The 62,132-nt window shown below is 40.6% G+C and overlaps 2 protein-coding genes and 1 long non-coding RNA gene across 3 annotated transcripts; 2 read left to right on the forward strand and 1 right to left on the reverse strand.

Moving 5' to 3' along the window:
- Positions 1-16,475: 16,475 nt before the first annotated feature.
- adra2c (adrenoceptor alpha 2C) lies at positions 16,476-20,263 on the reverse strand. The gene is made up of 2 exons (XM_082537320.1): positions 18,571-20,263; positions 16,476-16,526 (listed from the first exon to the last, which is right to left on the reverse strand). Coding segments are annotated over exons 1-2 (1,326 nt in total). The 5' UTR covers positions 19,895-20,263; the 3' UTR covers positions 16,476-16,524.
- Positions 20,264-20,330: 67 nt separating this feature from the next.
- Positions 20,331-28,152, forward strand: LOC309708949. The gene is made up of 3 exons (XR_014277382.1): positions 20,331-20,482; positions 20,580-20,721; positions 28,050-28,152. It is a non-coding gene; the product is annotated as an uncharacterized lncRNA (long non-coding RNA).
- An 11,675-nt stretch (positions 28,153-39,827) lies between these two features.
- Positions 39,828-43,344, forward strand: LOC309708536 (uncharacterized protein). The gene is made up of 2 exons (XM_082536657.1): positions 39,828-40,136; positions 40,740-43,344. Exons 1-2 carry the CDS (start codon positions 40,067-40,069, stop codon positions 42,845-42,847), a joined length of 2,178 nt encoding a protein of 725 aa, XP_082392783.1. The 5' UTR covers positions 39,828-40,066; the 3' UTR covers positions 42,848-43,344.
- The last annotated feature ends 18,788 nt before the right edge of the window (positions 43,345-62,132 follow it).

A 62,132-nucleotide genomic window follows, 5' to 3' on the forward strand; every position in this document is an offset into this window, starting at 1 on the left:
TCGTCAGCAAGCTCTCAATTGCACACCTGTAAAAATTTGAGGTGATGTTGGCATTCATGCTGAACTTCCTCAGCCTCCTCAGGAAGTAAAGCCGCTGGCGAGCTTTCCTGATAGCAGTGTCTGTGTGAAGGGTCCAGGAGAAGTCCTCAGTGATGTTGACTCCAAGGAACTTGAAGCTGCTGACCCTTTCGACCTTGACACCGTTGATGTAGATGGGCTGGTGTTCTCTGACTGGTCGTTTCCGGTAGTCCACTATCATCTCTCTAGTTTTGCTGATGTTGAGAGTCAGGTTATTTTCCAGGCACCATTCGTACAGCGCCATCACCTCCTCTCTATAGGCCGTCTCATCGTTGTCTGTGATGAGGCCTATGATGGTTGTGTCATCCGCAAACTTGATGATGATGTTGGACTCTTGTTTAGCAACACAGTCGTGTGTGAACAGGGAATATAGGAGGGGGCTAAGCACACAACCCTGTGGCGTACCTGTGTTTAGGATGAGTGATGAGGAAGTGTGCTTACCAACTCTCACCACCTGGGGCCTGTTTGTGAGGAAGTTTAGAATCCATCTGCAGATCGGTGTTCCCAGCCCAAGGTCGACGAGCTTCGTGGCAAGTTTTGAGGGGATGATGGTGTTAAATGCCGAGCTGTAGTCGATGAAGAGCATCCTTGCAAATGTATTCCCTTTCTCCAGGTGAGTGAGGGTGGTGTGCGTTGCCAGGGCGATGGAATCCTCTGTGGCTCTGCTTGTCCGATAGGCAAACTGAAGAGGGTCCAGTGTGTCAGGGAGGGAGGAGCAGATATGACCTTTGACCAGCCGCTCCAGGCACTTCATGATGACGGATGTCAGTGCAACAGGACGGTAGTCATTCAGACAGGAAACCACTGATTTTTTGGGAACGGGAATGATGGTGGATGCTTTGAGGGACGTGGGGACCACTGACTGCCTCAGGGAGAGGTTGAAGATGTTGGTGAACACCTCTGCCAGCTCGTCTGCACACACTCTGAGTAGCCGGCCTGGGATGCCGTCTGGTCCTAGAGCTTTGTGAGGATTTACCTTTTTAAAGGTCCATCTCACAGCTTCTGTTTTCAGAGTTAGAGTTAGAGTTGCAGCCTCACTGTCATTTTATTTTAGTTCAGTTCAGTTCAGTTCAGTTCATTTTTATTTCAAACATTTCAAACATGTGCCTTCACAATCATTACAAAATATCATTCCATTATTTGTTTGAAAAGGAGTAGGCTGAAGTATTTACTTATTTGTCCCTACCCCCTCAAGTTTTACCTCTCATTCATTAAATTTTTTTTTTTTGTCTTAAATTAAACAAACAACATATGAAACATATAAACATATGAAGTAAAACAAAACATAACATACATAAATCAAAAACAAGAAATTAGCAAGCCCCACCACAGTATAGTTTCTTTCATATGAAAAATACAGAATGTGTATATTTGCAGATACACAAGTTATGGAAAAACAACAAACCAAAACAAAACAAAAAAACAACCAAAAAAGAACCGCAACACCATTACCAGCAACATTACCATCCTGGGTTAACCCCGTTTTCTTCATTCTTATACTTATTTAAAATTAGGTTTTTATATTTTACTTTAAACTGTTTTATGTTTTGACTGTCTTTTATTTCTTCTGTTAGACTGTTCCATAATTTAACTCCTGCAATTGAGATTGACATAGTTCTTAAAGTTGTTCTAGCACTTTGTATTTTTAAATTCCATTTCCCTCTTAAGTTATACCCACCTTCTCTTTCTATGAACAATTTACAGATTTCTTTGGGAAGCAATTTATTTCTGACTTTATACATTATTTGCGCTGTTTTAAGCTTCACCAAGTCTTGGAATTTAATAGCTTGCATTTTGACAAAGAGTGCATTTGTATGGTCCCTGTACCCTACATTATTTATTAATCTAATGGCCCTTTTCTGTATTATAGTTATTGTTTGTGTGTTACTTTTGTATGTGTTTCCCCAGACCTCTACACAGTAGCTCATATATGGCAGTAGTAAAGCACAGTATAAAATGTGCAGTGCTTTCTGATCCAACATATGCTTTGCTTTTCCCAGGACGGCAATGCCCCGTGCCAATTTCCCCCGAACATAAGTAATGTGTGGCTTCCAACAGAGCTTGTGGTCAATGATCACCCCAAGAAATTTTATTTCATTTACTCTTTCTAAATATACATTGTCAACACATATTTCTACTTCGATGTTTTTCTTTTGGTTTCCAAACAACATAAATTTGGTTTTATCGAGATTCAATGATAATTTATTTATATCAAACCAGTTCTTTAATATCGTTAATTCCTGTGTGATCATTTCCAAAACCTGTGGCAATTCCCCACCTGCACACAGTATATTTGTGTCATCTGCAAATATTACAAACTTTAAAATCTCTGATACTCTGCAGATATCATTTAAGTACATAATAAACATTTTTGGACCCAGTACTGAACCTTGAGGTACTCCACAAGCTATATCCATCAAATTAGATTTATATTCATTTATTTGTACATATTGTTGCCTATTCCCTACATAGCTTTTTAACCATTCCAAAACCACTCCCCTAAACCCGTACTTTTCCAGTTTTTTTAATAGAATTTCATGATTAACAGTATCAAACGCCTTCTTTAGATCTAAGAAAACTCCGAGCGCATACCTCTTATTATCCATACATTCCGTTATCTTTTCCATTAGATCTATCAGTGCCAAAGCTGTTGATCTGTTGTTTCTGAACCCATACTGACTATCTGTCATTAATTCATATTTTTCCACAAAACTGTCAAATCTTTTTATGAAGAGTTTTTCCAGTATCTTAGAGAACTGGGAGAGTATTGACACTGGTCTATAGTTTGTAAAATGATGTCTTTCACCGGTTTTGTAAATGGGAATAACTTTAGCAACTTTCATTTTTTGTGGAAAAACTCCTTTTTGAAACGACAAGTTGAATATATATTTTAATGGTTTTACAATATATATTATTTCTGTTGAAAATTCTAGCCTGTTAAATGAAAGTGATCCCCTAGGAGGAGCTGAAAAAAATATTCAAGGGACAGGGGATGTCTAAACAACCTTTCTTAGCCTTCTAGTGTGTGAATGTGTGTGTGAATGGGTGGATGACAGGTTGTGTAAAGCGCTTTGGGGTCCTTAGGGACTAGAAAAGCGCTATACAAATACAGGCCATTTACCATTTTTATTTTTCTACCAATGCAACTTGACATAAGCATCAGAAAATCAATGAATGGGTGGATGGATGGTTCCATAACACCTTGGGCACGCTGTCTTGTCAGGTCAGCTGGCCAGTCAATAAACAGTTTCTAGAAGTGGGATCACCATTCGGTAAAAATATCAACACAGGATACACTTACAGACCCTCTCTTTGACCTTGTGTAAAAAGATTGTTGTCACTGCTCTTATCTGAGGTAACTTAAAGAGATATTCTTGATGATAACACACCACAGGGTAGTTCCCATTTCAAGGGCTGTAGAATGGATATGTAACAATGCCTTTGCTAAACATTTGAAAATCAACATTGTCATTGTGAGCAGGTTAGCATGCTTATTAGCATACTGAGATGACAGCTACAACACTTTTTTCATAACAAATACATTTACAAACGAGAATGGATCTGCAAATAAAGATGACTGCTCCCCTCCATCAGCTTTTCTCCTAACTGCATTGTCAGAGATCCATACTCTTTTCTAATCTACCACTGTTTGGATTAGAGTACTCACTTTGTACTTGAACCACAACTTGGTTTTTAGTGCTGTTCAGTTCACAAAATAATTCTGGACAAATATTTATGGGCATTTTGACACGTTTTGACAGATGTCTCCACTTAAATGACACTATTTTATTGAGTGGAAAAATATCCATTATATACTGTATGGATTAATAAATGAAGGTTGGAAGTTTGGTTTCAGGAAGGGAAGCAGCTGCTAAATGCTAAAACAACGAGAGTAAAACAATCAGACCTCTAGAGAATAGAAGCAGAAGAAGTAGAAGGTGAAAAATCAGCAGCTCCGCTATTAAAATGCACCCTAGAGAAACGACTTGCCCTTTTCCTTAATTTAAAGCATCTTATTGAACCGACCAGTGGAGGTGTATTTACTCCAAGCTGTGAGAGTGTGAGTTTCTCTGCATGTGCGTCGCTCCTTCTCTGTAATGCAAGTGGAGCAGAAGCTGCTTCACAGGATGGATGGCTGCTGTCAGATGGAGTAGAAGAGCTAGATTGATAGTGGTGGAGAGAGAAAGAGAGTGAAAGACACGGGTTGAGACAGTGTGAGAGGTGTGAGACTGATAACAGATGGTTTGCAAGAGGTGGAGTCCTCTGCTCCTCTTTCCACTCTCGTAGGGGGAGTAGAAGTGGAATGAAGATGAACTCTGAAGAAATAATAATAATGCCATTGTTATTATTATTATTATTAATTCTTCTGTATTTCTACTGCATTTTGACCGAGTCTATCATTTCTGAAATATAACCTTTTCAGAAAAAAAATATCCTATTAATCAAATTTGTTATATTAATACCTATCTTTGCATTGTAATTACCTACCAGCCACTACAACACGAATCTTATAGCATATCAGATACACCGCTGGAAACCTTGTCAAATAGCAGAGTGCAACACAGTTTGCTTAAAGAGCATTGACATGATGGTAAGTGAAAATCCATAACCTTTTATCCTTCCTTTACAAGATGGGCTGTTGCCTGCATTTAAATTCATGCTGATAGCCTTAGGTGATTTTAACTGTGTGACTGCAGGTCTTCGTGTGGTTCTTAGGATTTATCTAAAGGAAAGAGCATTAGCTGTTGGCAGGATGAGCTGTCCTTAATTTTTAATTTTTTTTAAAGTATTAGTTTTATATTGTGATAGATTGTTGACGTGTCCAGGGTGTGTACTGCCACTTGCCCAAGGCAGCTTGGATAGGCTGGGAGAGGATGGATGTAAGGTTTTATATTTTTAGACACTTGTTGTTTTGTTACTTAATACAAATCCTAAATTTCGAGTAACATATTGGTACGGTCAAAATGAATGCTTTGCCTAGGATGCTTTATTTGTTCCAAACACTGCCAGTTGAAATAACTGATAAACAATTTCAGGAGTGGGACAAATTCATTTCCAGGTTTATATAGCAGGGGAAAAGACCACCAATTAAGTACCAAACTATGCAGCTGGCTAAGGATAAAGGGGGGTTAGCGTTGCCATGAATGAAAGATTATTATGTTTCAGCTCAACTAAGGACCCTAGTGTGTTGGTGTAATGTAGATTACCAAGTGAGATGGAAAGAAAGAAAAATTTTCCAATTCAGGCAAGCTTAGGGGACACTTATTAAAAAACTAATCAATCAAGGAAACCAATGCAATAACTTGGCTTTAAAACTCTGGTTACAATTTCTTAACAAGAATGATTGGAATGAAGAGGCTAGGATCTTATAATGGTGCACTTATGATCTTGATTTTTTTACCCAGTAAATTAGATGCGAGATATAAAAAGTGGGCAGGACAAGGCTTAACGGTATACCGTACGTTTTATGATAAGGAAACTCTTAGGAACTTCCAGTCAATAAAAGATCAATACCAGTTAACAATGCGGGTTTTTTTTCAGGTTTCTCCAAATCCGGCACCATCTACATAACTTTATACCCAAGAGAACAGATCTTTTCTCTCTTCCTGTTCTGAATATATTTGTTAAGGCATACCATGTGGATCCAAGTGATTTCTAGACTGTACAAGGGTTTACAGGAGGTTAAGAATTTGAATCCAATTTACATCAAACAAAAATGGGAAAGGGAAACAAATATATGGTAATTTCAAATGACACTTGGTATCAGCAATGTGCTTTTCAGTGGAGAATCTCTAGCTCTAATATATGCAGGCGTTTTGCTTGGAAGAGTGTTTGTAGATTTTTTTTATTACACCTGCACAAAGTAAACATTATTCCAACTCCTCCAGCTGCTGGAGAAGCTGTGAGGCCCAAGGAGTAAAGCACCTACACTTGTTTTGGTCCTCTCCATTGATAAACACTTTTTGGGTTTTGATTCACTCTGAGTTACAGATGATTTTCAGTATGCAACTTCTTTTTCATTCGGATGAACTGTTGTTTGGATGTTTTCGCTCAGTAAACGTGGATAAAGTGACCAAGCTGTTATATGGCATTTTGAGTCTGGCTGCCTGAAAGACTGTCAATAAGAAATGGCTAAGTGTAAAAATTCCATCACTAAATGACTGGCATGAGGTTGTCTATGGCTTGTTTAAAATGGTGAAAAATTACATTCCCTAACAGATTCCAATATGACACATTTGTTGAGATTTGGGACAAATGGAAACATTACATTTTGTCAAGGCATCCCGAATTTGTATGAACCGTAATCCAGCATCTTATATTTTTGAATTGTTATATACATATGTTAACTAGTAGGTACACCGCTTGTTTTTTGTTTTTTTTTATTCTTGTTTATACAAGTTGTGGTTTATTTATGTTCATTTTTTTTATTATATTGTATATTTTCGTTTTTGGCTAATTCTAAATAAAAAAAAGACATTTGTTGTTGAGGGTTAAACCATTTTTCTTTTTCAGCTGGAATTAGACTCAAATATTTGTTTGCATAAGTTTAAAAAAAGTGTTATTAACACAGGGGATATTCCCTGCAACTGAGAACAATAGTTGAGTGGGTACATAGAGGCTAGCTTAGGTTGTAATGAAATCTGACAGCAAGAAAAACAGAATTGTGACTTGTTCCAAAGTTTAAACATACAGACACTAGCATTTCTAATGCTTAGATTTATCCTTTTTTTTAATTCACAAAAAAATGATAATTTAGTTTTATTATAGGGTTACATGGTAGTGTTATTTGTGGACATTCACTGGCAGTTACTGCCTGTTAAAACTCACAATGACAATGTTTAATATAATGAGAATTATTCCACCCACTCAGTTTTAATGTGAGCCCCTGTATTGTCTCCTTATAAAGATACAGGAATGTCAACATTACTCTAATGGAATGCAGTGCATGCCTGTTGCTCACCAGTTTCAAGCTCATGTTAGTTTGTGAATATTCAAGGAGGTCATGATCAATGTTCCCTCTAATTTTTCATGTGTTTGAGCAAACACACAAACTCCCTGAGCGGTCCCTTGGACCACTGTGAGCAGCAACAGACGTGTGCACTGTGGTCACGCCAGCATCGAATCCATCCGAGTTACATGGTTTATTAAAATAATCAAATCACAGCATTTACATTTATGTTAGACTACTTTTAATTAACTGCTTTAGCCCACTTACAATGAAAATTAAAAAAAATCTTGTTCATGACCTGTGTAGTATGTTAACACTATTGGAAGTAAAAATAACTTGGACTTTTTTGAATTTTGAAAACACAACTTTCTTTTTTTTTTTATAAAGCTCTGACTTGTATTATGAGTCTGTGGTCTGGGAGAGAGTCCTGTAACTCTCTGTCTGCAATATACAGTATATAATGACCAATGTTGGGCAATTAATTATATAGTTACTTCTTCAAAATAGTTACTGAGTTATGCAAACAAAGTTTTTTGCAGCTGTTTACCTAAAAATGCAGCCAAGGCGTTTTTTAAATAAACATTTCAAACTATTTACAGAACAATCAGCTGTTCTGCATCAAATCTAATGCCACACAAATTATTTGTGCCACTCCAAAAATAATTTCTGTCCACTATGAGATAAAGGAGAACAACAGCCTGATACCTGCAGTTGTGACAACAGGAGATGTATCACTCCTGTAACAGCTGTAACATTCAGCAGTCGCCTCTTTGTTCTGACACACACAACAAAACTATTGACTACACGACACACTAACTACACAAGATGTGTGCTAAACGTCGAAAATCTCTCACATCTCAAAACACCGCCGTCACTCCTAAAACTTCCCCCTTCCTAAACCACTAAATGCCATGTTGCCATATTATTTTTTGATTGGTCGACATGCTACATTTTTCAACCAATAGGAAAGGGTGGAGGTTTTTTGGTTTTGTTTTTGCTCACAGGTGGAGAGTGCTTTCCAGCGTTTTCCTTATAAAATGCCGTTTTTACCGTTTCTTCCTGCAGTAAATATAAACAACGATAGTATTCAGGAAGAAAACCAAACATTGCAGATATTTTTATCATAACTCTGGTTTTATGTGGCCTATCAACACAATTTAAAAACTGGTATAAAGTCCACACTTTTTCCGTCAATTGTTCCATCTGTCCTGCTCACATCTCCAGTGGTTGTCCACGTTGTCATTAACGTGGCATCACTCCACATCAGCCACGCCGCTTTGCTAGCTAAAACACCGGTGTTGGCACATAAGGACGCTGTCATAGCCTGTCAACGACGTTGATTAGCTGCGTATATACGAATGTGAATCGCGTGATTGGCTGGACTATGGGATAAGGTGGCATCGTTCTAATCCTAGCAGCTGATACAGCCAGGCACTTACTGACTAACACTGCAAAACAGAATTGTTAAAGTATTAATTTTAATTTCAATTCATGTTAGATTTTTTTGTGCGCAACGCAGATTTTTTGTGCACGACGCAGATTTTCTGTGCGCAGAGACCGTGCCAGCAGTGCGCAATTGCGCGCGGGCAGCTTAGAGGGAACATTGGTCATGATGTCAGATTTTCAGTTCACATTGTAATAGTCAAAATATTAATTAAAAAAAATATTTAATAGGTAAAAAGAAAACAATCACAAAAGTGGCATTGTTACATCGTTAAATCCAGGTTGAAGAATCACCTATTCTCAGCTGCATTTGAATAAAGCATCAAATCTGCACTGTTTTACTTTGAAGCTTACATTTCAAAACTTACGTTTTGACTACCGATTCTATCTACTGTTCCTTTTTTTCTTTTTCTTTTTAAATCATGCTTTTTAATTGTTTTTTATTTTTTAATGTCTATGTAAAGCACTTTGAATCACCTTGCTGTTGAATTGTGCTATATAAATAAACTTGCCTTGCCTTGCCTTACATATATCTACAGAAAACGTGGGGGAAAACAGGCATAATGTTATTGTCATTTTTATCTGTGTCTTTGTTTACTGTATTTAACCTCAAAATAATAAAGAAATGTACTAAAGAGTACTCAAAGACCTGTGAGCTAATTATTTATATCTTATATGACTTGTATATGAATTGCTGACTCAACATTTCAGTTTTAAATAGTCAAGATCTGAGCCATTGATTCTTTTTAGGAAGTGGTGGATTTTTTCCCTCATGGTTGGAGAGGGTTTTTACCCCAAGTCAGCAAGTTAAAGTATAGCAGAATCTTTTCTATCTTCACAGGTAACTGAAAGGTGAACCATGAGACAGACTGGCAGATTGGTGCAACATCTGCTGGAATACATTAGTTTCAGTGAATAGTTTGATAATTTGGAGCTCAGATTGTATTTACTGCTCCTTTGTGTCCTCCTTTATAATGTGGAGTAAACTAGTCTCTCCTAGGAGCACCTCAGGGGCCCCCTATGAAAAACTGGAAAACTTTTCTTATGAAAATAACTTATGGACTACCGGCAGGCGAATTTGTGGTGCAGTCTCACAGCAAGAAGGTTCAGATCCATTTTGGGGCCTGTCTGTGTGGAGTTTGCATCTTCTCCCTCTGCCTGTCTGTGTGGATTGTGTTAATGCACTCTGGATTCCAAATTGATTGTAAGTGTAAACATGAGCATGAACGGTTGTCGATCTAAATGTGTCAGCCCTGCGGCAGATTGACAGTCTGTCCAGGATGTAGTCCACGTCCTGCTCTATCACAGCTGGGATAGGCTCTAGCCCCTGTAACCCTGGAGTGGAAGAAGATGGATGAATGGACGGATGGATGGATGGATGGATGGATGGATGGATGGATGGATGGATGGAATACTTGGCTTAGTATCATGAGTATTGCCAGTATATGATCTTATAGCATCCCCTTTTCTGTATTTGCAGTCTTTCTTTTCACTAGATTTAAGATTCTAGACAATTTTTGTCACTTTATTATCCAAATGCTATTGAGTGAAATACTTACGGGTCCCATGTAGCATTATCAGATAAAAAATAAGCTTTAAAGTAAGGAAAAATACTATAGTACATAGTATAAAAACAACATAAAAGGCAACAATGCAATAGGTTCTGGTACTGTACACTGTTGAGACCTGACATACACTTTTGCAGTACGGTATGTATTGCTCATGTGTTATATTCAGTAATGTATAGCTTGTGGGAGAAATTAGTTCTTTAGTCTGCTGGTGTGGGATTTGTGGCTCCTTTACCCTGATACCCTCTGTTACCCCCTGATACTATCATGGAGAACAGGCTGTTGTGTGGATGTGTTGTGTCCTTTAAAATTTAAGGGCCTTCCTAGCTGTGTGTATAGTTCTTTCTGGTAGATTGGGCAGCTTAGACCCAATAATGTGCTCAGCAATGCACACCAGTCTCTTAAGGACTTTCAGATCTTTACTGGTGTAGTCAGAAGTCTCTCTACATCTTTTTCTGGTCAAAAAGCAGTAAGGATTTGAGTTCTTAGGCAAAAGATTTTTAAACATCTGAGACCACAGAGGCTTTTTTAAAAACAACAGTTGAAAGGCGTAGCTCATGTCGAGTCTTTGTGTAAGGTATTTAAAGGTGTCCACTTTTTCCACCACTGCATTATTTATGATCACTGAGAGATGAGTGACTCCCTTTTTCTGCAATTTCTTCACAATGACCTCCTTTGTCTCAATGACATTCAGGGATAAATGCCTGTTTTCACTTTTCACTTTTCCAGGGCTTGCAAAATCATTCAACTTCACAGTGCTGTTAGTAACCGTCTGTGCCATGCAGTCATAGCAGAGTTAGATTGAACTTTCATGCTTACCACCTGGAGATTATCAAAAAATCACCCAGGGCTGTTTTTAAGCCAGATCCCTATCTCACTGACAAATGTGGACGGCAGTCTGGTATTGATTGCTACACTGTAATGCTGTGTGTATTACATCTCCAGCATAGCATAAGGGGAAAAGACTATGCAGTATGCACAAAAATGAAAAAGGGGAATGGCTGGTAGAGCCTGCCACTAGATTTGAAGATTACAAAGAAATGGGCAGAGAAGCAGGCAGCATTATCAGTTTTTTCATGAACTCATAAGACTTATTGACTTTATATTTTAAAGTTGTCCCTTACACACAAAAAACCTTTAGCATTTTATGTTAGATTATTTAGCTTTCAATTTGCAGCACACTGTATAAACATTTAATACTTCTCAATCCTTGACTTCCTATCCACTGAGACTTCGTGCAAATCAGCTGAAATCAGTTTTGAAATGAGTGAGAGGGAAGCAGAGACAATTGGGATTTAGAAGCTTAGGGTGAACTGAAGACATGATTGTCGCCCACCAGAGGAAGGCTACATAAAGATTTTAAATATTTATGGATTGATACTGTTGATGCTCAGCTATTGCATATGTGTTCTTTTATTATTAGGACATGTCCTGCCTGATCTGAGCAGCACAAGCTTTAAAATCAAGCATCACTGGACAAAGGAAAGGATGTCTTTTTCCTAGGTAATACAATTCTCCTATAGTAACTAGATTGTGAACATGATCAAATATAGCAACGCACATGTCTAGACAAGCGTTAGTATCTCTATACTGTATGTACGTGGTTATGGATCTTTTGAGTTCTGCTTCAGGTCTGCTGGCAGGAGCAAGCCACCAACAGTGTGACGATGTGCCCTGCTGATACAGCAATTCATAAACACTACGAGGCAGGCGCAGCGATGACAGAATCTATTCTACTTGGTCGTTTAGGCTATGCTAGCCAGCTTTCAGGAGATGAATAAATAAATAAACATGAGGTAGGCTTAAAGGGCCAGCAGAAATGATACCAGCTTCATGGCAAACTCTGACCCAAATTTGATGTCTGGTTAGATTACAGGGTCTCTGGTGAGTACTGTTTAGCTGCAGGCACAAAGTGCATAATTGCACATACACATTCTAGTAAAAGCTGACCTCTACTGATGGCTCAAGCAGAGGTTTTGCTCATACCTGGCAATGTAACCACCTGGCCCCTGGAGAGAGAAAACATCTTCATTTTACATAGTGTTTGATTTAATTTGATATAATTCTTCTTTTGACGAAGTTGTACTTTTGTATTTTCTTACTCAGTTGTATATAGCATTTGTATTTCTATTTTATTCTATTGTATATAGTATTTTATTTTATTTTATTTTATTACATTCCAGTGTTTTCTAATTTCTGCTACATAACTTTGCACTTTTGCTGTAACAAAACAAATTTCCCACCTGTGGGACTAATAAAGGTCATCTTATCTTATACAATGATAAATAATGTAACCACCCGCAAGGATTTGTTGAAGCAGTCGTTGGCCCTTCACAGTGTAGAAATCTTTACACAGTACACAAAAGCACCGCATGTCTGGAAGATGTGCTAAATGTTGTACTAAGAAACAGAAGAGATATTGTTTTGTTACGTGGTCTCAGACAGCTGGAGAGTTACAGCGGCCTTCAAAAAAGGGGGAATTTTGTTCTGCAGTTTCTTTCAAACAGAACACATCTTTGGAAAATCAAAGTCTCTTCAAACAATACAACATTTGTGATATCTTTTCTGAACCATGAGGGATGCAGTGAAACAAACATGTATAGAAAAATCAAACCTACAGATACTGCAAAAGTATTTGTTTTGATTAAGATTAATGGAGACAACGTGAAGCTTTGTCTGTTCAATCTGTTACTGAAGCAGCCAGCCTTATTAATTCTATTAAATCTAATGTGTAAGTAATGTTATCATTAAAGTTTCATTAAAAAAAAGTTGCAATAATGAATAAACAAGGCTACTGTTGCAAATACTTTATGTTTTAAAACATCCAGTTGTTAATTCTACAAGTCTGTTGTACCTTTAGATATTTAATTGAGATAATTTCATGATCAAGGTTTTCAACAATTACACTATAAGTTGTAATCTTTCAGTTTCAGTGTTATTTATATAGCATCAGCTCACAAGAACAGTTGTCTCGAGTTGCTTTTGATTGTAAGTTAAACGCTTCACAGTATCAGAGTGTAAAACCCAGCAAGCACTACACACTTGGTGACAGCACTGCTGCAACTGGTTGTAATTTGAAAATTCAGCCAGAACCTGATGTAAGTGCTGCCAAAACAAAACTTGTGATCTTCTCATCAAAGCCTCTGAATCTTTCATCTGTGACTACTTATCAGGACTCTGTGATCCAGTCTGCAATTTCAAATAAAGTCTTGCTTATCTTTGAAGGCCAAAACGCGACTGCTGCCACTTTTGTGTCTGTGACATTATGTACATGTACATGCATGCATCCTTGCAATGCTTTAATGCATCAGGTGCAGTATACCATGGGGCATGGAATTAATTAAAAACTAAACCTCTGACTTAGGTTTCACTATTGCCTGCCTCATCAGTCATTAACGTGTTTGTGTTTATAAGACATGGCTCTAGCATATTTACAACTATATGGCCTTCAGAAATTTATGGTAGTGATTTTTTTTTTCTTACAGTACTCTTACCCACAATCTGTTTCCAGAGCTCCTGCATAGTATGCTGCTTCTTTTCTCTGAAATCAGTCTGGGTCTGACTAAACTGAGTAAAGAAATTCAATATGCAATCAGTAGATACATATATGTATATATACAGTGGACTTATGAAATTAATTTGTTCCAGAGGGTCTTTCGTAAGTCAAAATTTTCGTAAGTCGAAGCACCTTTTTCCATCGCCTTTTGAGTGAGGAGATGCTGGCTGAAGACGAAGTTCTTGGTGGAGGCTGAAGGAAGCATATCTATGCATACATACGTACGTGTACATGTACATAACATTATGGAATTTAATTCTAAAACTAAAACTTACATTTACGTTAATTAATGTACGTACGTACACTGTGCAATGATATTTTTTTAACATTTTTTTAAACTCGCTCATATTTATGCCTTATGCCGGCCCCATTATGAATGAACGATAGGCTAATTGCAAACGAAAAGCACGCGGAATAGCGCACTGCAACAACAATACGTCTTTCACGTGGAACAGAGAAACGCATTTCGCAAACGGATTTTGTTACATGGGCATTTTGTCGTACCACGGGCAAAAATATTGTCGTTAAGTGCCTTCGTAAATTGAATTTTTCGTTAAATGGGGTCTTCGTAAGCCGAACCCCATAAAACAGTAAAGTACTATAAAGGAAAGCGCTGTTTTTGAAACTTTCAAATAGTGGAGATGATTATAAAGACATCCAGACAAACACAAGTCCATTTTTGTGCCTTCTGTGATCAAAAATGTTTACATTGGTGAGATATTTTTTACTGATTTTGATATTAAGTATATGAACTATAATATGAGGTCCACACCCCTTTATTAGCCAGAACGTTGACTTCTCTGGGCATCTTATTGATAAAAATGAACATCTACAAAGCAAATTTGTGTGCTTTACATATAAACTAGTACCTTTTAGTACCTGGATTCACAATTTAACCCCTTGTTTTGTCCTGAATCTGAATAAAGTAGTTCTGGTTTCAATTTATGTGACTAGAGATTTTATTTTGTTTTAGCAAGTCAAATATTGGTGAAGCAGTAATGTCGACATTTCATCACAGGCAGAGCAGATGGTAAAACTGAGCCAGACAGTCGGCTGCTACACAACATGAGCCACAGACCGAACAACAACCCACACTGGCTTTCTTGTTGAAGTATCTAGCTTATCTAACTTTGAATATGAACATGCATCTTCTGCACCTTGCCTTGATTGAGCCAGAGAGCAAACATTCAGGAGAAACAGCTCTTGCCTCCCCAAATAAAATGCAAACAGCATCTAAATAAACCTGAAAATGTTAGTTCAGCATGGTTAGATATTGCTGTCCTCAATCTTCAGTTCCACTAAAGGCACACTGTCTGCTTTGCTTAGCTAAAGTACACACTTATTTGTTGTGTATCTTATTCATTAAATTTGCAAGAATAACAGCAGTAGTATGATTCTTCAGCATCTGCTGTGATTCAGGCATTGACAAGAACAGATTTGTCCAGTAATCTACAGTCATTTAGAACAGGCACTTTTCATATTTGTCTCATTTCTTGCAGCAGGACTAACAGCCACAAACAGTGCTTCTTGCTGTGAGCACTGTAACCCCCCAGTAAGAAGGTTCTGATTCATAGTTCCAGGTTCGCTGGAGCCTTTCTCTGTGGAGTATGCATGATATGATCTGCCTGCACTGGTTTCTTCCAGGTACTCCATCTTCATTCCACAATTCATGTGTAACCTGACATGTTAGGTTAGGCCCAATGAATCTAAATTGGATAAGTGGTTAAAAATAAAACAACATCATCTCGGCATTATTTTTGCCTGCTGGAATGTCCATACTAGTTGCCGAATAATTTGATTTTCTAAAAAGTGATTTTAAAAAGTGCTCAAAAATACACAATAACAGCACAAGAAAACAGTTAAGAGGTCCAGGTCAGTGACTTGAATGGGTAGAGATGAGGCCTAGCAGACTGTGACAGTTGGTTGTGTCTGCACTGCTGTAAATCAGGGCAACTTTAAGCCTTTATTAAAAAAATCTAAGAAGATTAATCATAAAAAGGCTGTAAAAACCAGGATGTAAATTTGTCAATTTCTTCTCTGAGGTTGGGTTTTAATTGTAATCTATGGGGCCTCTCGTGGCTTTTCGTGGAAGTTTTTTTTTTTTTTGCACTTTTGCGAAGGCTTTGTTTTTCAGCACTACATTTTGAGTTCTCATTAGTAACTATTTCTGAATTGTTTGACCTGAATGTATTTTACCTAAAACAATTTTTGACAATTTAAATGGGGATTTGGGAGAAACAGGACAGTCAAAGAGAAAAACAAAGGAACCCAGCACACTGTTGCTAAAGGAAAAGGAAAATCATTTCAGATGTATTCAATCCTCCACATCTGTATAACTCACATGTGGAAGACTGCACTTATAACAAGCAGTCACAGCCAGATGTGTCTGATTGAAACAACTGCTGGTGCTCCTATGGACAAAGCAGCAAAGGTAGCTGCCACACTGTCACCACGACTGGATGCACAAACAGAATGATCTTAAATGATCTGTTCAAACCTGTGTGTCTCTTGTTCAGGTGTCTTATGCTGTCATCCTTTCCATCAGTCACTCTGACCCTTCTCCTGTAGTCTGGCCCTGCTGAATAGTTGAAAAATACAAGATATTTCCACATTTCATTTCTGAGATTCAGTGTAGTTTTTTATTTTTTTTAATCAGTGCATTTATCCACATACTGTGTCAGATCTTTAGCCTGGCTGATACTGATTTTTTGGGGCCATTAACAAAAACAGGGAGACATGGCAATAACATAATGTCCAAGATTATTTATTGATACATATTCATAAATAAGTTTTAAGATGCAACATGTTCGACTCAAAAGGTAAAACAATGAGATCATTTTTTATTAACTTACCAGCAGTGCACTCCACTATGTCGCGTACCATGAAGACACTGCTTGACTGCACCACAATCTGCTTGGCCTTGACACGTACTCTGTTACATGTGTTGACAGTATTGTAAATAATGGAGTCAGAGCTGCTGCACTGGACAAATTATGTGATAACATCAGTTCTAAATTACACTGGCCCTTATTTTCTGCACAAATTTGTTAAAAAGAAAAAAAGAAAAAAAAGCAATTCGTTTCCTATTGGGTAACACATATATTGGATATATATCTGTCATATCTGCCAATATTGACTAAATTATATATCGGTTAAAATCGAGTGAAATCAGAATCAAGTATTTAAGCATGTAGCATGACATTACCAGTATCCCGGGGATTTGCTAGATAGCTGCCTGCTGGTTTTGACCTATTCACCATTTCACTTAGTCAGCCTGGCTGTTAGTGAAGGAGGGGAGTGTATGTGATGGCAAGTCTTCCCTCTTTGTACAAAGCAAAATCAAGACTGGTAACAAACTGGCTTAGCATGTAGCTGCAGTGAGAAGTCAAGGTGCAATCAGAAATTTGAGGAAGTAAATCAATGGATCACTCAGATGGTGTGCATTTTATACCAACAGTGGCAGAGCGGCAAAAAATCCCATACAGTAACAACAAATGCACTAATGCACTCTTGTAGTCTTCAGAAGATAGCTTAAGAGATTTCTTTATTTGATCTTTTCAGATGTGTTCAAAGCAGAGAAGTGAACACTTGTTCTTTTAGAAAAGGACAGAGGTTGGTGTAACATAGAAATCTCGCAGAGTGTTGTTCATTTTACAAACAAAATATTGTTATCCTTTACACGTGTGATTATGAGGCACCACACAATAATACTGTATCATCTTAATTATTTACACTTGAACAAAGCATCTGCCCTTCTGGCTACAAATGCTTGAGTGTTCTTACTAAATATGGGTGTGAGCAGCATACACTGAAACAGCAATAAGGTGTTTGGTTTTAACTGTGGCTATAAGGGAGAGAAGTTGAATGACAAAAATAAGAAGCAGAAGAATAGATACACATTTGACCAGAAAGAATCAGGCCATTTGGAAAAGTAGGCTTACACGCAAACATTCAGACATGCACACACATTCACTAACAGGCAGGTGGGATAAGATGCGGTAAACCCCCCAGACTGCACACACAGACACACACACGCACACACACATACACACACACAAATATGCACAAACAGTGAATGCCTCAGTAGATGCCCATCTGCTTCAGTACTACCTCAGTATTCCATCAGCTTTCCTCGGCAGTGTGAGGAAGGTGAACATGTCTGTCTGTGATACCACTGTACTGCACGTGTCGTCCAATCAAAGTCCACCATAACATGACAAAAGTTTCCACTGCAGCACACAGTTTAGGCATTTTTAAGTTCACACAAAACACTGAGGCAGAAATATGAATTTGTTGTTTTTCAAGATGTCTTTTTTTTTTTGTTTGTTTTCTTTTGTTAGTTTTTTGTGTGAAACACTTTTGCTACTTTAACAGTAAGCAAAGAGCCCCTTCGTCCCATTGGTCCTCCTGTCGAGAGTGTGACATAGGAAGTTAAAGAAAAACAGATTTATAGATAGAGAGAAAAGATACATACTATTATCTAAAGTCACAAACAACAGTTGTGAGGAGATTGTCATGGCTTTCGCATTATATTCAGTGAATGAGGTCACATTGTAAATTGGCTCTGTCTCTGTAAACCCTTTGCCTCCTGGGAAGTTCATGAAGTGCAGCCACTGTGGCAGGCATGCATCAGTACCTGTTAGGAAACCATTTATGTTATTTAGGTGAAGAGAAAAGCAGTATAGGGTGAACCAAAGCCCACATCAGGGAAAAACAGCCTAAAAGTCATCAAATAAGCCTCCTATGTGAATATTATCAGAGAACCTGTAGTTTAAGCCCCTTCTTTGTGCATTTTGTTAGGTCTTTTAATCACGCCTTCATTTCTAATGCAGTCCCTGAAAGTACAGATGTGAAAACACCCGAGGCCAGCACATTATCAAACGGTTCAGAACAGCATAGCTTATTGTCTGCAAAGTAAAAGGTCTTACACACCCAGCCGTGCTGTATCCTTCAAAAAGAGCGTTTCCATGACTTACAAAGGATTTTCTGGAAGGCTCTGCGGAAGTCCTGGTTGAAGATAGTGTAGATTACTGGGTTTAGTGAGCTGTTGCAGTAGCCGATCCAAAAAAAGAACTTGAAAAGTGTTAGAGGGATCTGGCATGGTTCACGGCAGATTCCATACAGACTGTAGGAGAAGAAGAATGGGAACCAGCAGACAACAAATACGCCCATGACCACAGCAAGGACGAAGGTGAAGCGTTTCTCCCGAGCAGCTGAGACTTTCTTCCGATTGACAGTGCTCCGACGTTTGCGACGAGATGAAAATAAGTCTATGGATTTGGAACTGGCACGCGACTTCCTGCTGGAGTATTTAGAGGCGGAGCTGCTCTTTCGGCTAGCCTTCCTGTCTTTTCTGTCTTCATGATGATGTTTTGAGGAGCAAGAACTTTTTTTAAGTTTCTCGTCTGACGAGCTACTATCTTCAAAGTCGTCATCGTTGTCTGTTGGATGTTTTGGCTCGTTTGGTAGGGGTGTTCGAACCGCTTGCTCATGGCAATGCCCATTCTGGCGTTCCTGATTTTTCATGCTCCCGCCCCTGTTGGACTTTAAAGACCCACCTATGCCCGGTTCAGCTTGGTCCATCCCATTCTCCAGCGGTGAATCCACATCCCTTTTCTTCTCTGACAATGTTCTGGTCCTGGTTTTTGCCACTTGGTAGATCCGAATATAGACCAGGATCATAATAACACAGGGAGCAAAGAATGATCCTATGCTGGAGTAGAGGATGTACCAGGTCTCATCATTCAGCATACACTGGGGACTGGCCTCGCTGCTGCTTCTGTCCATTGATATCAGTGGAGGGAAGGATATTATGGCTGAGATCAACCAGACCACAACAATCATGCCTTTAACTCGTTTAGGTGTTCTCTTTAAGTTGTACTCTACAGCCTGTGTCACAGACCAGTACCTGTCCAAACTAATAGCGCACAGGTGAACAATAGAAGAGGTGCAGAACAAAACATCCAGAGCTAGATAGATGTCACACCAAATTTTGCCAAAAAACCAGAAACCCATAAGTTCATTTGCCAGTGAAAAGGGCATGACCAGAGTGGCTACCAGTATGTCCGCACTGGCCAAGGAGACGAGAAAGAGGTTCTGGGGTGGTTTTAGAGCTCTGCTCGTTAAAACGGCGATAACAACCAAAACGTTCCCGACTATTGTAAACAAAATCAGGAAGCTGACAAGTCCAGCAAGACACCAGATAGCGAGCAGGGTATACTGGCTCTCAGAGGTTGAATTAGAGGAGATATTTTCTGCCTCTACCCTGTCGTCCAGGCTGGAGATATTAAAGAAATCCATTTTTAAGTCCAGTTTTGATTTTTACAAAAAAATTAATGTGCGGAAATAATCCGAAAAAAGAAATATCCAATTAAGACTTGAGCGCACTTTTCACAATAAAAAATATACATGAAATTGCATTTTTCTTCTCTCCGCAATGTTCCACATCCTCCATATAAGTCTCTCTTATGCATATGAAAACAGAGAGAAAAGGGGAGGAGGAGAAAGAGCATGAGATATACAAGTCTTTTAAGTCCTTATTCCAAGAGCGCACGCTGCTCAGCAGCAAAATTTCCATGGTTAGAAAGCGGACTCCTTCCTCACCGTGTCCTCTCCCACCCCGACTGCGCCCGCATCTCTCCACCTCCGCCTCCCCGCTGTGTCCTGAGAGAGGTTTGTAAGAACCACGTGTCTTTTTTTTTCTTTTTTCTTTTTTTCAGAAAGAACTAGCAGGGACGTGCTCCGCCCCGGAGAAGAGATGGGAGCGATTATTGGAGGAGAGGAAGCAAATAAGCAAGCAAACATTTTTTTAATTTTTTTTTTTACAAGTTATACGGGAATAGTCGGTAAGATCAGTGTTGGCTACTGCTGGGGGAGCTCTTGCTTAATGTGAGTCCAGTTTCGCTGCATTGTCGGTGTAAAGTGGCTGACAGTAACAAATTGGACAGTCGATCAGACAATCTCTTTTCTTATTTGACTCTTGAAGATCTATTTTAGAGTGCGCTCACGCCGAGCGCCTGTGTGCAGGAGCTGCTCGTTGGAGGTCACATTGCTGTCAAACTGACAGCGGCGAAGTCCCGCAACAAGCAAGGCACGCTCTGCTTTGTCCTTCTGTGCACACACTGGAGGTCAGTATTGTAACAGTCAGCTCCGGAGGGACAAATTGGCCAACACATATGATTCATACAAACATTAGCGATAGTTTTCTTAAACAAACTGAATATAAATGTTGTTATTATTATTATTATTATTATTATTATTATTATTATTATTATTATTATTATTAAGCTATGTGGCCCATCATTTAACTTTCGCCCTGGTTTATGAATATAAGAAGAACACGTGTAAACACATAATGGAAATAATGTCCCCTCTTTTTTGCACTCTACTGCCGTTATATTTCATGTGTTTGCATGGTGGTAATCAAAAGGATTACAGGATTACATGACGCAGTTGTGTGTTCTGATGGAAAGTGAGACGCACGCGCCTTTAGGGGATTCCAAAGGCGCAAAATCTTCGGCGTAGAAAGCCCTGTAAATACATAAGCTAGAGAACAAAATAGGGCGTGCATGAAATATGATTAATGAGGAGACATCTTAAAGTCACGAGTTCATCCCCTTACCTTGGATGCATTAGCCTAATGGGCGGAATATGTCTCTAGCATGACATCCAGGTTATCCTGGCTTTATGTTTTTTTATCCATTCTCTCCTTGGGACACGTGCATGCAAACTTTAGCCACAAGGGACACTTACTTCTATTTCTTTTTCTCTCCTTATCTCTGTATCTTTTTCTCTTGCACACATGGTGCAGCAGCACAGTCCAGGTTCTTTAAATTAAATCCAAGTTCACTTTGGTAGGTCAATCCCCAAAAAAGCCTGTGATAAGTTTTTGGACTTCCTTTGTGGACTTCCTCTGCTCCTGTTATCCCTATCCACTCTGGGTGGCTTTGCCTCCTGGAGAAACCCTTTCTTGCCTTTGGCATATAGCTGGGTATTAAGTTCCTTGGCCAGTGCGTTTATTGACCGTGTCTACCGGCTAAGTACCTGCCATTAATCAGTAGAGCACGCAGCCATGCTGAATTAAAGAGCAGCCACAGCCGCAAGAAATGCTTAAGTCCAAATTGATCTGCATCAAGACTATGAGGTGGAATGAGGAGGGCTCAGGAGCTCATGGTCCATCTGCCTGTGTGGAATCACAGTCACTAACCTTCCCCCTGCACCCATCCAAAAAACAGAGTGTTCCTTCTCATGCCGCCTTTTTAAATTCAACCTAGGCTAGAGTGATGCTGTAGGTCAGTGTAGATGCACTCTAAGCTGATTTTGAACAAACAGTCAAGTCTTATTATGGTCATTAAGTTGTGTCCTGGGGCCACAGCTCATCTATATATAACTGGGGCATCGGTGAGGGATCTCAGCTATTACCAAGCCTTTTCTTGTTTTCAATGTTGAGTCTTCCTCAGAGGGAATAAGTTGGCACTTTCTGCAACTAGCCAGGAGACAGCTTTGAGCTGTCAAAGAAACTTAGCTGATTATTTTTATCTCTTTAAACCAAGGATATGTACTTGTGTGCTTCGAATTACTGTGCTTTTTGTTCTGTTTCATTCTTTTTTATTCCAGTATAATCATAAACTACAGCTCTGTTCTTTTTTTTTTTTTTTTGTGATACAGAGTCGCTCCTGGACGAGAAGTCTGCATTTTTATTTAAATGCTACAAGGCAGCATTTGTGGAACTGAAAGCAGAGACAGTACCCAGAGCTTTACAGCAGAGAAAAGTATAATGAGCCTCTCAGACTTTCAAAAATATAATAACACCTGATATGCTCTCACAAGGTTACATGACAAGCCCTTTGTGACCCATTAAAGTGACTGCTCGAGTCACTGGCCTTTATCACACAATCAGAGCCTCATTATAGCCAGAAGACATTATTCCAAAGATGGCCACGTCCTGCTTATGATCTCTGATCATCTCCCTGCAAGTATAAATGTTCAGCAAGCACATCAGTGTTTAAACCAAATATCCAAATACTAAATACTCTAGTAAGGCACGTGTTTGCAAATCGTAATTCCCCAAAGAAATCAAAGCTGTTACCAGTAACCTCTAATTTCCACCCTCTCTAATGTGAGGTGGTTTCCATATTGGCTCCTCTGTAAACTGAGGTACCAGCTGATGACAGGGACAAATGGCAGTGTAACTCGGGCAGATGACTATAGAGCCTAGAACAAATAGTTCAACAGAGAAACATTCAGCCTAGGGGAGTTTCTCTTCTGCTAGCATCACCGCACAAAGCAGGGTCTGCTTCTTATCTACCACCTTGCCTTTGACAAATTACCCATTAGGAATTTAGATTGATCTGAAATTGATTTTTTTTTTCCACATGGAAGGAGTTTTTTTTGGGTAGACCTGCATAATAAAAAAAGTAAAGTTGTCAGTGTTTCTAAGCTCACATATCTCCTTCGGAAAAATTGCATATGTGGCCAAATGATCCCAACCACTCAGTTACTCTCTTCATCATTTGTGGCAGTTTCTGTGGGATTGTCAGAGTGTTGAGTATTGCAGCATCGACAGCGATCAACTCGAAGGGAAATGATGACGGAGGCAAAAATGTCCTTAATATTTTATGAACTTTATTCCTCTTCAACACACGGCAAAACTTTTCTCATAGGTGCCGTATCTATTTCTCTTCTTCTTCTGTTTTAGGAACGTACAATGAAACAGTGCCTCCTTGTGGTGAGCACTAAAACACTGTCTCTGTTAAACCACAGTAACCATAATGCAGTTAAACACTGTACAACATGAGTACACACAATGAATATCTTAACACCCCCTCTTGTACTCAGGTTGCTGGAATCAAAGAAAAGTTGTACAATAAACGATAAACAGTTGTACAATCTCTACCACACTTCCTTTTTTCTTTTTCTCTCCTTTTTTCTTTTAAGCACCAAACATAACGTTAGCAAACTTAGCAAGTTTTAGCTTAGAAACAGGTTTGGTCATAACATCTGCAACCATTTCTTCAGTGGTGCAATATAACAGACACATTTTCTCTTCATTTACAATGGACCTTACAAAATGATATTTAATGTCCACATGTTTGCACCTCTGTCGGCTCACAGGGTTTTTAGCCAGGGCAATTGTTCCCTGGTTGTCCTCGTACACTATTGTTTGAGTGTAGCTGTAGTCATCTATACCTTTCAAAAGCTGTTCTAAATATATACACTCTTGCATTGTGGAAGCCAGAGCCATATACTCTGCTTCACAGGTAGAGAGCGCCACAGTGGGCTGTTTCTTGGTCTTCCATGAAACTAAAGAACTGTTGTTACATAGACGTACACAGTAACCAGTAGTGCTGCGTCTGTCGGCAGTGTCACCTGCCCAGTCAGCATCACTGTAGGCCACTAGACCCAAATTTTCATCTGTGTTTCTTCTAAAACACAACTTCTTATCTTTGGACCCTTTGAGATATCTCAACACATGTTTCACAGTTCCCCACTGTTCTTCTGTAGGCTCATGGAAATGTTGCGATAACTTGCTTACCACAAAACTCAGGTCAGGACGGGTACCTGATGCAAGGTATATAAGACTGCCTACAGCCTCTCTATACATCCTCACATCTCTTATCTTAGTAGCACCTTCTGTGTAACACAACTTCTGATCACAGGGAGTTCCTCTGGGTTTACAGTTCTGCATGTTAAACCTCATCAGTATCTTGTTGACATAGGTTTCTTGTGACATTGTTACACATCCATCAGACTGAGTGAAATCAATACCCAGAAAATGCTTAAGTCTGCCCAAGTCTTTCATCTTAAATTTGACTGAAAGCATTTCTTTCGCATCCTTCATTACCTTTTCATTGCCAGCAGCAATTATCAGGTCGTCCACCCAGATGATCATAATCACCTTACCATCTTTTGTCTCTTTGGTATAAACACAGTGGTCTGCTGGGTTTTGCCTGAAACTGTTCGCTGTTAGGTATTCATGCAAGATCCTATTCCAGATACCACCACATTCTTTTAACCCATACAAGGATTTTTGTAATCTACAGACTAGCCCTTCTCCCTCTTCATAACCTTCTGGCTGATCAATGTAGATTTCATAATCAATGGGAGCGTGTAAATATGCTGTCTTCACATCCATTTGATGGAGTAACAGGCTCTCCTGCGCTGCTTTCTGTAACAAAACTCTTATGCTGGTTAAGTTGGCTGTTGGTGAGAATGTCTCTCCATAACCTATCCCCAACTGCTGGCTGTAACCTTTGGCTACGAACCTTGCCTTGTATCGGTCGTTTCCCTCAATGTCACTCTTAACGGAATAAACCCACTTCCCCCCCACTGTTTTCTTTCCCTTTGGCAAAGTGGTTAGGGTAAAAGTGTCATTTTCCCGTAACGAGTGAATTTCTTCATCCATGGCTTTGATCCAGTTCTTTGAGTTAGCTGATTCTATGGCTTCCTTAAATGTGTTTGGGACACCACACACTGCCCTGTAGCAGTAGTCTATGGTAGTGTGGATCTCATCGCCGCCACTGTTGGCAGCTACAAAGTCATTTAAATGTCCCGGTTTTCTTCTCTCCCTAAGAGGATACCTTTTGTTGACAAATCCATCACTTGTCACATTTGTCTCTTTTCGTTCACGCTCATCAGGTATACCACTTTGTGGACTTGTGTCTGTCACAATAGGTTCTGGAACCTCATTGTCCTTGTCACCTTTCTCTGAAGGTCTGTTAGCCATAGGCTGTCTTACTCTGCTACAGTCATCATTTAGTTCTCACTCATCTGTCTGTGTTTGTCTTTCTACATTTACTTTGCTCACAAACTTAACAAGTCTATGTTTCTGAACTTTCTCAGTTTCAGGGTGGTAAACTAAGTAGGCGGGACTGTTCTTATCATAACCTACAAAGAAACCTTGGTCACATTTTGAATCAAGTTTCCCCTTGTCCTGTTTGTATGCATAGCACACAGACCCAAATTTCTGCATTTTTGACAAGTCTGGCTTTTTACCTGTCAGCATTTGGTAGGGTGTTTTCCCTGTTCGCTTACTAAAGCATCTGTTCCGTGTTACAGCAGCAGTTTGAATGGCATAGTTCCATAGGCATTTCGGTAGCTGACTCTCAATTAGCATGCACTTGCCCATCTCGAAAAGAGTACGCCACCCCCTCTCGGCTGTACCGTTCTGATGGGGTGAGTACGGGGCTGATGTCTCATGCTTAATGCCATTTTTCCTTAACAGGGTTTGGAAATCTCTGCATGTGAACTCTGTCCCATTGTCTGATCTAATGCATTTTACGTTGCCATATGGTGCAACATCCGCTAGAAATTTCTCTGCTGCCTGCACTGTATCAGTTTTCGTCTTCAGGAAATATACAAACACTGAGTTTGAATAATCATCAGTGAATGACTGCACATATTTGTACCCATCAATAGATTCAGTGGCTATCGGACCTGCTAAATCTGTGTGTACCATTTGTAAAGGAGCCTTTGCTCTTGTATCCGGATCTCTGTTTCGGGTTTGTGCAAACTTTCCCTGGATACACACTTCACATTCCTTTTCAGGTCTATCGGTTCTCCCCTTAATCTGCATACCGTTAACCACACCTTGCAATCTTACTACATCTTCATAGTTGCAATGACCTAATATCTCATGCCATGCCTGTATGTCATGACAGGTGTTACACTTATCATTACCCTCAACTTCAGTCTGCAAATAGTACAACTTGCCATACACATGAATGTTAAAGTTAGTACCGTCTTTGTGGGTCAACGTGTCCTGCCCTTGTTTAAAGGTGACTGTTGCTCCTAATGCAGTGGCTGACTTTACAGAGAATATGTTCTGGGGGTATGATGGAATAAACAGCGCATCTTTCAGCGTTGCTTTGCGTCGCTGGCCTGTACTGTCAATCAGGAACACCTCTGCGTCCCCCCTCTGTTGGGCGACGCCCCTGCACTGGGTACCGTCTGCCAGTTCTACGCTGTGTGACTCCGGTCTGAACGGTCGTCGAAGCTCTTGAACTTGGCGATGCTGTTAATGATGTGTGGGGTAGCCCCAGTGTCCACCAACAGGCCTTTCTCCTCAATGCTGTACGCTGACTGCTGGACTTTGATGTCTACGCCCTTAATCCTGAAGGCATAATCTGGCGTTTCTGCTTTGGATCCGTTGCCGCTCTCATCTGCGACCTTCCGCGCGCCATCTTGTTTGTCTTTATGTCTACATGTGGTATCACTGTGTGTGCTGCTTTTGCAATGACTGCACCACGTCCTCCGTCTGCACACTTTTGCTCGGTGGCCTTTTAGTCCACACTTGAAACACACAATGTCCACATCGCTCTTGTATCTGCATTGTGCGCTGGATCTCGTGTGCTCACGCCCGGTTCTTCCTCCTGTTTTCATTACGTTGTCGCTACACTCGGATGCGCTTGACTTTTCAGTGTCTTCGAAACTCCGTAGCTTTGTTTTGAACTCAGCAAATGTCATATCGTCTTTATCGTGAGTAACGTGTATTGCAAATGGCTTAAAACTTTCAGGTAGACCTTTTAAAACCATAGCAATCAATAATCCATCACCTAAAGTCTCACCCACATTGCGCAGTGCTGTAATGGCGGCCTCTGCTCTGATGACATAGTCTGTGACAGTCTCTTCCCTCTTTTTCTGAAGCGATGATAGCGTGGTGTACAGGTTGATGATTCGGGGCTTCCCCTTTCCAGCGTAGTAGTCCCTCAATATTTCTAATGCTCTTCTCCCATTATCAGGGGCATCTCTCATAATCAGTGAGAGGCTTTTATCGTCCAAAAATTGGATTAACTCAGCGTAAGCGTCAGCGTTCTTCTTACCGTCTGCTGCTACTTCAGCCTCACTGTTCGGTTCCTTCAGAACAGTGGCTTTTAATCCCAACAAGTGCAAATATCCTAGCACCTTAGTTTCCCAAAGTTCATATCTGGTCTCATCTCCGTCAAACATGAGTCGAGGGAGCCTGCTTGCTCCGCGTTGATCCATGTTGCTCTTTAGTCGTTAGCCCGTTATCCGTTTTGGCTCCGGATCTTCATGAGAAAGGGCTCTTCTTCGAGTCGGCCACTGGGCCCATAACCTGTTGAGTATTGCAGCATCGACAGCGATCAACTCGAAGGGAAATGATGACGGAGGCAAAAATGTCCTTAATATTTTATGAACTTTATTCCTCTTCAACACACGGCAAAACTTTTCTCATAGGTGCCGTATCTATTTCTCTTCTTCTTCTGTTTTAGGAACGTACAATGAAACAGTGCCTCCTTGTGGTGAGCACTAAAACACTGTCTCTGTTAAACCACAGTAACCATAATGCAGTTAAACACTGTACAACATGAGTACACACAATGAATATCTTAACACAGAGCTACTGGAGCTCACAGAGATTTTTAGAAAAACACATTTTCATTGTATGAACCATATCTTAAACTGGTGTCTTTTTCAAATTTTGCTTCCCCTAAAGATTGTCAGCAAATCCAAGATGAAGTAGTTGTCACTGTGAAGCCTGTGGCTGGATGTCAAGCAGGATGCATTTTAAAAAGAGCAGGTAAGAGATTTGTTAGCTTCTCTCTTGTAACTCTGGGGAATTAAGAAAAAAGAAAGAAATTCAGGGATGCGTTTTGACTCTGTGCAAACTGCCCTCTGTGTGAGCTGTCAAATCAGTAGATTTGCACAATAATATGCACAGTCTAGTTAACAGCTAAGTCTTTTGATTATGAAATTTAAAATCTCTGAATGCTTTGTTATTCCCCAGTTTCAGAAAAATCTTATTATATTTCCATCTCTGAAACAAATATTTCTCTTTTCATTCACATTTTTGTGCTTAATCAGTTGTTGTCCATATAGAACTCCTCTGTTACAGCTTGAATGAAGCAGCATAAGGAGTATTGGGTGTGAAGAGACATTGTGCAAAGAACTTAATGAATAGTTTGGCATGCAGCCTTAAAAATGTGGCTGACATTCAGCTCAAAAATAATCATGTAGTCAGTAAATAAAAACTAATGAAACCTGTGTAGACTATGAGTGTATAAAGTATTTGGCATTTTAAAATTCAGTTTAAGCTGAAGGATATGTAGACATTTAGCAGCACAGATTGGATGTTATAAGAGGACAGATGTGTTGCACTTTTATCGGTGCTACGGCATTATCTGGCATTGAGGATTTTATAGAGTAAGGACCGTCTGAAGAGAAGTAAAATATCAGGCAAAAGCATGTATTGTGAAAATAACTGTAAGCCCCTTTCAAACACTGCAGGTTGTCAGCGTAAGGGACTCTTGTTCAAAAACCCACAGCTTTGAATTGAAAAGGACAAAATGTCGGGGGTGTTTGTCTTTGTGTGTTCCTGCCGAGTAGAAAGTGCATTACTCCATCGCTCTTTTGGGAAAAGGTTTGTGTGCTGTCACTAAGGCAAATGGCTTTCTTCCTATTACACAATGCAAAATCAGCAGTAAAGATATTAACTCTGTATTTAGCATCAAGAGATGTATCTTTTTCCTTTTCTGTTAAGCTTTTGGGTTCATAGGCATTACAAAGAGTCAGCTGAGAGATTGAAAAGCCAAACGTTATACTGATATTGTGACACTGTAAAACAATTTATATTTTTTCTCTCATGTTTGGATTTCATTGTCAGATCGTGCTAATATTAAAGTTGACCTTCAGCTATATATAAGTTACTAGGCAGAAAAGAAAGACTTCATCATTTCATACTCATACAAGACTCAAGGTCTTTTTTCGTGTCGCTTTTGTCATCTTTTATTAACGGCCTGTGTCTTTTCCAAAGAAGTCTCCAAAACTCCAGTTATAATTACCAGATATGACTACAACACAAATCAAATAGCTTTTCCAAAACTGATTCTCCACAATGGACACTATAATAGTATTTCAACCTCATAAAGCATTTCGATATTTGCTGTGGCACAACAGACTGTTGCACTGCAGATAAGATTACTCAACTGTCCCGAGAAAGGTTGACTGTCCAATTGTAAGATGAGTGGCTATGCAGTGTCTGGCCTAGCAAAGTCATTACTGTCCATCTGAGGGACAGTTGGGCCAAACTTGCTGATCCGCAGGCAAGTCGAGAATTATGCACAGCCTGAATGTGTTAGAAACGTGACACCCAGACATAGACGAGCACCAGTTGACTAGGAGTTGCATCATGATCTGTACACCAGATTGACTTGATGTTGGTGAAAAATGACCATCTGTGAAGTGTCACTGGCAAAGAGATCACAGATTGGCCCAGAAATGTTAAAAGAATACATGTAGAAATCAAATTTTAGGCTGGAGAAAGGGGGGAGTAAAGGGTAATCAGCTAATAATACACTAACATGTAGCTGATGGATTTCGAGTAAATTATTCATTGAGTCAGTGGTTACTGATTGGAGAAGTAACATATTCTAATGCAAATATAAATATCACCTTCAGGGCCCTCTCGATACCAGTGCAAAAGTTTCCAGTCCCAAATGTGTCCGCTGCAATAGGAGTACGACTAAATACAATCAAACATGGGTGAAGAGTGTAATGTACCATCTTTAAGTCAACCTGTTTTTTCATTACAATACCTCTTCCATTTAAACCCTGGTCAACAGATATGTTCACAGCCTCCGATGTCCACAAGGCATTTTGTCAAATGTTTTCAGGCTTCTATGAGATTCCCGGTTCTCTAGTGCAATCAGTTCAGATGCTTCTGTGCTTGAGAGCTTAAAGCTTAAACCAGTGTGAAAAGTTTAGGAAACATGAAAAGGCAGGAAAAAAGAAGAGGGCGGAAAGAACAAAGCTTCTTGTTCCTCCTCGGTTAATTAGCGCTAGGTTATAAAGGTATTCTTCGCACTTTGGGAATTGAGTGGCAAAGCGTATTTCACTTTTCATCTTCCTCCTTGTCCTGTTGTCACATCGTTCTGCTGTATCCAGGGATTTAGTTGGCGAGTTCACGCTCACTATTTTTCCCTTTCTTTTTTTATTCCGTCACACTCACAGGTCTGCATTAGCACACGCGCAGTCTTAAGCATGTGCTGGTGAATGGCTACTTAGGGAGTCTCATGTTATTTCTCTGAATTAGAGTCATTTCATGGGTAGTGTAGTTAGGGCCAGATGGTCAGATGTTACCAAATGAACACATTACGACAGTTGGTGACATAAAAGGGATTTATTCTGTTCTCCACTAACCTTCCTGTTATCGTAGTCTCACTGGAAACATGCTTTTGTCAACAGAAAATCAAAGCAGCTGAATCTTCTTTAGGTTTGGAAATACTCCCTATCTGCAGACTGCCTGCTTCTAAGCCTGTTAATTCTGCGCTGTGGACAGGCACCGGCAGTGCTTGCTAATTTGAATACAGACTTTGCCTTTGTGGTGTCAGTGTGGTTTTTCAGCTGGAGCAGTGACATCTCAGCTTCACTGCCCGATCATGCCTGTTCCCCTTCACTGTGAATAATAGAGTGATGCATGTGTGTATGCGTCCATGAGAATTTGCATTGTGTAGTTGAATGATACCATAGAGGGAGAGAGACAAAGTGTTAAACAAATTGTGTCAAAGAAGATGTGTTGGTTTCATCTTGTGTGGGTGTTTCTTTTTCTATCACACTCAACACTTTTTATATGGTTGTTCTCAAATGTGTGTATGAATGTGTATCCATGTTTACAATAGTTTGAGTTATACCGAGCACATAATGATTGGGGGGGATTGTGAGCCTTGGACAAACTAGTTAACGCTGAATGGACTCAACTGGACAACTTTGATATCATCAGACTGCATCAGAATAAAACTGATATAAAATCTTTTGAAGTACAGATCACAAAATGTTCTCATACTCCTCACCGGTGTTTTCTCTCATCTCCTTCTCTGCCTCTGTGAGAATAGATGGCGCCAGTGAGGTCGGCTGCCGTCACGACTGCTCCGACCACTTTTTCTTTGTCTTTGTTTTTTAAGTTAGTTTTCAGCGTTTCTAAATCGGCAAAATCATCACCATAGGGTACATTAGGTATGACAGTGACACTCTTGTTTCTATTGGTATACAATGTCAAATTCAAATTCAAATTCAAATTTTATTTGTCACACACACACAACCATACACAGTAAGACATGGGGGTGAAATGCTTGTAGCTGTACAATGCCCGACCATTAAATGACAGAAGAAAAGTTTTACAATATTTACAATTTACAGTTTACTACAAAAATTTACAAATTAACTTAGGAATTTACAGTAAAGAATGTGCAAATAGCAGAAGAGGTTATAAAGATAAGGATTATAAATTATAGGAATTATAGGATTATAGGAAATGTGTGGTGGTGCGTGTGGTGACGTGTGTGAGAGTCCAGTCTTATAGTGACGTGTTTGGGAGAGTCCAGTCCTACACCTGGTTCAGGCCCCGAATAGCCTGGGGGAAGAAGCTCCTCCTCATTCTCTCTGTTTTGGCCTTAAGGGAGCGGAAGCGCTTCCCAGACCTCAACAGTGAGAAGAGTCCATTGTTGGGATGGGAGAGGTCCATCATAATCTTCCTAGCTTTGGACTTGCACCGCTTGGTGTAGATGGACAGCAGGTCAGGGAGCTCTGATTGAATGATGCGTTCTGCCGAGCGCACCACCCTTTGCAGATCTCGTCTGTCCTGCTTGGTGCTGTTCCCAAACCAGGTGCAGATGTTTGCCGTCTGGACGCTCTTGATGGTGCAGGAGTAGAAGTTCTTGAGCACCTTCAGTGGCAGATGGAAGTCTCTAAGTCTTCTGAGGAAGAAGAGATGCTGACGGGCTTTCTTAACCAGGGTGTTGATGTGACAGGACCATGACAGGTCCTGAGTGATGTGGACACCCAGGTATCGGAAACTGTCCACTCTCTCCACTGGCGTGCCACTGATGATGAGGGGTTTGTAATTCCTCGCCTGCTTTGTAGTGAAGTCCACGATCAGCTCCTTAGTCTTGCTGATGTTTAGGAGGAGGTTATTCTCCTGGCACCAGGTCTCCAGGTTCCTAATCTCCTCCAGGTAGGCCGTCTCGATGTTGTCGGAGATCAGGCCCACAACAGCAGTGTCGTCAGCAAACTTGACAATGGAGGTGGTGTCTGATGTGGCTACACAGTCATAAGTGTACAGTGAGTACAGCAGGGGGCTTAAAACACAGCCCTGAGGCACTCCAGTGCTGAGTGAGATGGAGGGGGAGACTTGTTTTCCCACCCTCACTGATTGGGGTCTGTCTGTGAGGAAGTTGAGGATCCACTGACACAGTGATGAGCTGAGTCCTAGATCCGTCAACTTGGTGAAAAGCTTAGAGGGAATTATTGTGTTGAATGCTGAACTGTAGTCCACGAACAGCATCCTAACATAATTCCCTCTGCCAGTGTCCAGGTGACTCAGGGATGTGTGGAGCAGGTGAGATATGGCATCGTCTGTGGAACGATTAGTCCGGTAAGCAAACTGAAGTGAGTCGATGGTGGCAGGAAGTGAAGAAGTGATGTGATCTCTCATCAGTCTTTCAAAACACTTCATCACAATTGAAGTCAGTGCTACTGGACGGTAGTCATTGTGGGAAACGGGCTGTTGTTTCTTTGGAACAGGGACAATAATGGACTGTTTGAAGCACGTGGGAACCACAGCTTGGGCCAGGGAGAGGTTGAAGATCTCCGTGAACACCGGTGCTAGTTGATCAGCGCAGGCTCTAAGGACCCGGCCAGGGATTGCATCTGGTCCTGCTGCCTTCCTGGTGTTCACCCTCCTGAAGGTGTTCCTCACGGCATGCTCTGTGATGACGAATGCATTTTCTTCACTGGTGCACTCCGAGCGCGCGCAGCCGTTTGTTGTTTTAATTGCTGCGGCGTCGAAGCGAGCATAAAACGTGTTCAGCTCATCAGCCAGTGAAGCATCGGCATTCATCATTGAAGAAGCTGGTCCGTTATAGTCCGCAGTCCTTTCCACAGGCTCCTAGAGTCGCACTGTCGTAGCTGTGACTCTAGTTTTTCCCCGTAGCTCCGCTTTGCCTTTTGGACCGCGCTGCGCACGTTGTAGGACGCAGCCTTGTATAGGTCCATATTACCGGAGACAAGCCCTTCATTGTAGGCAGCGGTGCGTGATCTCAGAGCGTCGCGGATGTTTTTATCCACCCACGGCTTCTGGTTGGGAAACGTTCGGATGATAGTTCTTTCTGCTGTGTCGTCCGCTAGTTTCCCGATAAATCCCACAACCGCTTCCGTAAACATGTTGATGTCATCAGAGCTGCGCCGAAACATGTCCCAGTCTGCGTCATCCAGTGCGTCCTGCAGCGCGGCCACCGATTGGTCTGTCCAGCGAGCGACCTCCCTCCTGATTGGTGGTTGCTGCTTTAGCCTTTGTTTGTAGGCAGGCATGAGGAAGATGGCGGAATGGTCAGATTTTCCAAATGCCGGCAGGGGCTGAGCCTTGTAACAGTTCTTGAACGGGGTGTAGCAGTGGTCTAATGTCCTCGTGCCCCGGGTGGGGCAGTTGATGTGCTGGTGAAGGTTGTGAAATGTCCGTTTGAGATTCACTCGAGATCCACTCACAATTCGAAGTTTTTAACTCCGGATCCGAGCTGGCCGAGTGAGATCTTGAGGGAGAACAAAGGGAAGCGGCGGCGGCCTAGAGGGAAGCGAGCCGGCGTCAGGAACAGGCTGAGAGCTCGTGCACACCGCACACCTCTGCCTAGCATCCTGCTCGCCAACGTCCAGTCACTGGAGAACAAGCTTGATGACCTCAGGGCCAGGATAAAGTTCCAGAGAGACATTCGGGGCTGCAATCTTCTCTGCTTCACCGAGACATGGCTGAACCCAGCGGTGCCGGACCACGCCATCCAGCCGGCCGAGTTCTTCTCGGTTCACCGCATAGACAGGACACGGGACTCGGGGAAGTCAAGGGGAGGCGGCGTGTGTTTAATGTGGAACAACAACTGGTGCAACAGTGCGAACGTTGTTCCTCTCACACGCTCCTGCACACCAAATCTGGAACTACTGTCCATCATGTGTCGTCCTTTTTATCTACCTCGGGAATTTACATCGGTCATTGTAAGTGCTGTTTATATTCCACCACAAGCGGACACGGTCACCGCCTTATGCGAGCTGCATGAGGCACTCACACAGCACCAGACACAACACCGGGACGCTGCGCTTATTGTGACGGGGGACTTTAATAGTGCCAACCTCAAACGCGCAGCGCCGAACTTTTATCAACACATCACCTGCCCCACCTGTCACGGTCTGCGGAGGCAGACCGTGCGGAAATGTGTGTGGTGGACCCAGGAGCGAACACAAGCGAGGATGCAGGAGTGGAGTTAAACAAAAGCGAGCCTTTTATTCTGGCTGATGAAAGGAACAAAACAGAGTGAGGGCAGCATAAGAGTAATAGTTAAACAGAAACCTAAACTGGACATAAACTAAGGAAAAGCTATGGCTGGAGATACGGAACACAGGGGGTGGTAACACAGACGACGCGACACAGACTACATGAAACACAGAGACTAAATACACAAGAGGGATGATCAGGGGAAGTGGCCACACATGGGAACACAGCTGACACAGATAAACATAACAAGACAAGGCAGGAGTAAACAACACTGACGGGAGACTGTCAAAGTAAAACAGGAAGTACACAGAGGTGCAAACAGGAGGAGAGAGAGAGCACGGGCATAGTGGGCTGGGGAAACATGGAATGAAACACAAGGAGGGGAGATGAGGGCTCACAGATACATAGAGGGGCACACAGGGGATAAGAGTCACAAGGGGAAGTCAAATAAGGAACAACATAACAGGACAACTCAGGAAACATGACCTAAATAAGGAACGAAATACAAAAATACAAGAAACTAAGAATACTGGGCCCACATGGCCCAGGACCATGACACCACCAGGGGTGAAAGGACACTGGACCACTGCTACACTACGGTCAAGGACGGCTACAAGGTACAATCCCGCCCTCCGTTTGGCAAATCCGATCACGCCGCCATCTTCCTCATGCCAAAATACAAACAAAGGCTGAAACAGGAAGTTCCGGTTCAGAGGAAGATCGCGCGCTGGACTGATCAATCGGTGGCCGCGTTAAAGGACGCACTCGATGACGCAGACTGGGGCATGTTCAGAAACAGCTCCGATGATGATGTCAACGTGTTTACGGAAGCGGTTGTGGGATTCATCGGGAAATTAGCGGATGATACCGTGGAGACAAAGACTATCACAACGTTTCCCAACCAGAAGCCGTGGGTGGATAAAACCATCCGCGACACTCTGAGATCCCGCACCGCTGCCTACAACACGGGACTCACGACGGGGGACATGGACCCGTACAAAGCCGCGTCATATAACGTGCGGAGGGCGGTGAAAGAGGCGAAGCAGCGCTACGGGAGGAAACTAGAGTCACAACTCCAACAGAGTGACTCTAGGAGCCTGTCAGAGTATTTTTGTTTTTAAAGGTTTTATTATTCATATAATAATCAACTAAGAGTGTTTATATTTCTCTTCTGTACTCAACCAGCTGTATATTTTAATTGCTGGCTCCCTACTTTATAACGGAAACTGTTTGCTTTCACATAATCACTCTTTTGCCTTCACATTGTCACTGTTTGCCTTCACACTAGCAGGAAACCGCCACCCACGAGTAAGAAACAACCTTGTAGAGAACACGAAGTTTTTTGAGAAACCACACCTGCGTTCTTGACAAGATAAGGATGATATTTCCTTTTTTGTATGCTTCATGATGTGTATAAATAAAGCCAGACTGCACCAAGGAGGTGTGTGAGTCTCTCCCTGAGTCTCTCACCCGTGCACGTTTAAAACTGCTCTAAGTGTCTGAGTGATATTTCATTGCATCTGAGTACTTGTTAAAATAGAATATCTTTAACAGAGCCTATGGCGGGGACTAAGGACAATAACGGACTATAAAGCACCAACAACCGGTATGACGAACGCGGCCGTGACTCTGGCAGACGAGCTGAACACTTTCTATGCTCGCTTCGAGGCTGCAGCTAAGGACTCCAACAATGCTAGTGCTAGCGGCGCTAACGGCTGCAGACAGGAAGATACTGCCAGCACCGGAAACGTGCTCGTCATCTCCGAGCATGAAGTAAGGAGAGCCTTCAAGAGAGTGAACACCAGGAAAGCAGCAGGACCAGACGGCATCCCCGGTCGTATCCTCAGAGACTGCGCATACCAGCTAGCTCCTGTGTTCACTGAGATATTCAACATCTCTTTATCTCAGTCGGTGATCCCCACATGCTTCAAAGAGTCCATCATTGTTCCTGTCCCGAAGAAATCCCACCCTGCTTCTCTCAATGACTATCGCCCTGTAGCCCTCACCTCAGTAGTGATGAAGTGTTTTGAACGCCTGGTCAGAGACTTCATCATTTCTTCACTACCAGACACACTGGACCCACTACAGTTCGCTTACCGTCCAAATCGTTCCACAGACGATGCCATCTCTCATCTCCTCCACACATCACTCACTCACTTGGACACTAGAAGGGGGAATTATGTTAAAATGCTCTTCATAGACTACAGCTCTGCATTTAATACCATAATTCCCTCCACACTCACCACCAAGCTGGAGCATCTGGGACTCAGCTCATCTATGTCTCAGTGGATCTCCAACTTCCTAACTGGCAGACCACAGACAGTAAAAATGGGCGGACATATCTCAGCCTCCACCACTCTCAGCACTGGAGCCCCCCAGGGGTGTGTTCTGAGCCCCCTTCTGTACTCTCTGTACACATATGACTGTGTGGCCACTACCAGCTCCACCACCATCATCAAGTTTGCTGACGACACCGTCGTGGTGGGCCTGATCTCTGATAAGAACGAGACGGCCTACCTGAAGGAGATTAGGAATCTGGAGAACTGGTGCCAGAGGAACAACCTCCTTCTAAACGTCAGTAAGACAAAGGAGCTGATAGTGGACTTCAGCACTAAGCAGGAGAGGAACTACCAGACCCCCATCATCAACGAGTGCCCAGTGGAGAGAGTGGACAGCTTCAAATACCTCGGAGTTCACATCACGCAGGACCTGTCATGGTCCTGTCACATCAACACCATGGTGAAAAAGGCCCGTCAGCGTCTCTACCACCTCAGACGCTTGAGAGACTTCCAACTGCCCTCCAAGGTGCTCAGGAACTTTTACTCCTGCACCATAGAGAGCATCCTGACGGGAAACATCTTAACCTGGTTCGGGAACAGCACCATGCAGGACAGACGAGCTCTACAGAGGGTTGTGCGGTCAGCTGAGCGCACCATCCGCTCCGAGCTCCCTGACCTGCACTCAATCTACAGCAGGCGGTGCTGGACCAAGGCCAGGAAGATCGTGAAGGACCTCAGCCATCCCAACAACAGACTGTTCTCTCTGTTGAGGTCAGGAAAGCGATTCCGCTCCCTGAAGACCAACACAGAGAGACTGAGGAGGAGCTTCTTCCCGCAGGCGATACGGTCTCTCAATCACACCACCACACAGTACTGACCCACACATATGGTTCTTACACACACACTGGACATTCTGGACATTGTTTTCACTTCATCACTTAAATCACTTTAAGCATATTTGCACTGCACAAGACATAATGTGGATTGCACAACACTGGTCACTATATTCTTCATTTCCATTTAATACTTGTACAGCTGCTGTTATTGTGTATATATTTATTTATTTATTTATATTTCTTCATACATTCTTATATAGTTCTATACTGTGTATTGTGTATTTTGTTGTACAGTTATTTTATTTTCAACTTTAATTTATATATTTTATCTTATTCTTTCCCAGTTAAATTTACCCTTCATTCTAATTTGTGTTGTACAGTTATTTCATTTTTAACCTTAATTTTTTATATTTTATTCCTTCCTAGTTAAATTTACACTTTTTAATTTTTCATATTTATTTCCTATCTTATTCATAGCCTTTTCCTTTTGTTTTTCTTTAGGTCACGAGCAGTTGTGTAAGCATTTCACTGTGTACATGACAAATAAAAATTTGAAATTTGAATTTGAAAATTTGCTGTGTTTTTTATTCACTATTATGCAGATGATATCCAGCTCTATTTTGAGCTAAACGACGATCTTGCTCTGTCTCTGAATAGCCTCCGAGAATGCATGTCCGAGGCCAAGAAGTGGTTGTTGTCGAATTCTCTTATCCTTAATGAGAAGAAAACCGAGATTATGATTTTTGGTAGTAATGCCCTTCGTGCCAAACTCCGGGATGCCTTTGGTTTTCTTAGTTGTTCTCTCTCTGATACTGTCAGGAATCTGGGTGTCTTATTTGACAGCTCCTTTTCACTTGACAAACAAGTGTCTGCTGTTGTCAGATCTAGTTTTTACCAGCTTCGTCTTATCTCTAAGGCTAGGCGCTATATCCCGCATAAAGATCTCGAAAAGCTCATCCACGCCTTTGTAACGTCGAGGCTAGACTATTGTAATTCACTTTATTGTGGTCTCCACTCTTCCCTTTTACAGAGATTACAGACAGTTCAGAATGCTGCAGCTCGCATTCTAACCAAAACCAGCAAGTTTGCCCACATTACTCCTGTCCTTGCCGATCTGCACTGGTTGCCTGTCAAATATCGTATTCAATTTAAAATTTTGTTGTTTACTTTTAAAATTACTAACAACACTGCACCCAGCTACCTTAAGGACCTTTTAAACCCTTATGCTCCTGCTAGGGCTTTAAGGTCATCGTCACAGTTACTGCTGGCTCAGCCCAGATCTCGACTTAAGACTAGAGGTGATCGATCGTTTGCTCTTGTTGCACCTGTGCTGTGGAACAATCTCCCGATTGGCATCCGGGCATCTGATTCTATTCATTCTTTTAAATCACAGCTTAAAACATATCTTTTTAAACTTGCCTTCTCCACCTTTTAATTGCTGGTTTGTTTGTTTGTTTGTTTGGTTGCTGTGACCTATTGACCTCTTGTATTAATTCCCTCCTATCTTTCTATTGGTGTCTTTTATTATGGTGGTACAGCTTTTATCTTGCTATTACCCATGTGCTGTAGTCATTCTTATTGGTAGCTTTTATCTATGAACATAACTCGTTATTTTTATTTATCCTTTATCAATGTTTGAACCTTTTATTGTTTTATGTAAAGCACTTTGGTATGCCCAAGGCTTTTAAATGTGCTCTATAAATAAAGATTGTTGTTGTTGTTGTTATTAATTCTCCGGACACACAATCTTTCCAATCTTTCCCTCTCTGCTCTGATTTTTCATGCTCATTTCTTTTTGTATTCTGCTATTTGAACAGTGCAGCAGTGCTGTTTTGTACCTCGTTAGCTTCATAGCATAAGTGCCTAAGTCATTTTTTGGTCAAATTGAGATTTTTGCCTAACTTTACTCCCCTACCACTGCTGCATCATCCTGTCCGTCTGCCTATGTCATTGGCCAATCACAACACTCATAAGAGTCAAAAAACATACTTGCCTAAGTCATTCATTTGACTTAGGCAGTTTTACCATTGGACTTAGGCAGTTTTGCTACAATCAATTTGACTTAGGCAGTTTTGATGTATGCAAAATGGCTGATAAGAAGAAGAGGTTGACCGCAAGTGAAGCCCTTGCTCTTCTTTTTGATTCATTTACATCTGGTAAAAGTTCATATTTTTTTAGTTTTTTGGTCACTAAATGTATTTTCATTCAATCAAAGAGGTTATGACCATGTTAAAAGATTACTTTTTTGTTGCAAACAAAGTATGATGGCTAGCTAACATTAGCGTTAGTAGTGTAGCATTAGCATAGTAATGTAGTACAAGCTAGCAGCTAGCTAACAGCAGCATGCTACCAGAGTAAATCTTTGGCAATTTCAAAGGCAATTTGAGCATTTTCAGCAAGTTTGCAAATTATATTATGTTTCAAACATTTGCTTTTTATTAGGAGGAGAGTCTAAGGACGGGGGACGCCCTGGGTTCATTGTTAATTGTTAAATTGGACTTTATATTGACTGTGTTCAAATGACTGATACTGGTTGAACTCTATTGCCAGTAATATTCATGTAGCCCTTTGAGGCGACTGTTGTTGTGATTTTGGGCTATACAAAAATAAATTGATTTGATTTGATATTAATAGTACAAATTGATTTTTTTTTTTTTTTACATAGCAGACATTTTGACTACACAAGTAGATTTAGATGTCATCTTGATTTACCATTTTAAGATACTCCAACAGCATTTTATTTTCTGTTGTATCATCAGGAAAGGAAGTTGATGTGAACTTAGAGGAGTTGGTGGATATAGATGAGGGAGAAGGAGGAAATTATGTTGATATGGGGCAACAGACTGATAAGCAGCCAGAGGAAGGAGAGGAAGATGAAGGAGAGGAAAAGAAAGGGGAAGGAGAGGAAGATGAAGGAGAAGAAAAGGAAGGGGAAGGAGAGGAAAAGGAAGGAGAAGGAGAGGAAGATGAAGGAGAGGAAAAGAAAGGGGAAGGAGACGAAGATGAAGGAGAAGAAAAGGAAGGGGAAGGAGAGGAAAAGGAAGGAGAAGGAGAGGAAGATGAAGGAGAGGAAAAGAAAGGGGAAGGAGACGAAGATGAAGGGGAGGAAGAGGAAGGAGGGGAGGTGGAAGCAGAGGAAGAGGAAGCCAGTCCAACCCCCAGCACTTCTGCTGTTCGTCACAAGCGTCCACTGCCCCATACGTGGAAGAAAAATGTCATCAAAGAAAAGCGTCTGAAGGGAGAGAATTACAAGAATACAATGGGACAGGAGAGACCACCAAAGGCCATGGGCCCACCATGCACATCACAGCACTGCTTCAAGTCAACGAAAAGAAGTTGTGAGCTACTGACTGAAGTTGAGAGAAGAGGAATCTTCAACAATTTCTGGTCCATGCCTTCCTGGGAGACACGCAAGGTGTATATCCAGACTGTTGTTGAAAATGTGCCCATAAAACAGAAGAAAGGTGGTGTTGATTCAAGGAGAACAACATCTCTGCTATACCACCTGCAACTCTCAGATAGATGCAAAATACCTGTGTGCAAAAATCTTTTCTGTTCCACACTTGGTATTGCCCTGAGAACCATTGGATCATGGTTAACTGCAGGCATGAAACCCAACACTCATACCCAGCCCAACCCCAAGATCAACAAGACTGGTCCTCATATGCCAATATCAGATGGAGACCAGGCCTTCCTGAAAGAGTGGCTCTCTGGAATACCTACAGTCCCATCCCATTACTGCCGCCAGGTTCCCTCTTATCAGAACAAGAAGTTCCTGGAGCCAGGAACAGTTTTGAGAGAGCTTCACAAGGAATACCAGAATGCTGCCAATGAGAATGGAAAGCGTGCTGTGAGTGAGACATACTTTCGGAAGGTTTTTGGAGAGCAGGATTACTCTGTGTTCATTCCAAAAAAAGACCAATGTGACATCTGTGTAAGCGCCAAGGTAGGAAATACAGATGAGGATGCTCTTGCTACACACTTGAGATTGAAGAGTCAGGCTCAAGCTGAAAAGGCTGCAGACAAAAATGAATCCAGTGACACACTTTCAGTGTGGACAATGGACCTTCAACGCGTTCTTCTTTGCCCCCAGACAAAAGCAAGTACAATGTACTACAAAACTAAATTACAGATGCACAACTTTACCTGCTTCAACATGAACAACAGAGATGGGTACTGTTATGCTTGGGAAGAACATGAAGGCTCCCTCAGCAGTGAGGTTTTTGCACATCTGCAGTCCAACCACTTTGAGTCTGTCCTACAGGCCAACAGAAACATTGAGAAAGTCATTGTCTGGAGTGATGGCTGCGGGTATCAGAACCGGTGTGCTACCATCAGCAACGCCTACCTTTACCTGGCCATGAAGCATGGTGTCAGCATTGAGCAGAAATTTCTAGTTGCAGGCCACACACAGATGGAGTGTGACTCCATGCACAGTCTAATTGAACGGCGCATTGTGCAAGACGTTTACACTCCACGAGATTACGTTGTCATCTTTGAGGCTGCACGCATTAATCCATCCCCATACAGGGTGACTCAACTATACCACAAAGACTTCATGAAGTTATCTGGCACCTATGTCACCAATATTCGACCCGGCAAAAAAGTTGGGGACCCCACAGTCCATGACCTCCGGGCTTTGCAGTACTTGACTGATGGACGGATCAGGTACAAGCTGGATTTTGAATCTGACTGGGAAGACCTGCCTCGGCGCATCAGCATACCCGACAACAAGCCATTCAAGTGGATCCCACTCTTTCCTGCTCAGTTGCCCATCACCCTGAGGAAATACAGTGACTTACAGTCAATGAAAAATGTACTACCAAGAGTGGCCCACAAGTACTATGATGATCTTCCTCATCAGTAGTATACATAGCCTACCAAATAGTACACACACACACACGCACGCACACACACACACACACACACACACACGCACACACACACACCCGCACACGAAGAGAAAGAGAGAGAAGAGAGAGACAAACACACACAGACAGATACAAACACACATAGACACACGCACACCTCTTTTATGAGCCTACAGGCCTCCTCTGCAAATTAATGGGTGGGTGAGGTGAAGTGAGTAAGTCTCCTTACTCTAGCTGCCATTTTGTGATTAAAATTGAAAAGTTACAGTGTGTTATGGTTACATTATAGTATGTCATGTTCATTTTATAGTTTGAAGAAAAACTGCCTAAGTCATAGGCATAATCTGCCTAAGTCACTTTTATTAGACAAAAGAAATGATGTTGGGTTTTGTTCTTTTTCCATACTTTTCCTCACATATACTTAAATGTTCTGTGAAAATATCAATTAAAAATATGCATGTGATATTTAGAAAATTAGTTTTTTCTTGTTTTCCAAAAACACAAAAAAATGACTTAGGCAATTAAGTAGTGACAGGGGGAGGTTTAATTTCAGCATTTTGAATGGGTGTCAAGCAAGGGGAACATGTTGAACCAAAGATTGCAATCTTCCTGCAAAGCAGAGCATGTTTTTGTGCTAAATTGAGATTCTGGCACAATGGGGGGGAAAAGCAAGCAAGCAAGAAAGTTCTCTTTGGCTATCTTGATGGAAAATCTAAAATACCCACTTTACATTATTGAATTATCAGTCAAAACTATCAGACAGGGCCATTAACTAACAGCCTCGACTTTGCAGCCTTTCATATTGCATTTTCCTACTTGTGTGTGGATTCTGGCACTCATTAAGCTTTGATTTTGCTTAACCTTTGCCAACTTTACATCTTTAATCCTTGCACTCAAAGGCAGGCTTAGCCAAAAGACAGGGCATGCAAAAGCACAACATTTAACTATTTGTTTGGTTTTTTAAGTCAAACATGCTTTCATACTGAAGAGAAAATAAGACCTTAGTAAAATGTTCTTTTTATAAAAATTACAGCGCATGTCTTTACATGATACGCGTACCAACACCTTATGAGCACACCTCTTCATCATTAGTATCACTGAATCATATGGCAACAATTGAGCACATTTAGCACATGTAGAAATGGTCAAAACCTGATAAAGCTCAAACAAAACCCCAGAACGGAGAATGAAGGTGTTTTACATTACTTTGAACCTTATATGGTTGCTGGTGATAGACGGGGTGGTCTGAGTATTCTAGAAACTGCTGATCTATTGTTACTTTTCCACACAACCATCTCTAGGGTTGTGTGAAAATTTCTTGCTGATGTCAGAGGTCAGAGGAAAATAGCCAGACTGCTTTGGGTTCACTACTGTCAGTTAACAACAGGATGTTTAGCCTGCAATTTGCACAAGCTACCCAAAATATGACAAATAGAAGATTTGTAAACGGCCTGATGAGTCTTGATTTTTGCTGTGATCAGGAATTGTTTTAAACAGTATGAAAGCATGGCATCTGTCCTGTCTTGTATCAATGGTTCATGCATCTGGTAGTGGTGTTGTAACAGTTTGGGAGATATTTTATTAGTACATTTTGGCCTCTACCAGTGGAACACTGGTAAATGCAATGTTCCAACTCACGGTGTCTTTATTACTATAATGTAACTATCTTCTAAATGTTGCTTGTAGCAGGATAATTCACACGCCACAGTCATCTCAAAGTTTGTGGTAGGATGTGGTAGAATGGGAATTTGCATCACATATGTGTAGCAAAGAAATCTGTAGCAACTGCATGATGCTAACATGTTAAAATGGACAGAAATCTCTGAGAAAAGTTATGAGAGATGAGATGAGGAGATGAGATAGCCTTTATTTGTCAGTTGCAGGTCTTTTGCCCACAACCGAGATGACAGACCTTGCCGACCGTACATACAATACAAACATCACATTGGGGAGAGAGGTCAGGCTAGGTAACGAGGAAAAAAACATCGAAATGTGTAACACAAAAGGATAATACAGGAATGAACAGATATCAACACACCATAGCACAATAAACACAGACAAGCAACATGGGAAAGTGTTCCAGTGTGTACATCTGATCTGGGACCGCTGCAATCTTCGACTGCGCCTCCAGCTGACCCGATGTCCACATCAGAGGGGAGGTAAGCGTTTGAGGTGGCGTTGGATCTAGGGTAGGGAGGGTGATGCGTCAGTGAGTGCTTATCAGTATCAGTATATTTATGTGTTTGCGCGTCCATAGTTCAGCTGAGACAGTGTCCTTCGCCCTGCTAGGCTAAGTAAACAGTCTTCCAGCCAACCCAGGTGGCCTTGCATGGAATGGGAAGGGACAGACTCAACACAGTCGTTATCAGGGAGTTTTTGTTCGGCTCCAGCCTTGAGCCCACAGCTGGCACCAAAGGGGTTACCAGCATCTTGTTGAATATTTGCCACAAAGAATAAGGACAGGTCTGAAAGCAAAAGACGGTCAAAGCCAGTAGAAGCAGTAGTCATAGTGGAGTATAATTTAAGAACAGCCAAGAATTACCATGCTTCAGCAGCTGTTTCAAAGAAAGTGCTCTTATAAATGATTCATGAGTGTACTGTTTTGATACTTTTCACATTATATGTAAATACAGCTATGGGTGGACAGAGCCTCTTCAAAGTCTAATTCGTGAGACTAAATGAGACCAAGACTGGCTTTTTTTTAACCACCATATAATGTGACCCTGTGGAAAATTCCCCCCTTAACTCTATCATGGAGAAAAAAAGAGAAAGAGAAAAAAACTGAGAAAAAATTCCCCACACACATAAAAAAAAACTGCCACCATCCTGACAGAATGTAACCGCGGCCATAGTCTGCTCCTGTCGATGCTGGATATGAGCATGGAATGACTAATTCAATTACAGATGCACATAATGAAGTGAAGATTTTACAAAACATGCACATGCACACCCATAATCAATCATATGCACACAGAGACTGCCACTTCCACATAAGTGAGGAGAGTTCACTAATTTTTGTTCCTTACGCATGTATCCTGATTCCAGCAAGTAAAAGTGACCTCTCACACACTCTTTTGATAATTTTGTCACACAGACACACAAGAGCAGCTACAGACACAAACATGTGGTTGCCCAAGTAAATAGGAAGACGTTTATCTCCAAGTACAGGCCTTGATCAATTAAAAGAAATGAGGCGAAACAGGATTCTAGCACACCATCACTAATAACTGACAGAAGGTTGAAACTTATATATTCTAAATCGATTGCAGAAAGAGAGCAAAGAATTTCTGATTGATTTTAACACCAGAAATCCTTACTGAGAAAAGAACAACATGCTCTCTCATAAGAGCCTTTCCATTACAAACTCCATTTTTGAGGGTAAGGGTGTCCATAAGTGTGCTTAACACCAGGTAGGGAGGATAAGAAAGACAGACGCAACAACATTGTCATCCCCTATGTAGCCGGTGTATCAGAGAAACTCAGGAGGGTTCTCTCCAAGCACGACATCCCAGTGTACTTCAGACCCAGCAACACACTCAGACAAAAACTGGTTCACCAAAAGACAAAACTCCTAAACTGATATCATAATGACAATAAATTTTTGGTTTATTGTGCAGGCCTAATCTCGTGCACCCAGAATAAGCAGCCTGAGACTGAGTGACAGCAGCTTTATAACCTTGCCAGACCGTGCAGTCAGAAAACAAATCCTTAGGGTATGTAAGTTGTGTGGTGTGCGTGTGTGTGTGTGTGTGTGTAGGTTAAAACCAGATGTGAGTCTTTGGTGATTTAAGAGCAACACAAGCTATGAATCCAGCAAGTGGATGAATATTAGGCTTAAAGATGGTTTGGATTAATTTAGTTGACAGTTTTTAAGTTTTCCCAATCAGTGAATCATCACATTGTTATTTCAAACAACAGATGGCAGTTATATGGAGGCTGCTCATGATTGACAGCTACTGTCTTGGTGTCACAAACCTCCCACCTCTGTTATTTGTCTTATTATTTCAACTCAAAAGCTGTCTTTCATATCGACTTAATTCGATTTGTATTAAAGGTTCTCTGTGAAGTTTTCTTGTAAATAAACAAAAACTTTGCTTTCTGATGATTTTGTGTCTGGGTCACATAGTTTGGACTGTAGTTAAAGTCAGTGTCTTAAAAGCTTTTAGGATCAGTATCCAAATAATAATTTCAGTTTGAAATTCACCATTGCTGACTAGTGGTGCAACGGATCAAAAATCTCACCGTTTGGATTGGATCATGGTTTTAAGTCACGGATCGGATCAATTTTCGGATCAGCAAAAATAGAAAAAAAAGAAAAAAATTCTACTCGCCATTTACTTATTTTTTGCCTATTAAAAAACAGTCAACTGAAGACTCATTCCCCGCACTTATATAAAAACAAATTAAGATGGAATATGGACATTATGGACCATGGTCCTTGACTTTTCCCAAAGTCAAGGACAGGCAGACTTAAAAAGTCCTTTGTCCCACACGCCATCAAACTGTTTAACTCCTCGCTGGAGGGGAGAGGGAGGGGAAACGGGGACAATATGTGTGTATACAGTGGGGCAAAAAAGTTTTTAGTCAGCCACCGATTGTGCAAGTTCCCCCACTTAAAATGATGACAGAGGTCAGTAATTTGCACCAGAGGTACACTTCAACTGTGAGAGACAGAATGTGAAAAAAAAATCCATGAATCCACATGGTAGGATTTGTAAAGAAATCCTAAAAGATCCTTAAAGATAAAAGCAAAGAAAGGTGTAAATACATGTGTAAATACTTACATATTTACACATGTGGGTTACAGCACAAACACACACGCAAGCATGCATTTATATGTGAAGATTGTTGGCTCGGTAATTGCTTCTTCCATCCTTAATGGTGTTGAAATTGCCCATCTGCTGCCTTATAAACCCTGTGAGCTCTCTGGACTCCTTCCACTGTGAATGTCCACGTGTAGCTCACTTGCTCTTTCTTTATTTCTACTTTCAGTTTCTTTACACCCTTTTGGTTTCTTTCATACATTCACATTCACACGCTGATGCCCACCCTTGCCTCACGAGCATGTATGTGTAGGTAGGGCTGGGCGATATGACCCAAAATTCATATCTCGATATTTTTTTTTTTAAAGCCATAAGTTAAGAACAAAAAGAGAGTTCTTAGTCACACTGTGTCCCAGATGTCACACGGGCACTTTTATTTACATATAGCGTAGATGTATATGAAGAAATTACTCAAAATAAATTATCAGCATATATTAAATAATCATGGTCCATAAATAAAAGAAAACAATGTTGTTTTTGTGCATAACAAAAAGCTCACAATTGTGCAGTCAAAATGTAAACTAATAGACGCTGAGCGTAATAACAAAGAGACAGATTTCACAGCTGCACCACGTCTCTGAACAAGTGCCATTTGTGGTCCTTATACACACACAGTACGTATCACTCCGCGAGGCTCCTCCCCGGTAGCCGTAATCCTCCGACATCAAGCCGTGCAGCTCCGTAGCTTAGCAAAGTCATATTAAAACTTTTGTTGACAGATTGCTGAGCGCTGTGTACCACATAAAATCGGTTCGCGGTCAGTAAGCACAACCAGAATTCATACATAAGGCGCACTGTCGAGTTTTGAGAAAATGAAAGGATTTTAGGCCGTGCAGCCCCTCCTGGCTGCATGTCGTTAGCGCGGTTAGCTCGTTAGCGTGGTTAGCTCGCTAACACGTTGACGCCGTCCAGCCCCACGCACGGGGCCATCCGCTGTAACTCGCTAACGGAGATTTTCCGCTTTCATCTTGTCATTGCCTGCAGGTGAAGCTATGGGGGAGGCGGAGTTGTGTTCAGTGAAGGAGAGGCGAGGCAGAGTAACGTTGCGTAGAGACAAAAGTGGACGAAAGAGAGGCAAACCTGCGGCTCCACAAGTATAATTATAACGTAACATAGACTATATCGATATAAACGATATTGCCACATCTTATATCTCGTATGAAAATATATCGATATTTTTAAAAAACTCGATATATCGCCCAGCCCTATGTGTAGGGGTCATTGTTATGCTGGTCGTGATGGGGTGTATTTGTGCCTCAGTTTATCCCCAGTGATTACAATCTAAAATCACCTCTGTAATGCATGCTGGATGTGAGTGGTGGTTCTCAGCTCACAGAGGCACCATATCACAGACACAGCCTTTGAAGCCCCTCCATTCTTTCTCTGCATGCTTGTCTGTATCCAGAAATATCTGTCTCTTAATCAAAGTATGTCTCCACAGTACTGTTTGTCTGGCAGATGGGTATATAAAAAAAATACTCTTATGTTCTCACCTCTTGTGTTGCTTGGTGGTTTTCAGCAAACCTGTTACTGATAAAACAAGAAAGGCAAGAATGAAGCTGTACAGTCCAGAAAGAGGAATCCTTATATACAAGTATGTATAAGTATTTGGACCCCTTTGTTTTTTTTGTTTTGTTTTTTTTGATCAAGGTCTTTTTATTGAACAAAGAATTGCTTCCAACAACAATTACGGCAATATTAACAAACAGCCCCCCCCCTATCCAGAACAGTGTAACTAAAACCCAGCCAGATAGCCGATAGCCGCTCCAGTGTTACCCATGATGATGATAAATTATCATGGTCTTTTATCCAGTACAATAATGCCCTTATATTAGCTGCCCAGTAATAAAACAAAAAATTTGGGAGCCTCTTACGCTCTGCGGTCTTTGTAATACACTCTGTTTCAGCCTAGGTGGTTTTTTGTTCCAAATGAAGGAGGAGATTGACTATTTAGATTATTAAAAAATGACTTAGTTAAAAAAATTGGAAGACACTGAAAAAGATATAGAAATTTAGGAAATATAGTCATCTTAATGATATTTAATCTACCACCCAGCAAAAGAGGCAAGGACTCCCACTTTCCAAAATCCTCCTTTAGCTTAGACAATAAAGGAAGATAATTAGTTTTATACAAGTCTCTATGGTTCTGCGTAATCCAAATGCCTAAGTATTTAAACTTGTTATAGCTGAGTTTGAAAGGTGCTAGAATAGACGAAAGTTCCCCGGTTATTGTACCTAAAGGCATTGCCTCGCTTTTCCCGAAATTCACCTTATATCCGGAAATTGTCCCGAATTCCTTAAGTACATCTAAAGGATGAGAGGCTATTTGAAGGGTTGGAAATAAACAAGAGCATGTCGTCGGCATAAAGAGAGACTTTATGCTCGACGTATTCCCTCAACCTCAACACAGTGTCTCAGAGCAATAGCTAGCGGTTCAATTGCGATGGCAAAAAGGAGAGGTGACAAAGGGCACGCCTGTCGTGTGCCACGCTGAAGCTGAAAAAAGGGGGACAGACTATTGTTGGCCGCTACAGGGTCACAGTACAATACTTTTATCCAGGATACAAAATTACTCCCGAGGCCAAATTTTTCAAGCGTACGGAAAAGAAAGTCCCATCTCACCCGATCAAACGCTTTCTCAGCATCAAGCGAAATAACAGTTTCCAATACATTACCTTTGACATGGCTATAGATTATATTTAATAAACGTCTAATATTAAAAAACGAGTACCTGTTTTTGATAAAGCCTGTCTGATCAGGTGAGATAATGGGGGGAAGATGTTTCTCTAAACGGCGGGCCAACACTTTAGCAAGGATTTTGGTGTCCGTGTTCAGCAAAGATATTGGACGGTATGAGCCACAATCTAAATGATCCTTATCCTTTTTTAGAATTAGGGAGATCACTGCTTGACGTATTGTTGGAGGTAAGGATTGTGAGAGGAAAGATTCTTCAAAAGTCGATTTTAACAGTGGATTCAATTGGTTAGAAAACTTCTTTAAAAAATCAGAAGGATACCCGTCGGGGTCAGGTGATTTTCCAGACTGCAGGACCCCTTTGTTTTTTAAATACATAAAATAATTTCAAAATTAAGAAAATATGTTCTTTTTTCAATCAACTGAAGATTTAGCAACTTTATTAAAAATCAGGAGCTTGAAATCGAATTTTTAAAAGGTTTCACTCCAGATGTTCAGTATAAGTGCTGTTGGCAGCAGTTCCAAGTTTTGCCCATATGAATTTGGGAAGTTTATACAAAATTGTTCTATCAGACTGAACAGAATGCATCTGTGGACTACGATGTATTGTTTCTCCACGGATGTTTTATAAAGTTACACTCAGTAGAAGTCTCTTTATATCCACTTGTGCTTGTACCTCCATCATTCATGCTAGATGTACATAGAGGTTTAAAACAACAATCCTTCTACTTTAATATCCATTTTCAGTGTTCTACAGTTCAAGCCCTGTGTGCCAAATGCTCTTCCTTAGGTCTCCTCATGACATAACAGCAGAACTTGCCTTTGGGCTTGGAGATTATGGGCTCTTAGATTGAAAACTGCTGCTGAAAACTGCTGGGTCATAAGCAACAACCCAGTGGTTATCACTAGTGATGACTGTACATGAAAAGGTCAAACATGTGCCTTCTGAACAGCAGGGGATGAGTGGAGCAGTTGGTTTGGGGAACAGTACTACCGGCACAATTGTGGTCCAGCTGAGGCCCCAGCAGCTATCTCAGTAGCCACCCTAGTTTTGTTTCATAAGAACAAACAATCTTCCAGATTCAGTTTTACAACTTCCAGTATGACTGTTATGTACTGGTTACTTAAAGTGGCTACTGTCTACTGCACTCTAGCCCCGAGCCTCTATTGGTCAGGCTTATAAAGTGCTTGTAACATCTGGCAGGTTGTCTAAACTCTACAGGGGAATTCAGTTAGAGAGACCATTACATTGTTGGTCACCTTTCTGACCGACAGTTTGAATTTTCCATTTGGCTTGTCAGCCAACATAGGAGCTGTTGATTCTATATTTATTCCTTTTTTCTCCCATGATTGAAACCACTGTGCTGCTGATACTGTTCAAAGCTTTAGAAAAAGATATATAAACCCTTGACCTGCTGTTTCCCAGCTCAATTTGATGGCAGGGGTCACAGAGTTTCTTTCACCAATTTAAATAAACTCACCAGTTTTTCCAATGCAGCAGATGCCCAGACAAATGTTATATTTAACTAGTAATTTAGTAATTTAATTACTGACCTTGAATTGCTTATACTCATGCAGTCAGTGCTGTGGTAGCGTTATTAGTGGTTATTTTGTCTGTGTGTGAGTTAATCCTACTGTCTTTCCAGTTTTAATATACTGCAAATGACTGAAGGCAAACCTTTGAACGTCAGACAAGTTTTACCATGATTGCAAGTACGTGATTTTGGTTTCTCTTTTTCTGGATTTTATTTTTGAGTAACTGTATGTGTAAATAGTTGCCTATGTATTGTAGACAATTCACATTGAAAAAATACTCATATAAGATCAGAATTTCCGGGTGGATACTACATTCAAACTCTCTCTGGCCGTACACCTTATATGCAAAGTATATGCTGTCAAAGATGAAGTTCACTAAGTAAGCATGTCATGTACAAAAGACATGTAAAGCCTATCAAAAGATGAGTAAAGTAAAATTTAAATGAGATTAATGAGATGCACAGTGGCACACTTATGCACCCTTGTGTAACATTTAATCGTTATTCTTAATGTAATGTGGAATTGTGAACAGATGAAATCACTTAAATACATTTTGACACATGGATCACTTTTATGTTAGAAATCCATGACATTCACCACATGTTCCAAAGTCTTGATATATTTGTGACAGGGGTTAGCTGCATCAGCTATCAGCTGCCATAAAGGGTAACTTTCAACTTTCAATATTCTGCTCTTGTCTCTTCTTTTCACTTTTATTTTTTCCCCACACATTTTTCCCACACTGAAAATAACTAAAAGGCATCACAGACCGTTAGGGACCCGCCCAATGTGACTTTTCCCCCCTGTTTTTTTCTGTGACTTTCATTTTGCGTTCCGACCTTGCTTTGTAAACCAGGGTTGAAACTCCTTTTGTACTTGCACTGTATGTTGTGCTCCAAAACCCCCTAAAATATAAGCTGTTTTTACTCAGGTTTTAACATTCCAGCTTTCTAGTACAAAGTTCATGTAATGTCCAGTTGTGCCCATAAGTAACTGTCCACAGAAATCACTGCGAGGTAGTGAGTAGATGTCCTGTACCTTCTGCACATTCTACTGAGGCAGCTGTCTCTTACTTGAAAAAAAGGGAGTAAACTATCTCAGCATGCTGCAGTCTCATATTTAAAAATATATATATATATATATATTAGGTTTTTATCTTAGTGGAGATTAGAAACTGAGTTGATCTGATAAGGGAGACAGGTGTAGGTGTATTCTTGTGCATGGCCACGTGCATATCAGACTTGGATGGTGTTGAAAATGAATCAGGATACTAAGTTCAACCTCATAAGATTGCCATGGTGACTTGCAAGGAAAGTGACCGGGGTTCTCATTCACACATAAGGGCAACATGTTTAGATGCTGTCAAATTAACGGAAAGGAGAGCATGTGGAAAAGTTGTCTTGGGCACAGATATTTTCCAGAGGTGAAGGAAATGTCTCCCAGGTTGCTAATTGTATTCTCACAGTTATGCTGGAGGAGAGCGCAAGATGACCACCAGAATCAGTAGGATTCAACAGAGGAAAAACAATACAACATTTTCTAGCACTCCATTCATTAATCGTTATTCATTATCAATAACCAAACTGGTGGTTCAACTGTCCACCCAACGGGGTGATGATGTCTCGATTCTGACAAGATTAAAACTGTTAATCTCACAGATACTTTTGCACAGGATTCCATAGTTAACTAGGTTTTTTTCATGCAGAAACTTTGTGATATATTGTTGTTTCCACCATCCTTCACCATGCCCTGTTTACATCAGCTTTACTCAGATTGCGTCTATCTTTCAGCCTACCCCGAGGAGCTTGTCTGCAATCATATCCTGCTAGTTTTTTGTTTGTTTCTTAATTTTATGTATGTTTTTCTTTTTTTTACGTACTGCCACAGAAAGGCCAAGAAGGTGAGGCCAAAATACAATTGAACAAATGGAAAAAAGAATACAATAGAGCACATGTTGCCTAATGATCTATTGAGTGTTTTGTTGAAAGGAAATAGTGCAAAAGGACGTCCATAGTCTTATCATATTTTATTTTATAAAAAGCAGTATTTTAGTGTGATTTGGTATCTTTTACTGCTATCGAAGGCTTACAGACTATGGAGTGTAATCCTCTGATAGTCTATCTAGAATTGAATCAGTTTCAGCTGGTCACACTAAAGACTCTGTTGTTGTACATAAAGTACTTTCAGGCTGTGCCTCTCATCCCTTCTTCCCATGGAGAAACTCCGAGAGTGGCATGGAACATTAACACCTCCATTGCGGTGTTGTTCCCACTCTTCACTCAGCAGTGTGAAACCAGATGGATAGCTTCTCATTGGGAGAGTTTTGCATCGTTGCTGTTTTTTGCTTCAGGATCCCATAAACAGTAAGTGAGGAGAGTAAAAAGACAATAAACATGCTTCTGTCATTCACATACATTTAAAATAAAAATGTTGCTGGTGTTTGTGTGAGTTTCAGAAACTCCTGGCTGTATCACTTCTTGATGTTTAAAAGCACTAATCAATGCATATTTTTATATAGAGTGAAAAGGCAATAAGGTGGTACTAGGGGAGTAATGATTAGCCACATGGACTCCACTCCCTCACTAGTTCTTGCCCAGTCCACTTGAACCACTGTTCTTTTGTCACTTTTCATTATAAACCAGGTAACTAGCACCTACAGCACACATTCCTAGACCCTGTAAATTATTTGTTTCTCTAAAATGTGTTTAAAATAGAACAAAAGATTTGAATCTTATATCGATAAAGCTGTCTAGAACAACGAGTGTCTACCAGTGACAAAATTTGAAGAAAAGTTTTCTAATAATTTTTTCCTAAAGTTAAGAATTAATCTGTTTAATGATCAGAATTATTAACAAAGCAACTTCTCCCTCAAAAGAGGTCATAATGTGGAAAACTGTTATCAGTAAAGAGGACTTTTAAGAGGCTGAAGTGTCTGTTTAACATAAAAATAGAACAAAGAAAATGGTAGAAATATAAATAGGTGTTAGAAGTATTCAGATGCTAATGAAATGCCATAGGTTAGATGGTGCTTGGATCATTTCTGTGGCTAATCTTAATGGAGGTGCAAACAGCTCTTTTCTTAAGCAAAAAGTCTGTAAAGCTTGAGGTAAAAGTGATCACAACAGTAAGATTTTTGGTAACTGGAAAAATAGAACTGTCATGGTCCTGGGTCTTAGATCCAGATTTTTGAAGTTTTTGGACTTTAAAATTCTGTTTGTCCTCAAATATTTTCTATTTGATTCTTACTTTCCTTATTGTTTACATTTTTTACTTATTTCATTACTTTTTTTTAGTCTTAGTTTCAGTTACTGTCTGTATTCATTGAGTTCATGAGTTCTGTGTTGCCTTTCTGCCTTGGATTAGGTTTTCCTTCTTGGCATGCATGTGTCCTTAACCTGCAGACAATGACAATGACAATAACAATAGAGCTTTATGACTTAGATCTGCTGGGGATATCAATTAGCAGACTGCTCACATATTCACAGCATTTTCACACTCGCACATTGTGGCACAGTTCATTAAAACAGGGCATTCATGGGAATTTGGACCCTCACTGGTGTTATTGGTGTACTATAGATAAAAAGCTAAGCCATTGCCTTCACCCACTACCCTCATCTCATTTAACAGCAGATAGATTAGGCAGGGAAATTACCCGAAGTGGAGGGGAGACCAAAACTGCATTAGCAGGTTTGTTTCTTTGTTTCTAAAATATGGTTTACAATTCATTCAACTGAGATTTTCATTACCTCCATTAAAATGAGGTGTTAGTGGTAATTATGCCTCTTTTTATTGGAGACTAAATTCAGTGATTAGGTGTACAGTATTTATTTAATTGTCCAGGAAAATTATACTTGAGGGTTTTTTCTTTTTTTGGAAAAAAAATGACCATATGCTTGATTTACCTGCAGCTGCAGAATAAAGAGCTGTAGATACATATTATATATACATTATATATACATACATAAGTATGCATATTTGCATATTTAGAGCCCAGAGAAGCATGTTTTAGCTTCCGGATTATATTAAGAAATTACCCTACAAAACCTTTTAATTGCACCTCTGGGTAAATACAACTCGAGTTTTAGCTTTGCACACCCTAGAACACCTTCATCTCAGCTCTTATGTGTTCTTATACACAGCTTTTTATAAGATAGGTCTCCCAGCAACAGTATAGGGAGCAAATCTTGAACCCTGAGAAGCCCCACCCTTTCAGGCTTATCACTGGTTCTGATGGAAGTGATGATTTGCTTCCCTGCCTGCTTGATCTCATATCATGGTAGTAGCTGTGGGCAGCATAATAATAATAATAATAACATTTTTATAAATGCTCTGCAGAAATGTGAGTGGGAGAGAGTTGGACCGTCCTGAAATTACTGTGGGCTTGTATTTATATGCCAACACAGAGCACATGTTGTAAAATGAGGTGTGAAAGCCAAAAGTTGCATACCCTTGTAAAGTAACTTGCACTTGCACTGATTAACACCCCTCTCAAATCCATGCAAATGTATTGGATTCGTTTGAGTTGTAAGATGGGAAAATACCCACTGCTGCAGCTGTGCATGCTATATGTTAGCAGACATTCTCAGCTTATCATGTATGCTGCTCTTCTGAGCTCCTACTGGGCAATAACATATCTGTTTTAGATTTCTCTCTTTTATTTATGCTCCAGCTGTCACAGGGACTTGTAATTTTTAATATTATATAATGCAACTATATTTAAACTGGAATGTAGAGTACAGAATAGTATAGAAATCACTGCACACATACAAATCAGAGAAATCCAATGAGAGCTATTCCTTTGTGCTTTGTGCAGTTTGAAAAGACAATCTCTGAAATCTCCCAGACAGATGTGCTTGGATAGAATTTAATGCAGCTGTGCTTTAGTTTACATGCAGTCAGCAGCATCTCTGGATGTGTCTTCACATTGCACAATGTACTAGAGATACACATTCAGAGGACCTCTCCGTAGTTACATGCTCAAACTCTTGTGCATAATGAGTCAATGTAACATACATTTGAAATTATTTTCATCATTAAGTGTAATATAAAAGAATGCATGTGAAGTGTGTATACACAGGCATGCACACACACTCAGACTGTGATTGATGAAAGCAGTCTCCCCCCCATGACCAAAGACAGCTCATGCAAGCCCATGAGTGTAATCAGTAGTTAAAGGTCAGCATTCGACGCTACACCCACACTCACACATGCGCGCATATAAAAGTATATTAAGTAAGATAAATATACAGCATTGTCTTACTCTTACTTTGTTTTCTATTTCTACATCATAAGTACTTGAAGATGGGATTCTTGCATTCTTCTTACCATGAAAGCAACATGGTTCATTTTTCATGGTGTGATTGACTATTTGACCTCTAGTGGTGAACGACAGTTGGATGAATTGCCATTGATTTTTTTTTTTTTTTTTTTTTGAAAAAGCTGATAATCTGCCCATTACGGCTTCAAATGTTTCACCTATGCTATGAAATACTTGTGCTTCTGGACTGACCAAATATTTAATGCAGGCATTTATTATTAGATGATGTACAAAAAACTGTACATCATCTAATAATAGATGGATGAAATTTTCATGGGGAGTCATTTTACAAAATAGTTACGAGACTGATCTCCTTGAGTTTGATGTCTGATGTTTAAGGCACTTTCAATAACAGAAATGTCTGCAGTTTAGTCTCTGGCAGAGGGCCTGTGTTGCATATTATACTCCTGTCACTCCCCTTTCCTTTCTGATGTTGTTTTTATCTTCATTCTCTGCTAAGTAAAGGGAAAATAACTACAAAACAAAAACAAAAAAAAGATTGCTTGTCATTGATACTTCGGTCAGTATAAATCATAAAGGCATCTAAAATGCAGAATGTGTGGCAAAGGGAAAAGATTTTTTATACGAGAAGCCTAGTATGGTCAGTCACTGGCAAATAATCAATCTAAAGGGCAAAAAAAGCAATTGAAATGCACAAATATAACTTGTAATTACTCATTTTTGGCTTTGCAATCGATCACTAGAGGACGGAACAGGAAGTCTTAAACTAGATATTCCCTGTCTGCTTTCTGTGCAGTTTCTGGATATACCCGAAGCCCTGAGACCTCTTCCCCATAGACTGACTAAGAAGATTAAATAATGGGATCCTAGACTGGCATGATTTCAGTGTATTACCTCCAAAACTGATGACAGACAGATTATTCTCAGCTTTAAAAATCATTCATTATATTGTACTTCTTTAAAATGACCAGTAAACCCTGTGAGAACTGTTAGCATAGCTATAGATTCAGTTTCCGTTTTTTGTTTTTCTAACTTCTGGAAGTTTCTGCACGTGCAAGTGTGTGGTTGTATAGTTGTGGGTGTTTGCTTGGCTGCATGCTCGTCTTGATGTGTTAACGGTGAATAGCAGCTCCGTATCAGGCACAGCAGTGAATCCCCTCTCCTTTGTGGGCCTGTTTTCATGTTGTTTTTCTCAGCAGGAAATGCAATATTGCCAGTGCCTAGGGCTGCAGGGCTTCTAATGCAGTTACTATTGTCCTTTCTCTTATCCACCCACATGTCTCTATCTCTCCATCTCATTCTGTCCTGGTTCATTCTTGTCTCCCAGGGTTCTCACTCGTCGTTACGCAATTAAAGTAGAAACCCTCATAGTCACATCTCCATATTTTGCCTTCTCACCTTTATTTTCTGCTTGCATTTGCCTTCTGTTGCTCTAAATCAATTTCACTTTCTGTATTAGTTCAGATTACTCTCAGATAATTTTGTTTTGTTCATTTCATGGTATCGTAGGAAACATGCGCAGCCTGTGTAAAAACATTGAATTTGTGCAGATCTACACTGAAAGGAAAGCATAGAGAAGCTGGGATAAAATGAAATTTATTAGGCGGAAAAGAAGCCATTTTCTGAGAAAGGAGAAGCACATGTGGGAAAAGATGAAATGGACAGAGAGCTTGTCTGTGCTTAATGTTGTTAGAACACCACCATCAGACTCTCTTATCATCCCTTTGGTGTCCCTATCAATCACAGAGTAGACCATCAGCCACCCCTATACATAATGCAGGGAAACAGAGTTGTCACTCAAAGCAGTCACACATGCATCACCATCCATGTGCTCTGTCCATCCATATCAGACACACACATGCACCCACACACACAAGAGTCACAAGGTTAACAATGGTGTGGCACAAACAGGCTCAGGAAAAGCTGCTTCCTCACTCTGTCTGCATCCTGATTTGCTCATTTATGGCCTGAGCTCACCTGGATAGCTCACATTATGCACCTCAGCAGCTTGCAACATTATCACATCTGTCCGTTTGGTCCTACAGTATGGATCAGCAGAGCGTGTGATAAGTCAGGGTGAGTGACAACAAGACTGACTGCAAGGAAAGTTGCAAAGTAGGGAGGAACTGGGTGTGGAATATTTGTATTCCTTCTTCATCCATGAGCTGTTTTAAATGGGCACAGATCATCAGAGCATGTGATAGGGAAAGGCCAGAGAAAAGAAAGTGAGAGAGAAAGAGGGAGAGCGATAAACTGAAAGGTGGGCGTAGCAGACATATAAAGGGCGATCTCTCTAAGGTCGTGTACAGGAAGAGAGACACCACAGCAAGTGAATTAGCTCAAATTTAGTGATGACAAAAGGGCACCCATCTGAACAGAGACAGAAGGATCATCCTTCTCCTAATATTAGCCTGTTGATCTTATGGGAAATAGAATGGCAAGAGAGGGGCCGGAGATTAGAAAGTTAGAGAAAACGCAGCCTCTTCAGTTTCATACGTGGAAATAGATCAGCAGATTAGTCATGTTGAGATATAAATGGTATTTCAGTTACAAAAGACTAAGAGGCATATTGGGTGGAAAGGAATGAACTGAAATGCTTATCCCACACTTCTATGTGTGATATAAAGTTAAGGCATGAGGAACAAAGAAGATACTATGACACTGGCAGTTAAGAATACCAGGGTGTGTGTAAACTGTGTCAACACTTTCTTATTCTTTTCCATAGTGTTGCCCATTATAGTGGGGCAAGCACAGCCTCAGGCTCTGAATCAGAGGCACAGTACTGTATACAACTGGAGGGAAATACTCCATTTGTCTTCACCGTTCAGGAGAGAATGTATGAAACAACAGCACATTAGAGAGACAGTGTTTTAGTAAGCCACGGTGTACTGGAACTGCTGTAGCAGTGCAGGTGGCCAGTTCACCTGCATAAGACACTTTTTATTTTTGTTCTTGTGTTTTTTCTACTTCATTTGTTTACATATGCTGACATATATTTTGAAATATTAACAAAGATTACCCAAGAATTCAGCATTCAGTCAAACACAAACAATAAATGACAAAAATAACACACCATCAGACAATGTACGACAAAGCATAAAAGTACAACATGAAAGTCCACAGTAGAATAAGAAAACACGACAATAAATAAACTGGTTCTTCACAGGAAAGTCATGTGCTGTGCCGATGCTAGCTGGAGAGGACGGTCCAAAACTTGTGTACTTTATTTTTTTGCACCTTCTGTCTTCTAGATGGCCCTGCTCCTCGTCATTTCCCAACATGCATCTCTCTTCCATTCTCTTAAAGAAGAATGCTTTGGCACTGTCCCTACTACTGAAATGTAGGAATAGTGCTGCCCAAGGTCTCATTGTGCATGTAAACCTGGGTCATAAGGTTCACTCTGATGTCTGATCTTTGCATTACATACTAAAATCTTGTATTTTATTATCTTTGTCTATATGATTGGAGCAGAAAAACTTGATCAACTTGTCCAATTTTTCAATTTTATTTATACAGTTGTTAACATAGATTCATGCAGTGTGGTTGTGCGAAATGCTATGGCATCATTGTGACGTTGTAGGACATCATATAATAAAAGCGCATGAAGTCTGTACTTGTTTGGTCAGAAACATGCACATGAGTAGTTTTGGAGAGCATTTTGTAGGTCATTGGCAGTGCTCCTCTTCCTTCTCAGACAAAATAGCAAATATGCATCCTTCTGGCGGGTTGAGGCCTTTCTATGGCCCTGACCACCTCTCTGTGTGTAACGGCCCACCTTCTGGTATTTCCTCCCAACTCTTGAGACTGTGCTGAGAGACAAAGAAAACCTTCTAGTGTCAGCAGGCATAGACATGCCTTCCTGTAGGAGCTAGACTACCTGTGCAACTTCAATAGATTACAGGTACAGTCTCACGCTGCCTGAAAAGAGGTTAGTGTTTCCACCCTTTTCCCTATTTAGCTAAGATGGCAACCACTGTGATGAGAGGTTTATAGTAGTCGGCACTTAACCACTCGTGTTGCTCTTCATGTAGCCATTGTTGTTCGTATTAATGCACTTGCGCACTCAAAACAGTGAGCGTTAGTATAGAAGTATGCAATGAGAGACACAGCAGTAATGTGTACAGTGATCAGAGCAAGTTCTCAGATTCTTATTCAGTCCCAAAAGGTCTAAATGAGATATTAACCATGAAAATCAGGTTCACAAGAATACTTAAATTAAAATTAACATCCCACAGCGATTCACCATGTTTTGCAGTAGCATAATGAAGTAAGTCAAGAATATGGGAGAGAAGAGGAGACAGAAGCTTGTTACCACTATGGGTTTATAATGAAACCCAGATGTTTGCTGCCAAATACATCCCCAAACACACTAAACAAGTATGCCATCCAGGATTAGTTTACTTTTTATTTTACTAAGAAAATAAATATATGAACCTGAGGTCATTATAGAGTCAACTGTTATCATTTAGTACTCAGAACCATCCAGTATAAGCTTTACAATTGTATGTTAATGTTTTCTAAGAAGAAAAGTTAAGAAATAGAAAATTCATATGGGTGCATTTGAGGAAGAACTAACAGGGAATGTTAAATGATGTCTCTTTAGAAATGTTGATGACATTATTCAAATATGTTTTATCCCTTTTTAATGAACAGGATGTGCCACTGTGATATATCATCAGCATCTGTTTTAACTCACTGCTTTCTCTGTGGGTTTTGTCCAAATACTCCTTCAGGAGATATATGCAGGATATTACTGGAAGGGATAATTTGTCACGAGAAAACTGTTGACAATGTCAGGACTCTTATCTGCTGTGTCCATTTTTTTTAAATTTGTTACGACAAGGCTGTTCTTATTCCCAGGGTGTCAAATACTGTCATTTTCTCAAAGCTGCTGTCATCTCACAGGCACATGCGATATTTTCTTTAGTGTCATTATCATGACACACCAGG

This window comes from Aulonocara stuartgranti (assembly GCF_965226115.1).
Source record: "Aulonocara stuartgranti genome assembly, chromosome: 6".
NCBI classification, from domain to species: domain Eukaryota; kingdom Metazoa; phylum Chordata; class Actinopteri; order Cichliformes; family Cichlidae; genus Aulonocara; species Aulonocara stuartgranti.

What these genes read in the sequence shown, in the direction of transcription:
- LOC309708536 (XM_082536657.1), top strand. Translation starts at nt 40,067, where the DNA reads ATGGCTGATAAGAAGAAGAGGTTGACCGCAAGTGAAGCCCTTGCTCTT. An exon ending in TTTTGATTCATTTACATCTG is followed by an intron (nt 40,137 to 40,739) that starts GTAAAAGTTCAT and finishes TTGTATCATCAG; the next exon opens with GAAAGGAAGTTGATGTGAAC.
- adra2c (XM_082537320.1), bottom strand. Translation starts at nt 19,894, where the DNA reads ATGGATTTCTTTAATATCTCCAGCCTGGACGACAGGGTAGAGGCAGAA.